Source organism: Papaver somniferum, chromosome 10, assembly GCF_003573695.1.
Source record: "Papaver somniferum cultivar HN1 chromosome 10, ASM357369v1, whole genome shotgun sequence".
Classification (NCBI taxonomy): Eukaryota; Viridiplantae; Streptophyta; class Magnoliopsida; order Ranunculales; family Papaveraceae; genus Papaver; species Papaver somniferum.
Window position 1 is genome coordinate 46,976,480 of NC_039367.1, and position 72,089 is coordinate 47,048,568.

A 72,089-nucleotide genomic window follows, 5' to 3' on the forward strand; every position below is an offset into this window, starting at 1 on the left:
GAGATTAAATATCAATTCTAGTTATTAAGACAAGAACATGTTTGTGAATGAAAACGAATCCTTAACCAATATCTTTATATCCTTGATTTGCGTGTTTTATTCCTTTGTTTGGTTTTAGTTTTGTTTAGTTACAAAAATAAGAAAATATCCCTTGTTACTTATAGGAAACCGAACAATTTGACAACCCAAGACCTCTCTGTGGGAACGATCCTTTCTTGCCCTTGCTTCATTATATATTTTGAGTAGTAAGAAAGTGTAATTATTTTTGACGCCTACGACAGCGATCAAATTTTGGCGCCGTTGCCGGGGAGGCAGCGGGTTATTATTTGTTTTTGGTTTCTTATTTTTGTTTTTAGTTTTGTTTTTATTTTCTGATTTTTTAACCTTAGTTTGAGAATCTTATTTCAGGTACTTATTTCTCATGGAAGGAGCATACTACATGAATGGATACGGTTTTCAACAACCTCAACAATATGACAACTACCAATTCCAGGGGTATAATCAAAACCAACTCATTGGTTATGACCAATATTCCATGGAACCTTATGGTTTTCCTCAACAACCTTATGGCTGGTATGTGTATGATCAACCAAAAGGATTGGAAGATTCTTATGCTCGTGAACAACAAGTCTCTAACTTATTGGACAAGTTTTCCAACTTTGTACAACAAGAGTTTCAAAAAGCTAAAGAGACTACAAACGAGCAACTCCAAGAACTTCGTGAAGGTATTGCTAACTTACAAAGAGATATTGATCAATACAAAGAAGAAATGTATGAAGAAGAACTTTTTTTTTTCAAAACAATAACTATTCTAATGTGCCTGTGGTTTGTGATGAATATTTGATTGATGATAATGTTGAAAAAGGCCAACCTTTGGGGTCTTTCATTAATAATTGTGTAGTTAACTCAACTCTTGATCTTAATAATGATCATCCACCTATTCAAAAGGATGAGTTTGAGACTAGCAACACTAAATTCAGTGAGAACCAATCTTATGTTAACTATGAAAGTGATGATGATAATGAAGATACATCGCTTGAACCAACTCATGGTGACATTTCCCAAAGGTGTACCGCGGAATCTTTTTGGGATCAAGATGAAGACGAAGAAAACTATGATGACACTTCTGTAGATAACTTAAGCATTGATCTTAATAATGATCAAGAGCCTATTCAAAGGGTGGAACTTGAGGATGATGCATTTTTGAGTCTTCTAAAAAAGTTCCTTATAGCGAAATTTGGAGCCGCAAAAGAGTATGTGTCTTACAACGAAGAGGAGTGTGTTGAGAATGAAACCGATATGACCAAATTAATGATGTTGATGTCAAGACTTTGGTTAAGGCAGAAAACGACGAAGAATGGTTGCAAGATTTGATAGAGGACTATGATATTCAAGAGGTGAATAATTTACTTGAGTTTTTCAAGAATGAAGAGGATTCCGTGATACAAGAGATTGTAAAAGGTTTGTCTAACCCTTTGCTTATTGTTTCTTCTCCTTTATCTCTTATTGGTTTGAATGTATGTGCTTCGAGAATATTGTTGAATGACTTTGTTTCTCGATTTCCGCCATTAGAGATGCTTGATTCTCAAACTATGCAGGTTTTGGAATAAGAAACCGTGGTAGTCCCTGACTTCTATATTCTTTATACACTTCCAAGTATGGATAAGAATAAGTGTGGAGGAAACTTTTATCGGTTAATAACTTCATTTCTGTTTTATATTACTAATATTTGTGTGAAGCTAGTGTTTGCAAAACAGGTTACATGGAAGGATCCCCAACTTTTCAGATTATTGGTGTATGGGGAATTCATCTTGCAAGCCGGGCTGACGACTTTAAACCAAGCGCTAAATGGGAGGCAACCCATAGGATGAGTATTTATTGTCTTATTTTTATATTATTGTTTTGTTTTTAGCTTTTTCTTGTCTTTCATTTACTTTTTCTGATTTCTTGTCACATTATCATATAGGATTTCCCACCTTGACTTACTTTGGATGACTCAATTTACATTGAGGACAATGTAAAGTTTAAGTGTGGGGGAGTGGTTAAGCATTTGCATTGTAAATGTTTTTCATAAATTTTCAACTTTTGTGTTAAATAGTGAATAAAACACTCCAACTTGTAGTTAGTTTAGAGTCACATAGTATACATGTCGCTAAGATTACATCGAGATTCTCATAAGAGTAACTGAACTTAGAGATGACAGAGAACGTGATCGTGTTTCTTACTTGTATGAGAGTTGAAATTGGATTTAACCATGCCAGTGGAAAATGAGGTGTAAACTGAATTCGATATTAGAGTAGTGGTCCCTTATAGTGGAGACTACCCATGTTACATCATGAGAGGCACCGACCTTCACTTCTTTGTACCTGTTTAAATTTGTGTTTTTTATAGTGTGTGTAACCGTACGTAAACTCCGGGTAGAATGATGAGCTACCCAACCTCCCACCAATAGAAGCACTACTTTGATCTCTTGAGTGTTATTTTGTCAATCATGATGGTGACATCGAATTGCTAACTTACATACCACTTGTAATCTTGTTCGCAGTTAGCACCATCCACTTTATCTCTCTCTACACCAATAGGTCCATAGAAACACCATCATCATCAACAAGAGGAGCATCACAAATTCGAAAGAAAGTTGAAGACGTTCAAGGTTTACAGGCAACGGTACAGAAATGAGTAGGTTTCAGATTCAAGTAAAGCAACAAGACAAGGAGCAGAATTTTTACAAGTTGAAGACTATTGTACAAGAACGAAGATTATTAAGATGAGAGTTCAAGGAGTTTATGATATCGAGACATACAAGTTGTGAAGAATCAAGCGGTAAAGTACTTACACCATGGCCTTTGTACTTGCAATTTTTATTTTATCTTATTTGTATATTATTTTCTCTTGTTCTAAAAAAAAAAAAACTTGGGACATGGTCATTGTTATGCTAAGTCCCTTGTCAAAGAAAAAAAAAAGAAAAAAAAAGACAAGAAATTTTTTTGTTAGGTTTATTATTAGTTTTATTACTTTGTTTTGTTTTGTTTTTATTTTGTATTTGTTTTATTTTTCTTGTCTCAATAATAATAATAAAAAAAGACAAGAAAAATCCTTTGTATCATATTTTGGGTTTGTATAGTTCGTTTTAATTTTGTATTCTTTCAATAAAGCCAATGGAAAGAAGGAATATCCACAATGAAGTTTCAAGCAACAAGGAATTAAAGGAAAGAATCACATTGTCAAGATTCTACGAAGTTCAAGATTTCATCATCAAGAGTTGAAAACCGAAGACGAAGATGAAGACAAGGATTGAAGACCGAAGACGTTTCTATGGATGCTGTGAGAGTGGTGCTAGCTGCACGTTGAACGGATAACGAGGTAAGTAAGCATATTCCCACCTTCGTTAAGTGGTTGATTTCCTTTCTTAAAGATCATCAGAAAAAAGGGTTTTCAAAATGATAAAAGATGTGGGTTTTCAAAACAATTCGGAGGGTTTTGCCTTCCTACTATTCAAGGTGTCGCAGGGTTCTCTCTTCATTCCTACCTGGACACATGTGTGACCCGTAAAAAGCTATTTATTTTGAGAGCAACTTCATAAAACCCTTTCTTGTGAGGCAGAGTCGAGACTTTCGATCACTCCGAACCCGAATTTCTTTCGATAAGGGATGGTTATTTCTCTCTCAACTTTTAAGGATGAGATTGTGTTCATTTATGTGTCTAATTTCTTATTACTAGTGTGCAGAATTTCTATGTCTTCTTAGCGCGTTGGATGCTATCATTTCGGAGAACTAGTAAGTTGGAAAGTAGATTTTGTGGGTATATCTCTAGTAAACCTTCATGAGACTAAAACTCGTCCAATAGGGACACCTAGGGGTTTAAAGGCTTGTTATACATGCTAAGTGTGACTGTAGCCTCGACGACACAGAGTTGTATGTATGTTTTAGAATTATTTTGTTTGATTTGCTCGAGGACTAGCAAAGTCTAAGTGTGGGGGGAATTTGATAGGTGTTGTACACACCTTAATTATTATCTATTGTTTATGCTTTCTTTGCTATTTTTCTTGTAGATTTTGTATATTAAGTTCACTTTTGAGTTATTAGGTGCAACAGAATCATTATGAACAAAAGAAGGAGAAAACGTCAATTTGGAGCGTAAAAGGCAAAAAGGTCAGTGCGCAGGAGAGTAATACTTGGAGCCAGTTGAGGTTATGGTGGAGCAAAAGAGATGAAGAATGAACTGTCAGTTCCGCAGAATGGCAGTCAGTTCCCTGAAACCGACTGGGCAAATATCATTTTGGTGTCCCTTGTCCTTTTAGTGGGTTCCTATATCCATATTCATTCCTACACTTACCCCAAATCGTACCTACTCTCGATCATTATTTTCCCTGAACCAGAAATTGAGAAAGAGAACAGAAAAATGGTTGTGGCTGCTGAAGTTGAGAGAATCAGTGGAATGAGTTGATGACAAAGATCGATTGAGAGAAGAAATGAGATGAATCCATTGCTACTGGTAAATTAGGTTAAGGTAATGGAGGAAGTAACGAAGAGGAAAGGGTTAATTCTGATGCAAGACAGAGAGGTTAAGAATGGGTTTGATTATGCTGCTGATGGAGGAATTTATGTTGTTCTGCGTATGAAAGTGAGGCAGATAAGAATGGGTTAATTTCATATTTCAGTTTGAGTTCGAATTAATGAAGAGATTCAAGGGAAATTGGAGTTGTTTCTGTGAAGAAATTAGAAGTTAGGGTTAGCAGAACTGAAATCGGGATCTAGTGAAATTATATTTGTTGTTGAAGAAATTGGATGAATGGGTTTGTGTTGGAATCATGTCTGGATCGATTAACAGGGAATACTGTAAGATGGAATTGCAGTTTAAGGGTGTTTACCGAGAAGATGATATTGTGCTTAAAGGGTTTTGACAGGATTATGTTGTATTGAGATCAAGAGAGGAGCAGAAGGGTTTGAACTGAGAATTACATCGCAGCTGCTGGCTAGAATGGCTTGAAGCAAAGCTGGAGAGAATCTGTTGCTGCTTCAAGGAGATTTGGGTGATGTTGTTTTGAGCTGAGGAGTTCGCTGAGAAGAGTTAAATATAGAAGATGGTGACTGATTTTTAGCTCGAGTATGAGATGTAAACAGGGATGAAGAAGTTGCCTCCTTGAGGAGGTTAAGCAAGAAGAAGATGGATTGCAGTGGTGGATGAAGCGCAGGTACTGGAGACAGTAGAGCTACAGTTAGAGAAATGGATGAGAGCTGGGTACTGAGACTGAAATGGAGTGAATGAGACTGATTGTTCATGTTGTTAACTAGAATGAGTTGCAGTTGGATCTATTGTTGTTGCTAACAAGGGTTGGAGTCTGTAATGGTTTCGAATGGTGTTTGATGCTGCAGTTGGTCGTATGCCAGAGAAGTGGTGGTTGTTGCAGGTTATGCTAGGAGTGTACAAGTTGCATTCGTTGATGGAATTGAATCAGATTGAACTGAAACTTCAATGGATTGATGGTCCCAGGGAACTGGTGCTTGTGGTGTATGGAGCATCTGGAGCTGATGATGAATAGGTTGGAGGTATGCTGTACCTCGTGGATTCTGCAATGAAGTTTACATGAGACTGGTGGATCTGATGACGCAGAATTAATGGGATTTTTGAGCTGGCGAAAGAAGAAGATGGTGGTTATGTTGGTCTCAGGCAGGAGAGGGATATGGCGCAGCTGGAAGGGCTCGATTGAGTATCATGTTGAACTGAGCTGGGAAGAGTATCGTGAGTGGTTGCAGGAAGCTGTGATAAAGGTTGTGCAAGCATGAAATTGATATATAGCTGGTGCCGAGATGCAGTACAAGGAAATGATGGAGATTGTTGTTGCTGAATTGAATGGAGCAGAGAAGCAACATGGAATGATTGAATGGATTATGTTAATAAATAGATGTATGTTAGGATCTGCAGGGATGAATTATTGAAAGGCCTGAATGCAGCCTGGATTGATCAGAAAACAGTCAAAACTCGGCCAGAATCAGTTATGGCCGAGTTGACTCAGTGAGTTTGCCCGAACCTGATTTATAGAAAAAAATTTGGACCTGTTTTTAGTGGGCTTCACTCATGGGCTGGCTCAACGACAGAGTTGGAACGTGAAGGCACATAAAGTATATAAAACAAGGGTTCCATTTCCATATCATTATCTTTTCTTCTATTTTTGTTCTAGGGTTAGAAACATGAAAACCTTTCTTTTCTTCTTGTTGTGAACCCCATTAATATGAGTAGTTAATTTTATTATTGGTTAGGGATTAGTTGGATTTCACATAACATGGTTCCTTGATTCAATATATTAGTTTTGTCTCATATTTATCGTTCATGATTCTCTGAAAATATAGGTGTATGATTGACGTATTAAAACATGATTTGAGTATTTGCTTTGTCAAGTTGCAAATTGGTAGAACTCATATTCATATCTATAGCTAGTTTAGGGTTCATCATCGAGCGATAATCCTTGAACACAAGTAGCATAAATATGGTTATAGCTTGTAGTGATACATCCTTGTAATCATATGTGAACCATGACCCTTGTTCGAATTGTTTGCGCAATGTATTTCAACTGCATTGATTAGCCTAATTTCATGAATCTTAGTGCTCCATGGGAATTGAACTTGATTAGCGCAAGGCGTTAGGTTATTCTTTTGGTAGAATTCATACCTGCATCGTTTTACATGTATGTGTGATGAAATCAGGAAATTGCGGGATATTCTTTCGACTAGGTATCTTAGGGCTTTTGATAATGAGAGATTAAATATCAATTCTAGTTATTAAGACAAGAACATGTTTGTGAATGAAAACGAATCCTTAACAAATATCTTTATATCCTTGATTTGCGTGTTTTATTCCTTTGTTTGCTTTTAGTTTTGTTTAGTTACAAAAATCAGAAAATCCCCCTTGTTACTTATAGGAAACCGAACAATTTGCTGATCTCACCCACAACTAAGAGTTGCTACGACTCAAAGTCGAAGACTTTAATAAACAAATTTGTATCACACAGAAAAATCTACGGTAATAGATAAATCTGTCTCCCACATAAATACCTACGAGTTTTTGTTCCGTCTTTTGATAAATCAAGGTGAACATGAACCAATTGATAACCCGAACTTATATTTCCGAAGAACATCCTAGAATTATCAATCACCTCACAATAATCTTAATCAACTAGCGAAAGAAGATACTGCGGAATCACAAACGATGAGACGAAGGTGTTTGTGACTTCTTTTATTTGCCTATCGGAGAAATCAATCTCAAGTCAATCTTACGATTGTACTCAAATACGATAAAAACAGCAAGATCATATCATGCAACTACAAAGAAAATTGTTGGGTCTGGCTTCACAATCCCAATGAAGTCTTCAAGTCGTTAACCTATACGGTCTCGAGAAGAAACCTAAGGTTAAAGGATAATCGACTCTAGCTAATACAACTAGTATCACACAGGAGGTGTGGGGATTAGGTTTCCCATTTGGTAGAGTTCTCCTTTATATAGACTTTCAAATCAGGGTTTGCAATCAATGTTAGCTTAGTAACAAAGCATTCAATATTCACCGTTAGATGAAAACCTGATTAGATTCAAGCTAATATCTTTCAACCGTTAGATCGAACTTAGCTTGTTACACACAAATGAAATCACTTTTATTTAGGTTTGTGTAACCGTACCCAAACATGTACACTTAGTTGGTTCAACAGTAGTTAACCAAATGGTTAGCCATATGAGCACTTTCATATCAACCATATTCTTCTTTACCACAACTAGTTCAAATGACTCGAATGAACTAGTTAGAGAGTTGTTCAATTGCTTAGATCTTATAGAAGTATACAAGACACAATCGAAGCAAAAACGATTTGATTCACTCGAATAAATTCATGAATTTTATAGCCACGGTTTGAAAGTATGCATTCCTTAGTTTATATAAGTTTAAGTTCACGAATAACTGATTTTAGAAAATAACCAACTTAAGTACGCATACTGGTGCGCGGACTTAAGTACCCAGAATAAGTTTGTTTTTAGTTCACAAACTCCCGCAGAAGTTCACGGGACCTGAACTTCCGACAGTGCGCGTACTGGTACGCGGACTTCAGTTCCGGTTTTCCTAAGCATCAAAGTACGCATACTTTGGTTCAAGGAATAAGGACTTACACACGTATGTGTTACCACACAATGTTTATATCCTTCCAAGGTTATATATTCTAAACTCTCATTTCAATCATTGCAACATTCTTAGAGGACGTCATATAGTTGTTGTTCACAAGCTATTTTTCGTCAAAGCGATTTTTAAATAATTGAAACTAATATGACTTTCGTCACTAGTAAAGATGAACTTGGCCAAAGAGAAAGCTTACCAACACATATTTCGATAAATAGATAATCGAGATAAACTCGGATCGAAATAGCAAATGTGTATAATCAAAGTCTATATAGCAATACGACTTTTGTCTCAAGATAGGAGATAGAGTAGATGGACTTTCAAGTGATAGATATGTTCAAGTCTCCACATACCTTTTAGTCGATGAAGTTCCACCAGTTCCTTGAGTAGTTCATCGTTTTTGTATGATGATCTCCATAGAGTCTTGAGCTCAACTACACTTTCTATCCTAGTCAGAGACTTAGCTATAAGTAGACTAGAAATCAAGACTTATAGTTTTTGATCACTAACATTGACAAACATGCTTGAGATAGCAACGCATGCGAGTTCGACCGAGCAGTGCTCTAAAAATCTCCCCCTTTGTCAATTTTAGTGACAAAACTATCAATATATATAGAATACAAAATAGATAAATAAACTTTTGTAGCTTCTCTTGCACATGCCAGATCTCCTTGGTTCTTCAACATTACTCGAAATCTTCGTCACTTCCAAGTACTCCAATGATCCCAAAGGTTGTAAGTTTAGTATCATCGTTGTTAAAAATCCGTAGCTATAACAATGAGAAAACAAGAATTCTCAATCATTGTTACACAGTGTCATAATATTATTACACAACATCAAAGTTCAATTGTATCACAACTTCGACGACAATACTATGGTGATATGTATTACTCCCCCTTATTCAATACCCCATCTCACATGGAGACTACTCCCCCTTACATAATGATTCGAAAACCATATGTATTTGTAGTGTGAACTACACATTAATTCTCCCCCTTTTTGTCACTAAAATTGGCAAAGGTACGAAAACTAGTGGGATCTTAATGAAATTTCCATAGAGACATTTCATGATCAAAAGAAATCATATATCAACTTTTTAGATGCAATCATATAGCCGAAGCTAGATGCTTTCATCAAGGAGTTTATAAAGATACAAGATAACCCCTATAATATTCCACACCCGCACTCCCCACAAAGATTTGGCAATTGATCACAAGTTCAATTAAGAACTCTCCCCCATAAAATGTCATTCCCGAAAGAACAACAAGAGCGACCTTATTTTCACAAGAAAAGAGGGATGTCTTTGGACATAACAAATTACATACGAATATGAACTTGAATCCAAAAATACTCAATTAAATTAATCACAAGAAAACCCATGATTAATTTAATCGGAAATGCTCAACATAAGAGAACTTACGGAGAAACACAGTATACACATAAAAAATATGGATCAGGGAAGATCAATACTGCGGAATAGACAAGGATTCATCCTATTTTCCATCACTATTTGCACAATGACATACAATAGACATAATCCTCGTAAACAAAAGTTTCATCCTTTCTTCCATCAATATTTGTATAATGACATACAATAGGCTTAACTTATGTAATATCAAAAGTTCATTCTATCTTCTATCAATACATTCATACCGACATAATAAAGATAACTTTTGACAAGGTATTAAAACTTCTCATTTTTTAGCATGAAGAAAAAACATTCAAAGCTAAATATTTTTTTTTTCTTTTCTGAATCACATAACTTTTATTAATTTTGTAAAAATGATACATTTTACAATGTAATTAAGATAGAAAAATTAAGGTACAAAATAAAAGACTTGTAAAGCCCAGTTCTAATCAACATAAAATAGATTTTTGGTTACAGATTTTTTAGCAAAATCTATAGTATTCAGTGTCAGGCATTTCAACTCTTGCTAGCAAAGCTGGTCTTCCCATTGAATCTGTCTTTCACCTGCTTGTAATTTAGCTCATTTCTTAGCCACTGCATCAACTGAAAAACTTACCTCCCTAAAGCAATGATTAAACTGAACTAACATGATACTTTTTATTGCTTTATTCCATCTCATCCTTATGAACCATGTAACTTTATTTCTTGTAAATTCAGATATCACAGTCTTTGAACCAGAATTCAGAATAATATGCTGCATTTTCCACGGAACTGCCAATTCCACAGCACAGACTACTGCATACACTTCTGCAATGTAGTTGGTTGCAATTCCTAGACCTCCAGTTAGAGTGCATACAACCTGACAATTATGATCTCTGACAACTACCCCAAAACCTGCTACTCCTGGATTACCAACTGAAGCACCATCACAACAAAAATAAAAATGTACCAGGACAAGGTGGAGACCAATAACAGATTTTGATGTTTTGAAACTTGATATTTCTTGGGCCAAGATTAAAGAAGAAGATTACCTACATATCATAATTCTGGTCCCATTTGTTTCCTCTTATTCTGATACCTCCTTCAAACACCATCTTTTTGATTTTACATTTAAATTGCTGATCATTTGGCATTACTTCATCAAACAATCTTCTGTTTTTGGCAAACCAAAGTTCTTTCAATACTGAACAACATGCAGTAATCCACACTTCTTTTATCAGTGGGCTTTTGTTTTTTGCTCCATTCCATATGTCATCAAAAGATTTTGGTGAAGCAAAACCAAAGACAGAACATAACCATTGCCAGATATCAGAACTGAATTTACATTCCCACAGTAAATGGTGCATGCTATCTTAATATTTTTCACATATGCGGCATCTTGAAACCATATCATAACCTTTTTTAACCATTGTTCATCATCAATATATATCCTCTGAATAATTTTCCATACATTACTGGTTGTACTTGGGTGGAGGAAGTAATTCCAGATGTATCTTGTCCATTTTAACATAGGCTTCTTACTTCTTAATTTGTTGATTGCTGATGCAGTAGTAAATTCTCCTTTTAATTCACAACTCCAAATTAGTTCATCTCTTCCTCCTCCAATGTCAGGAAAATCTGTTAAAAAAGGTTGAAGTTCTGCAAGTATGCTCCATTTACCATCAACAAGAATGTCAGCAACTTTCATTTGTAAATTTTTCTTGACATAAGAAGTAAAACCAATTTTCTCAATCAGAGAAGAATTTCCTGTCCAAGTATCAAACCAAAGGGAGATATCTTTGCCATTGCCCACACACCATCTAATGTCTTCATGTAAAGCTTCCCAAGCCAATTTTAAGCCTGACCAAATTGAGGACATTTTCCAATTATCACTCCACTGCTCGTTTTTATCTTTATACTTTGTTTTGATGAATAATGCCCATTCTTCATTTGAATTTATAATTTTCCACATTAACTTCATCAAATGTGCTTGATTAATCACTTGAAGTCTTTGAATCCCCAATTCACCTTCACAAAGTGGAGTACAAACTTGCTTCCAAGATAGAGTAGTATATTTTCTAGTTTCTCCATCACCTGACCACAGAAAATTTCTGATGATTTTTCACAAATTTTGATTACAGAAGCAGGCCATCTGTAAACTGCCATATTGTAAATAGGTATACTACATAGAACTGATTTAATGAGAGTTAACCTGTCTTGAAAAGAAAGCAATCTCTCCTTCCATGCTGCAAGTTTCTTTTGGATCATTTCAACCATAGGCCATACAGTAGATACTTTAACTCTACCAGAATGTAGAATTATTCCAAGATATTTATCAGGAAAAGTACTTAGATCCATTTGTAATATAGTTTTTATGAGCTGTTTCCTAGAATCAGAAGTACCATCCACAAATAGCTTGCTTTTAACTTTGTTAATGATTTGTCTTGTGCCTTTTTGATAGTCTTCCAATAACTTTAGCAGATTTTCTAAACTCTTTTTTCCGCCATTGCATAATAAGAAGACATCATCAGCAAAGAATAAATGAGTTGGATGTATACCTTTTCTAATGACCAATGGAAGTATTGAGCCATTCTGCACCAGCTGACTTATTCTTCTACTTAGAACATCTTCCATCAACACAAACAAGATTGGAGATAATGGATCTCCCTGCCTTAGTCCTCTGCCTACTGAGAAGAATCCATTTGGTCCACCATTTAGCATTACAGATATTCTAGCAGATTTAAAGTGAGTATGAAGCCACTCACACCAAGAATTTGAGAATCCATATTTGCTTAACACTTGAAACAAGAACTCCCATCTAACAGAATCATAAGCTTGTGAAATGTCTAGTTTTAATCCTACATTTCCACCTCTTCTTTTCCTTTTAATTTCATTAAAAAGTTCAGAAGCAAGGACAATTTGTTCTTGAATGCATCTACCTTTGATATAAGCAACTTGCTGTGAAGATACCAATTTTGACATGAGTGAACTCATTCTAGTTGTAATGATTTTTGTAAAGATTTTGAAGCTCACATTGCTAAGGCCTATAGGTCTGAAGTGGTTGGGATTTTTTGCTCATTCAGATTTACGAAGTAAAACAAGAAAATTAGAATTCAAACCTTCTGGGATAAACCTTCTTTTCCAGCAGAATTGAACTGCTTGAACAACATCCTTATGAATTATTTTCCAGCAAGCTTTATAGAAGCACCCTGAAAAACCATCAGGTCCTGGGGAGCTATTAGGATCCATGTTAAAAAATGTTGTCTTAATTTCTTCTTCACTGGGAATCGTATCTAGAATTTCTTGATCTTCTTTAGTAATTACAGAAGGAATGGAATCTAGTAAAGAATCTACATGCTCAACTTCCTTAAATTCAAATTTCTTCTTAAAATGCTGAAATAAGATGTCTGCAAATTTGCTTTTGGTCTGAGATGATATTGCCATTTGTATCTTCAATTTCACTTATATGATTTCTTACTTGCCTTATTTTGAGTGAAGTATGAAAGAAATTGGTGTTTGTAGCTCCTTCTTTGACCCATTTCACTCTAGCTTTATGCTTCAATAGTGTATTTAGTTGTACTTCTTTATAATTATACTCATTTTGAGCCTCCACCAATTTATTTAGAATTGTATCATCAAAAGGATTATTGTCTGATTCTGTCATTGCTTCCTGTAGTTTCTTTTCAACATTCTTTATTTGAACATGAATATTGCCAAACACATTCCAGTTCCAGTCTTGTAATACTTGTTTCAATTTCTTGAGATTTTTTTGAAATACAAAAGAAGGATCTCCTACGACATACTATGACCAACATTTAGCAACTACTTCCATGAACTGAGGATGAGATAACTACATTTGTTGAAATCTGAATGGAGCATTAGCAGGTTTAGGAATATTTGCACTACCACCCAATAAAGGAGAATGATCAGATACTACTCTCAATCCAATTTTATATCCCCAATCTGAGTATCTTTGAAACCACATTTGATTATACATGGCTCTATCTAAGTTGCACAAAATTCTTTTATTACCATGCCGACAATTTGACCAAGAATAATCTAAACCGGTTTTTGGAGCTTGAAGAAGTTCACATTTGTTCACACACTCATTAAAATCCATCATTGATCTTCTATTTGGTGCTCTTCCTCCACATTTTTCTTCAGAAGAAAGTATAACATTAAAATCTCCAAGAATCAACCAAGGAAGTTTCATTTCACTAATTAATTGCATCTCAGACCATAAGAATCTTCTTTTAAAAATTCCAACATGGGCATGAACACCAGAAACAAGAGTACCACCAACATTAACAGTTACCATCTGACTAGACATAGAAACTACTGAAGGAGTTGGCAAAGATTTATTCCAGAAAAGCCATATGTTGTCGTCTTTATTAGAAACAGAATTGTGAATCACCATGCATTGCACACCAGGTAAATTCAGCTTATTGCAAAAAGAAGCATTACAAGTTACTTTTGGTTCTGCTACCCAAACTAATGAAGGAGAAAATTGATTAACTAATGACCAAAGTTTATTTTGAGTCCTAACTCTTTTAAGGCCCCGTAAATTCCAGAAAAGGACTTTCATTGTTTGGATTGGAGGTGTTTGGTACCTCCTTTCCCAGGATTTTTTCTAAAATTGTATTTAATTGGAGCTTGAGTAGTTGTTACCTGAGGAGTGGATCCTTCCATTGGTATTATAGTACTGGTAGAAGCATTATTCTTAGCAGCTGAAGGTTTTTGAAAGTCCACTAAATAACTTTTATTTATTTCAAAGCTAAATAAAAGTTATTACAACCTTCAGCGTATCAATTAACAAAATAAGTTTACCAACAGAAAAAGAAGGAACTAAACTTGATTGAGATTATATTTCTCAGCAATCTTACAAACCTGTTCAGTTAATTCAGGATGAATTCCCAACACATAGCTCAGTTGTTCCTGTAGGCACTCAATTCTTTCATTAAGAAGATTGTCTTCAGAAGTGACTGGCTTTTTCATCTTGTTGATGTCTGTCTGGGATAGAGGAGAAGCATAACCAGTGCAGGTGCCAATAGGTTTAACCTTAAATTGACTGCAAATTCTACTGATAAGACATGGGAACCCAAGATTCTTCTTTTGCGAAACCATATGAATCATCTGACGAATAATCAGACCCAGAAATCAATCTCTTCACCAGAGATAAGATAGCAAACCATCTCAGCAAGGGTTCTGCTCCGTAGATTCTTATCAAGTGTACTGGAATCAGATTTGAAACAACCAATTTACTGAAGACTTTCAAATGAAAGCTAATGCTGTCAACAGACAACTTTCCCCAGACCACGATTCACTTCTATTTAGAAGCAATTCAGATAGCTGACCCTGAGTTGGTCTGTGATCCTCAGGTTGAGGAATTGCAAATGAGCGATCAAGTGATAAGTTCAACAAATATGCAATCACTTCATGATTTACCTCAAATGTTATCCCTCCAACCATTGTCTTGAAGCAACAACTGATTTTGTTGGAAGCATGCAAGTTAACATAAAACTGGCAAGTCATCTCAGGATAAGAGGACCCAAGACCATCATGAATATAACCCCATTCATGTTGGTTCATAAACTGGTGAAAATCATATTCGCTAACAATACGATCATAAACCCTTTCTATGACAAACTTCCCTTTAAGAAACTTGGCATATTTATTCCTACCAAGAAGACTAGTAAATCTAATTTGAAGAGCAGGGTCATAAAAAGGCTGTAAAACGTCTAAACCAATTTCATCATCTTCAAACTCATTATCACTATCTAAGTTTCGATTGGGTTGAGAAATTGAAATTTCACCACGGCTTAACCTTTTCCTAGAAGCCATTTTTGAACAAAAACACAACAGAGAGGGTGAACAACTTACTTGGTTTGTGAACTGTTGGCTTTTCCTCTCCTGTTCACGAACTGATGCTAATGGTGGAAAATTTGTTCAGCAACGAAGTGAGCAACGGACGCAAATCCGTGGAGTAAATTTTTGTTGTGAAGACAATGAATCCAAGAACACTCAAAAAGATTAAAAAAACGAGATTTAAAAGGATTGAACGTTCACGAACAGTTTGGGTTTCTTTCTTCTCATTCTCAAACAGTTGATGAAGAACAAGAGGCGAGGAGAACGAAGTTGGTTTTCCTCTTTTAATTCATCGAGCGGTGGTACTCGAACCAGTTAACCGTGTTCTGGAACAAGGTTCAAAACAAGAACGAGGTTTAAGTCCAGAGTGTGTGAATTGTACATGTGCTGACAAGGGCATGTTTGTTTTAACAAATTGGCCATCATATTTGGAGCAAGGCTTATCAAATACAATTGCAGGTTGCCCATGACTAATCAGACATGTAGCGAAAAGGTCTCGAACACCATGACACCAAGAGAGAGTCTCCTTCCAGCAGCTCTTACATCTTACAGTATTGGAGAAAACCCAAGGAATTGTTTCTATAGGTTTTTCGAAGAACCTCCAGAGAGCACAATAAGAATCGTGTTTCTGATTTCTTATTTTCAACCTTATGAGAAACAATTTTTGCAGATAATTTTTAGCATTGCAAAGGGAAACTCTATTGGTAAAAAGAGACGTCCTTACTTCTTTAATGAAAACAATACTATTATCTTAATAGGAAGTGTCAGGAATTGAGTACTGAATCAATTCATGTTTTAAGGTGATAAACTCAGATGACTGAGATTTACATTCCTTTTGTAAATCGTTTAGTTTGTTACAACTGATTGGATTACACAGAGGAGGAGCATTGCTCTTACTGATTAACAAATCAATATCGACCTCAACATGACTATTGTTCATCATAACTTGATTTAGCCTGTCAAGAGATTCTTGTTCATTCTGGAGATATGGATCAACATCAGAAGATAGGCTTTCAAGTCTCTTTTTAATTCCTAAAAAAACTTCAAAGGATTTAAACCTGGTGGAAGTTTAGACAGAATTTTGCCTAAAGATTTAATTAAATAAGACATGGAAGAGAATTCTGAAATCCCTAGATCTGGTGGTACACTTATTGAGATAACACTACTGTCCATAGAGTCAGATCGCTACAAACACAGACTTGTAAGGTCTTTAAACGTGTTTGTTTGCTCTGATACCAATTGAAAAAGCGGGGGTCTAACAACCACACCCAATATTTAGTTTAGCAATCTGTATGGACTAACTCTAATATACTTTTAAAAGAATCAACTAGACAATCAGGCTCAATATTGATAAAAGTATGTCAAAGAGTTATATCTCACTTTCTCGATTCAATACTTACTCAAGCAAATATAAATTTGCGAGTCTAATTGAATATAAAAGAAACTACTTGCACGGTACCAAATACCAATGTTCAAGGATCAATCAATTTCAATCAACAACCAAAGGTTGGATTTCCCAATTGATGGATTCAACGCACAACCTGTGATATTTCAATTATATAACAAAATATACTGCGGAAAAGAAATAACACAGACACCAGAAGTTTTGTTAACGAGGAAACTGCAAATGGAGAAAAACCCCGGGACTACTCCAGATTGAACACACACTGTATTAAGCCGCTAGAGACACTAGCCTACTACAAACTAACTTCGGTCTGGACTGTAGTTGAACCCCAATCAATCTCACACTTATCCAAGGTACAGTTGCGCTCCTTACGTCTCTGATCCCAGCAGGATACTACGCACCTGATTCCCTTAGCTGATCTCACCCACAACTAAGAGTTTCTACGACCCAAAATCGAAGACTTTAATAAACAAATCTGTATCACACAAGAAAGTCTACGGTAATAAATAAATATGTCTCCCACAGAAATACCTACGAGTTTTTGTTCCGTCTTTTGATAAATCAAGGTGAACATGAACCAATTGATAACCCAGACTTATATTCCCGAAGAATAACCTAGAATTATCAATCACCTCACAATAATCTTAATACACTAGCGAAAGAAGATATTACGGAATCACAAACGATGAGACGAAGGGTTTGTGACTTCTTTTATATCTTTCCTATCGGAGAAATCAATCTCAAGCCAATCTTACGATTGTACTCAAATACGATAGAAACAACAAGATCAGATCACGCAACTACAAAGAGAATAATTGGGTCTGGCTTCACAATCCCAATGAAGTCTTCAAGTCGTTAACCTACAGGGTCTCGAGAAGAAACCTAAGGTTAAAGGAGAATTGACTCTAGATAATACAACTAGTATCACACAGGAGGTGTGGGGATTAGGTTTCCCAGTTGCTAGAGTTCTCCTTTATATATACTTTCAAATCAGGGTTTGCAATCAATGTAAGCTTAGTAACAAAGCATTCGATATTCACCGTCAGATGAAAACCTGATTAGGTTCAAGCTAATATCTTTCAACCGTTAGATCGAACTTAGACTGTTACACACAAATGAAATGCACTTTTATTTAGGTTTGTGTAACCGTACCCAAACATGTACACTTAGTTGGTTCAACAGTAGTTAACCAAATGGTTAGCCATATGAGTACTTTCATATCAACCATATTCTTCTTTACCACAACTAGTTCAAATGACTCGAATGAACTAGTTAGAGAGTTGTTCAATTGCTTAGATCTTATAGAAGTATAAAAGACACAATAGAAGCAAAAACGATTTGATTCACTCGAATCAATTCATGAATTCTATAGCCACGGTTTGCAAGTATGCATTCCTTAGTTTATATAAGTTTAAGTTCACGAATAACCGTTTTTAGAAAATAACCAACTTAAGTACGCATACTGGTACGCGGACTTAAGTACCCAGAATAAGTTTGTTTTTAGTTCACAAACTCCAGCAGAAGTTCACGGGACCTGAACTTCCGACAGTGCGCGTACTGGTACGCGGACTTTAGTTCCGGTTTTCCTGAGCATCAAAGTACGCATACTTTGGTTCAAGGAATAAGGACTTACACACGTATGTGTTGCCACACAATGTTTATATCCTTCCAAGGTTATATATTCTAAACTCTCATTTCAATCATTGCAACATTCTTAGAGGACGTCATATAGTTGTTGTTCACAAGCTATTTTTCGTCAAAGCGATTTTTAAATAATTGAAACTAATATGACTTTGGTCACTAGTAAAGATGAACTTGGCCAAAGCGAAAGCTTACCAACAAATATTTCGATAAATAGATAAGCGAGATAAACTCGGATCGAAATAGCAAATCTGTATAATCAAATTCTATATAGCAATACGACTTTTGTCTCAAGTTAGGAGATAGAGTAGATGGACTTTTGAGTGATAGATAAGTTCAAGTCTCCACATACCTTTCAGTCGATAAAGTTCCACCAGTTCCTTGAGTAGTTCTTCGTCTTTGTTTGATGATCGCCATGGAGTCTTGAGCTCAACTACACTTTCTATCCTAGTCCGAGACTTAGCTATAAGTATACTAGAAATCAGGACTTATATTTTTTGATCACTAACATTGACAAACATGCTTGGGATAGCAACGCATGCGAGTTCGACCGAGCAGTGCTCTAACATAAGAAACATGCCATCATGGAAGGAAATAATCTTGCAACACTTCCAGAAATACCTTAGTTGGAAAGTTAAAGATTTTTTTATCATGAACTGCAATCCAAAGCAGGAAAGGATATCGCGTTCAAGGCACTGAAAAACACTGGAACTCTTAAAAGTGAAAGTGTTAGAAAACGTGTGGGTACCAAACTACACCACCAACTTTTTCGTAGGCAATCTGTATGGACAAACTTAAACACAATTCCTAGAGTTCAACTTAATGAATCTCAATCGAGGAATAGCATTCAGAGTTATATTTCTTTCTCTCACAATCAGAAAGTTTACAAAAAATAATCTGTGAACCTGATTTGCGTGTGAGAGTATTTAGGTGATTCCAAAGATCAATTTCCTAAGTAACTAATCAATTCGTATCCAACAAACAAGGTCGGATGTATCTACTATAATTGATTAATGCACAATCCGTGATATTTCAATTATAAAGATAAATAATATAACGCAGAAAAGAGATAACACAGACACCGGAAATTTTGTTAACTAGGAAACCACAAATGCAGAAAAACCACGGGACCTAGTCCAGATTGAACACCAAACTGTATTAAGCCGCTAGAGGCACTAGCCTACTGCCAATTAACTTCAGACTGAAACGTAGTTGCGACCGAATTAAACCCTCCTAGCAATTCAGTTACAATCGCGTTCCTTATGCCTCTTGAATCCAGCAGGACTCTGCTAAATTGACCCTTAGCTGACATCACACCAACTAAGAGTTGCTTCAACTCAATTGAACACTTTAAATCAATATACCTCCCACAAATAAGCCTAAATATATGTGATTTCCTTTTAATCAAAAATCAAGGTGATGGAAATCGATAGCAATAGACAAAGTCTAGCTAACCTCAACATCCGGACTTATGCAACCCGAAGTGCAGCCTAAATTATTATTCACCTCATAAGTATAAAACTTGTGGAATCAACAAAGTTTGAGACGGGTATAACTTTGATGATTTATATCTATCTTGTTCAAGTGAGCAGCTCAACAATCGAACAAAATTAGGATACTCGAGATATCAAGATATAAAATAGTTGGACTTGGCTTAATGAATCCCTATGAAGTCTTTGTAGTCGCTAAACCCTAAAAGGGTTTCCTGAGAGGACGACTCTAGTAACAACTAAGACACACCAAAAAGTAGTGTCTGGATTTAAAGATACCAGTTATTTGAGATTCCCCTTATATAGACATTCAAAGCATAGGTTACTTTAGGTTTAACTGTTTAAGTTAAGATACCTTTGGAACCAAGCAAACAATATCCACCGTTAGATGAATCTTTGAATTTGATTTACATAATCAAGATATACACTCTGGTTAGGACCGTAACCGGACCATGTACAAGACCAGGCTCATGAATGGTTAACCGAATCTAGCCAACTGAATTATAAGCTCGAGCATTTTTCATAAACACTTAAGACTTAACTAGTCACATTAATGTGATCAAATAATGTCTATGGTGTTTTAATAAAAAGATAAAGAGATTATTCAAATGCTAATTATCTCGGAGAAATAATTATGTGTGCATATGAATTTAATCGACATGGTAAGTAAATGTACAAAGTACCTATAGTAAACCTATTTGTGAACACTTAAGTCAAAGTACGTACCGATATGTATAATTTATAACATGATTGAGTTCCGGAGTTCACATAACTTTTTCAGTACGTGTACCAGTATGGATACCCTAAGACAACAATAATAAGTTTCGGAATTCATAGAACTTTTCGGGTACGTGTACCAATATGGATACCAAACCGGTTTCGGGACCAACAGTTCTTTTCTAGTACGCGTTTACGTACCGATCAGGGTTCATGAGTTCACAGACTTTTATAGGTGTGCATACGAGTATGCATACCAAAAATCTATTAGTTGATATATAGCTACCTTATTACGTGTACGAGTACATGTATTACGACTGTAGAATTATAACAGTTTTCCCAGTTTGTAAGACTGATATTACATTGTCTTATATCTGAACTTAGAGTAGTTCTATATTTATCTTTAAATCGATTCGTCCCGAATAACATCACACATATCACTGTTCCATGCTATTTTCAAATGATAATCTTGAATCACTATTTAGATTGCGAACAATAAATTGTTCTTAACCGAAATTCATAAAGTATGAAATGCACATTAAGCTTAGTCATATTTCGAGGACTAATTATAAAATGAATCTTGACTCATAATTCTTGACATGCTTATGTTAATGGGTGAAAACGATTTTCTAGTTTTTTAGGAAAGCGGAGACTCGAGCAAACGGGCGGAGACTCCTCGAACGAGCAAATTTCTTAAACCTTTTTCAAACAGATGCACTTCACGAGAGTTCTTTGAGTTCGAGAGTCAATTCGGTCACAAAGAGGAATGAGGGTCGATCTGTAGGAGGGAAGCTGAGAAGTGTGTGATATCAATGATGATCGAGGATTGTGGATGTGTTGGATATTTCTGCAAGTGAGTTTTTGTTCGAGTAATTTCTGATTGATTGACTAAATTCTGCAATGTCGAGAGTTATTTGTTTAGATGAGAATTCTTGGTTAGACGATGATTCTTGTCAATCCAATCGTGGATTCAGAAACTTATTTATATTGTAAGAATAACAGACATAATGATCCCAGTAAGTGTGACGGTTACTGGAGTGAAAGAGTGGGAAAGTGGGAAATCGTGGTTAAACCAGTTTCACGTCGTGCGAGGACTTGGTTGATTGTCCATCTACTACTTTGCTAACTCCCTCAACTACTTGCACGACTTACTCACATTTCTCATCGTGGATGTACACACGTGCCATAGGTCGCCACACCAAAATCCTAGTGAATATCCCAACATGTGACATGACTGATGTTTCACGAATGTGGCGTCTGCAAGGCGGACGTGTATTTAATTAGTCAGTTGTTGACTTGACTAAACGATGATTCTTAGCTTTAATGAGTCGAGCATAATGAACGAATGTGGTATGATCTGAGACTCATGGATTGAGCATAAGGTGTTTGTTGAGACAGAATAATGGAAAAACGTTGAATCTTGATGAATTATGATATATCATTTTACCAGTCGAGGTAATAATGATATTTTGATAATTTGGATTGAGCGTCCGATGAGATTGCTCGATCAAGGACTTATTTTGATATATCGAGTATTCGACATGAAGTCAAAGATATTGTTGAATTATGTAGAATACTCATTTCTGATCGAATGAAGAATCAGAAATGTTGGATGGTCGTCCGTTCGAACCATGTTGCTCGGTCGAGCAAAAATGTTGGTAGCAGGACCAAGCATTAAATATGAACTAGAATAATGATTGCTGGATCAATATAATTCTCGAATGTTGATAATTGAATCAACATGAGGAATATTGCTCGGTCGAGCAATTGATAGTTGAATTAATGAGTTTTGAACCCAGTTAATCGTGTATTCTGCTAACCTAAGCAATTTAGTGTTATAGATGAGCAAAACAAATATTACTAGTTTAAGCAAATACTGCTCGTTTGAGCAATATTGCTCGGTTCATGAATTATTGGTAGCGGGACCAAATAAAATATTAATTGAAAATACTGGTAGCTGGACCGAATATTGTTTAATTAATTAAGATGTTGATTGCTGGATCAACATAAAATTATTAGTGTTTGAACTTGCTCAGAATTATGGTTTGCAAAGCATTTGGTTTGAAACCCTAATTTTGATTGATTGTTGATCAATTGATTATTTACTGAAAATCAACTAATGAGTGAGAGGAACCGGCTACACAGGATGATGGGCCGACCATGTAGCGCCCAGGTGCTCGAATGAGTATGCACCAAAGTCCTTTTTAGAACGGTGAAAGGATGATTAAATGTTCGTTTAATCATTATTAAAATAGTGCTCGTCTGAGCATTAGGTGGTAAAACCTAATTATGAAGAGAGAGGGGACCGACCAAGGGGTATGAAACCGACCCTTGGTAGTCGTGGGACCAACTGATGACCGATTGATTAAATTCCAAGTTGTTTGGAAAGAGTTTGAACCCAATATGCACTAGAGAAGATTAATTAGGTCAAACCATAGAAGGATGTGGGACCGGCTTTTGCAAGCCAAAGAGCCGACCTTGGTCGGTCAAGGTAGCATGCCTGTGTCACCATATTTCCCGTGACTCACTTATGAGAATTTTGATATTTTCTGGTGCGCGTTTGAGCAGTATTTTGGATTTTCGGAAGAGTTTGATCTAGACCGAAACTCTCGATTTTGCTTGAATGAGCAAGTAGAACTTTGCTCGTGCGACCAATATTTTGAGAATATTAAAATAATGATATTTTAATATTTGGCATGAGAAGCCCAGATGGTCGTGTGACCTGGTTTAGACCAGAGTCCTACAGATTAGTCTCTCGAACTCAAAGTACTCCCGTACAGTACATTTGTTTAAAGGTTCATACGATTTGCTTCATCGAGCACTTGCCTCCTCCACCACTTTTTACCAGAAAACCAGCGAGTCAATATTGCCCGCAAACAACTTCAAAATAGTCATATTTTGTTTTAATCAATATCCCCCGATTAATTCACATATCCCCCACTTATGGGGTTCTTTATTAACGAGATGATTATGATTTCGAGCAATGCTATCCCGCACGACCTTGCGGGAAGCTATCCCACTAAAGCGGCTTCTTTACCGTTAGATCATGCTAAAACCCAGATCTAAGTATCTTGAACTCTTTAGGAGAAATGGTGGGTCATATCCTGAAAATGATGGGTCCTTTTCTGAATGTGGATCTAACCATTGATTTAATCATCCAACGATAAAAACGCGGTTTTTGCGGGATAGCATTTGTCTTATGATTTCCGCTCTCCCTCTAACAGAAAATCTAATAAAGCGGCAGGTACTTAGACCGAGTCACTGGAATTGACCTACCAAATCATCAGACTCGATTCAGGTTCAACAGCCGAGTTATGGAGCAAAAATAAAATAAAAATACAAAATAATTTGGCATGAATATCCTCTCTCTTTCTCTCACTCACTCAATCCCCACTCTCTCTCCGCTCTGGTCTTTCCTTTCACGATAACAACTCCTCCTTCAATCGAACAAAAATTTACAAAAAAAAAAAAAAAAAAAAAAAAAGTCCGTGAAGAGAAAGTCGTTGATACTAAGATTTCAAAACCTTTATCCTCAGTTTTTTCACAAAACAAATTAAAGTAAAGATTTCTGGCATAAAAAATCTGACCTGATCGTGACAGTACGCACCGGTAGTCATATTATCCGGTATTATTATTCTCTTTATACTAAATAAACCGGAATGTCAGATTCCGTCGACATTTCACTGGTTACAACTTCTAAGATCATTTCAGACAATAAGGTCTAATAAGACACCTTTCGTATATCCTCCTCTTAAAGGATTAAAAAAAGCTGTCTTTCTTTTCTTTTGGTTGTTTGTTCTTTCTTTATCATCAGTTACAACTTTTACCTATTTCATCTTGATCTCGATTTTCGAAACTCATTCGTATTATTAACTTTTACTGAGAATTAGATTCTCTTATTCTGTGCAGCTTTTTGTTTTTCTGGCTGGCTGGAATCTAGTTGGTTAAATTTTCTGATTGATTGTTCATTTGAAAGTATAAATTCAACTTTTTTTTTCTTATTTGTACTTTCAAACTCATAGATTTTTCTTTTTTTATTTTTTCTGTGGCTTTAATTTAGTTCTTATCTTTCTACTGTCATCTTGTATCACTGTAGCTTGTATAATTTTCAAAAATTCCTCTTGCATTTTTTATAAATGTAGGTTCATTGATTTAGGGTTTTTAGTCGATTTTGTATCTGCTTTTATGTGCAATTTCTGATTTTGAGGTCAATGTTCGGATCCAATATATCTGAAATCTAGGGTTTTGTAAGTCTCTATTCTGTCTCGAATTTGTTTATGTTTTGCTTTTTGTTTTTATAGAAGCTATAACCGATTAGTTTTGTGGTTTTATGTTTACCTTATCAGTTAGGAACTTAGGATGAATAGTACTCAGAAAATAAGAGGAGCAGATCTTGAAACGCCTTTCCCTGGATGCATGGGTAGGATGATTAATCTCTTTGATTTTGGGCCTGGCATGACGGGGAACAAGCTTCTCATTGATAAAGAACATCAAAATGGTGAGATTTTTCTTTGCATCCCAAATTCACTTCACAATTTTCATCTCTAGTACATTTTTTGAGGTTTCTTATTTTCTAGTAAAGACTTCTGTTAAATTTGAAACCTTCAGCTGTGCAACCATGAAATCAGTTCATCTCTGATTTTATTTCTTTTAGTGTAAATTTGAGAAACGTGAAGCATGTGCTAAGGAGATGATAGTTTAACGACACTATACTTGTGATTATACCAATTTCGAAATGGTTGATTTTTTGGCTCTCTAGCTCCTAGGGGTCGACCGGAAGTGATAAAGAAGACGTTGGATCCTATAGGAGATCAGATAGAGGAGAAGCAAGTAAGCAAAGTTAACTCTTGTTCGTGAATCTCAATAATCTCAGTTCATATTTTTTCTTCAGCAAAGCAACCAACTTCATAGAACAATGTTTGATGTTCAGAAGCTTCAGTTGGTATGATTTTCACTGCTGACTAAGAACTCAAATAATGTTTGCAGATAGGATGTGAGTTGAAAAGGTCTCCTTCAAATACAAAATATAATGGAACACCCATGAAGACGCTTATAGCACAAGAAATGTCTAGAGAAAATGGGTGTAAGCAGAATCCACCCAGTGTCGTTGCCAAGTTGATGGGGCTTGATACGCTCCCAGAGCGGCAGCCAAACTCAGCAGCACAAAGAAGTCAATCAAATGGTTATTGCCGAAATGCTTTTTCGCAACCAGGAACACCAAATAGATATATGCAGCAAGATAATGATTTCTTGGATAGGCGAAGGCCAAGTGAGATTCCCCCATACCAGGATCATTTAGAATACAAAGATGTATACGAAGTCTGGCAAAATTCTCCAAAATCTTGTTATGGTGAAGATAAATCGCCCCAGAGGGGAAGACATAAAGAAAGGCAAGATGAGAAAAAGATGGCCCTAGTTCGTGAGAAGTTCATTGAAGCAAAGCGCATGTCTATGAACGAAAAACATCGACAGTCTAACGAGTTCCAAGAGGCATTGGAGTTCTTGAGTTCAAACAAAGATTTGTTCCTCAAGTTATTGCAAGAACCAAATTCTGTGTTCTCGAATCATCTAAATGAACTACAATCTATTCCCCCACCTTCTCAGACGAAACGCATCACGGTACTTAAACCATCTAGAACAATGGAAAATAGCGGTTATGTAGGATTTGAAAGGAAGAGCGAGAAACCTGCAAAGAAACAAAATCAGGTAGATGAAGCAAATGGATGGAGTAAAAAAAATCCTGGGTGGAGTTCTCCTTTCACCAATCATAACACTGACCATTCTGCTCCACCAACCCGGATTGTGGTTTTAAAACCTAGCCCCGGTAAGGCTCATGATATCAAGGCTGTGGTTTCTTCACTTCCCTTATCACCAAGACAGCATCAGAGTAACGATTTTGATGAAGAACTTGAGAATGATGAGATGCGGTCTTCAAGGAAAGTGGCTATGGAAATCACACTACAGATGCGCGGAAGTGTAGATAGCCAGCAGAAGGAAGAGACTGTAAATTCTTCTGTATTTTCCAATGGATATGTTGGAGATGAAAGCTCCTTCAATAGGTCAGAGAATGAATTCATAGAGGAGGGAAACCTCTCTGAAACAGAAGTTGTGACACCAACTTCAAGGTATTCATGGGATTATGGCAATAGATTTGGTAGTCCATACTCTTCGTCCTCCTTCAGTAGAGCATCCTTGTCTCCAGAATCTTCAGTTTGCAGGGAAGCAAAGAAGCGACTTTCAGAAAGGTGGGCTGTGGTTGCATCAAACAGAATAGGTCAAGAACAAAGGCAAGTTAGGAGAAGCTCCAGTACACTAGGTGAGATGCTTGCTCTGTCTGATGTGAATAAATCAGTAAGATCTGGTGAAGTTGGGTCTGATGGAAGACAGTGTGTCCCAACTAGCAAGTCCTGTGGTGGTGAACAGGACCTGAGTTACCCATTGTCATCTTTGGCGATCTTTACGGGCAACATTCATGGTGGGGAAGATTCTCGTAAGAATCTAGTAAGGTCGAGATCTCTCCCTGTAAGTTCTACGGTCTATGGTACCACGTTGGTGAATGAAGTTTCTAATCCTCCAGTTAGTAAAGCTAGTATTTCTAATGAAGTGTCACAGTCAAAGAATGGGAAATCATCGTTCAAGGGGAAAGTGTCGAGTTTGTTTTTCTTGAGAAACAAAAAAACAATTAAGGAGAAATTGAATGTATCATTTGGCAGTGGTTCTGACAAAGAACCTCAATCTGCCATTGCTGAACTACCAGTTGTTGCAAAGAAGTCCATCCCTGATATTGCAAGTGACATTATTCCTCCATCTGTAACAAACATTGGTGCTGAAGGATTCTCAGTGCAAAGTCCTAGAGGATCCTTTTGCAACAACACCTCACCAGCTTCTGTTATAGAACCAAATCAAGGCATCTTCTCCAATGAGGTAATTCAAAGTTCTCGCTATCTCGTATTACTTATATTCTTTGTTTGGGAAGAAATTGAACTTTCACCTTTTTCATTTTGGGAGTTGCTCAGTTGTTAAATCCTTTAAAAGCAGCTCTTTGAATATGGTTATTATAAATAGCACTTAAGTGCACAATTATTCTGAGTTGAATTCTTGCTTAGTTGGCTAACCCTGCGACTAGTTAAAGGTTATCCAACCGTCACCTTGGAAAATGTATTGCTTTAGTTATTTCAATAATTTATATATACCTAATGGAGAAAAACGTTAACATTTGTTATAGGCTGTATCGTGTGCGTTTAAACCTTGGTTTTCTGGAAGTCGAAGTGAGAACCAGGACCAACCAAGTCCTATTTCAGTTTTGGAAAGACCATTTGAACATGATGTTAGCTCGACGATGTCTTATGATAATATCAAATCAGACATCCAAGGTAAGTTGCTCACTTCTCGCGAACACATTATATTTGTGCATTATACTAAAAAAAATTGTTTATCAAGTGAAATTGGAACTTCTGCCTTTTCCCGCCTTGTATATCACTCTAATCTTAAGCTGCAACCATTTCTCCAGCAGGTGAATCTGCACTTCCTCGCTCTTTTAAGTCTAATCTGATCTCTAAATCTCCACCAATTGGATCACTAGCTAGGTCATTGTCGTGGGATGATTCTTGTTCAGATGTAGCAACGACTGATCCCCTTAATTCCTGTCCACCCCTCTCTGAGGCAGAGGAAGAACAAGAAAGATTTTTATTTGTTCAGTCTTTACTGTCATCCACATCCCTAGATTGGAACGGTCACTCTGATAATGTCTTCACCAGATGGCATTCACCAGAGTGCCCATTGGACCCGTCCGTGTTGGACAAATTTTTCAATCAGGTAGAGGTCAAAGAGCAAACGTATGGGGCTAAATGCAGGAACAGGAAACTAAGATCAAATCACAAACTATTATTCGACTGTGTAAACACAGCGCTAATGGATATCATTGGTTATGGAACAGAAACAAGTTTATGGACTAGAATGTCTAGTAATTCCAGTAAAAGCCTATCTATAGGTGAATCAGTGATTATGGAAGAAGTTTGGAGCCGAGTGAAGGAATGGTTATCAAACGAATCAAAATGTTTTTCAAGGGGAAATGGAGACAATAATGGGTTGGTGGTTGAAACGGTAGTGCGAAAAGAAGTCGTAGGAAGAGGGTGGGTTGAACTTATGAGGTTGGAAGTAGATGGTATTGGCAATGATATTGAAGGAGAAGTGCTGGAAGAGCTAGTTGATGAGGCTTTGTTTGACTTGACAGGTCGACTATGTTAGAAGATCAGGGTTATTTTTTGCCCTTCAATTATTTGGGTTTAATTTACTTACTCTGATTGTTGTATCATTATCATCATCGTCTATCTCATAATTATCTCTGAAGTCCCACTTTTTATTTGTTTAATGCTTCAAAATCTGTGTATGTAGTTATGTACTGTTTGGTTTTGATTTCTTTTTTTAAATCAACCTTGTATCATTGTATGTATTATGTCTCCGTTTTCCTTATAACCTAATCTGCCATTATTTATCTTTTTAAGCTTCTCTTCTGTAAATGCTTTATTTAAAACTGCAGAACAATTTTATCTTCTATCGATTGGTCAAGGCTCATCGCTGAAGAATACCTAATTTGGGGTAAACATTAATGTTGAGCATAGAAATTAATGAGGATTTTTGTTAGAGTGAAAGGTCAAGGAAATGCACTATTTCCTTAAAAGGGGCGGGTAGAGTTAGGAACGTGAAAAAGGGGCAAATTTGTGCGTTTCGGACTCGGTGTGACTCACCGAGTTAATAAAACTCGATTTTGCCTAACCTACCTTCCGTGGTCGAGTTAGGTTAACTATCCTGGTTAAGTTAGTTCATCTGGTTAGGTTAGTTTATGCGGGTTTGGTCTGGTTATAAAGAAAATCTCTATTATTCAATTTCAGTTTCAGTATCCATCCTCTTCTTTTTCATTTTCTGTTTCACCATTTTCATATGCAAGTTTGCAGAGTCAGAGACCGATGGACATGGATTCATCAAATCCAGTTGGTATAGGTATGTAGTTGCATTTAATTTTTCATTTCCATCAGATAGAAAAGTTATTGTAATAGCCATTTTTCCTCTTTTAAATCCCAACCCTCTTGTTACTGTTTAAATCCCTAATCTGTTATGGTTCAGTACCTTAACAAATATCAAAAGAATTAAACTAACAGGTGAATGCAGGATTTGAGTTGAGAATAGAGAGAATTAGGAGAGAATTGAGAAGAGTTTTGAGAGATAGGGAGTTGCAGAGAAGACTTGAAAGAATAATTGTATTTGCTTAAGTTTCAAAACTAACAGACTCAAGTATATATAGCTAACATTACTTGGCTTGCAAGCCTGCACAACAATTCTAGTTGAACTTAATAACTACCTTAACAAAACAAACTAATTAAGGAAAGTATAAATAAGGAAAACACTGTAAAAGTGGTGTTGGTATCACAACATCCCACCTTGCTTGAAAAAAGACTTGTCCTCAAGTCTGAAACTCTGGAAATCGCAGCAATATTTCATCAACAACCTCCCATGTTGCTTCCTCAGTAGCACGACCTCGCCATTTGATGAGCCATTTGGTTCCAGCAACATTGCGCTTCTTATACATCTTACGATCTAAGATTGATTCAGGTTCCCACTTTCATAATCCACTGTAACAGGCAATTCAGTCTGTACAATGTCAGAAACACCAAGCTTGAGTTTCAAGAGTGAAACATGAAATACAGGATGAATTATACTAGAAGGAGGTAACTCCAATCGATAAGGCACAGTTCCAATCTTTTCGAAGACCTTAAATGGTCCATAAAATTTAGGTGAAAGCTTTGAAAAAGATGAAGTTGCTGCAGTTGTCTGACGATATGGTTGGAGTCTGAGAAAAACCAAATCCTCAACTGAAAAACTTCTTTCAGTTCTATGTGCATCAGCATAAACTTTCATTCTTGACTGAGCATCTTGTAAATTAGACTTCAGAATCATCAAAACTTGGTCACGAGCTTGTAAGACTATATCCACAACATGAACAGTAGTAGAGTCAGAAATATATATTGAAACTGTTGGAGGAAGTCTGCTATACACAACTTGATAAAGACTCATTTTGATTGTTGTATGAAAGCTAGTATTGTACCACCATTCAGCCCAAGGTAGCCACTTCAGCCAATCACTAGGTTTAATCCCAGCAAAACAACGTAAGTAACACTCTAAAGTTCTATTGGTAACTTCAGTTAAGCCATCAGATTGAGGATGATACGCAGAACTTCTACAAAGTTGAGTGTGCTGAAGTGAAAAGAAAGCTTCCCAAAAATGACTCATAAAAATTGAATCCCTGTCACTTGTGATACTCTTAGGCATTCCATGTAGCGAACTATTTCACGAACAAAAACTTCAGCCACAGTATCAGCTGAATAAGGATGTATAGGAGCCACAAAATGTGCATACCTGGACAAACGATCCACCACAACTAGAATAGATGTTCTTCGATTAGATGGTGGAAGACCATCTATGAAATCCATAGATATATCTAACCAAATATCAGTAGGTATGGATAAAGGATGCAGTAATCCTGGAGGAGAAATGGATTCAGCTTTGTTGCGTTGACAAATATCACATGAAGCTATATAATCCTTAACTGTCTTCTTCATGCCTGACCAATAAATTTTTTGTTGAAGGCGCTTATAAGTACGCATATATCCAGCATGTCCACCAGTTGGAGTTGACTGAAATTCATCCAGATGTTTAGAGCACCATGAAGATGTGGAGGCTACCACAATTCTGTTCTTATAGCGAAGAACTCCATCTATATAAGTGTAATGTGGTGGACAATCTTGTTGCTCACGTAACTTTTCAATGAGAAGACTCAAATTAGTATCATTATGACATTCTTGGACAATGTCAATAATTCCAGAAAATATAGGTGTAATAATTGCCATTAATTGACAATCATTAACACGAGATAAAGCATCAGCCGCCATATTTAAAGCTCCAGAGCGCTAAATGATTTCATAATCATAACCAAGTAATTTGGACAGCCACTTTTGCTGTTCCATTGAAGAGATACGCTGTTCCAAGAAGTATTTAAGGCTCCTATGATCAATGTATATTTTAAAATGTCGACCAAGTAGATAAGATTGACATTTATTGACTGCAGTGACTATAACCAACATTTCCTTGGCATAAACTGAAAGATTAAGATTCTTACCTGAAAGTGATTTGCTATAGTAAGCAATAGGCCTTTTATCTTGTATTAACACTGCTCCAAGACCATTACCAGATGCATCACATTCCAAACTGAATTCTTTTGTGAAATCTGGTAGTGCTAAAACGGGTGTACTAGTTAAAGCCTTTTTGAGCTTGTTAAAAGCTGTAGTCGCTTCAGGAGTCCATACAAAGGCATCCAACTTGAGTAATTGGGTAAGTGGAGCACTAATATTACCATAATCCTTAACAAACTTACGATAATATCCATCCAATCCCAAAAATCCTCTCAAAGCTTTCACTGTAGTTGGAAGAGGCCAATTTGTTATGCAATATATCTTATCAGAGTCAACTGATACACCTTCAGAAGAAACCATATGACCCAAATAACTTATTGTCTCCTTAGCAAATTCACACTTTTGCTGTTTCAGAAATATCTGGTGTGCACGCAAAGCTTCACACACCAATTTCACATGTTGAATATGTTCGGATTCAGATTTGCTGTAAATAAGTATATCATCAAAAAATACCAATACAAACTTTCGAAGATAAGGACGAAGAATTTCATTCATCAAACTTTGAAAAGTTGCAGTAGCATTGGATAATCCAAATGCCATTACCAAAAATTCGTAATGGCCATCATGTGTTCGAAAAGCTGTCTTATGAATATCATCTGGATGCACACGAATCTGATGATAACCAGATCGCATATCAATTTTAGAAAATATTATCGCACCATGTAATTCATCAAGAAGTTCATCGACAATTGGAATTGGAAATCTATATTTGACAGTAGCCTTATTAAGTGCTCTATAATCCACACACATACGCCAAGAGCCATCTTTCTTGCGAACTAAGAGTACAGGGATGAAAAAGGACTAGAACTAGTTCTAATTAATCCTGCGTCTTTGAGTTCCGAAACAATTTTTTCAATCTCCTCTTTCTGAAAATAAGGATATCTATATGGTCGAACATTCACTAGTGCTGAGTTAGGCAGTAAGGGAATACGATGATCATGCTCTCTTTGAGGTGGTAAATCAGTTGGTGAAGCAAACAAATCAGAAAAACGTAAGAGTAAATCTGAAACTGCAGTGTTTACCTGAGAGTTATCCTCCGAAGCAGGTGAGTGCGTGACTAATTGAAACAGAAATCAACATTGAGTGTTTTGAAAGACCTTCTGCATTGGAATACTATCAAGTAGCAAAATCAAAGCTGACTTGTTACCCACCAAGGTATATTCTTGGTCATTGGAAGTAAACTTCATGTATAATTTCTCAAAATCCCAAGAGATATTACCCAGAGTTCTTAACCATTGCACTCCAAGTACTGCCTCACAACCACTTAATTCTAATAAGAAAAACTCAGTAGTGAACTGATAATCTTGTAATTTCATAGAAATATAAGAACAAAGTCATTGAGTTTGTAGAATTCCTCCATTACCAACCAGAACATTCATTTAATTGACTTAGTTGAAATGCCACATCTCTTAGCTATTGTAGGGTGTAAGAAATTGTGAGTTGAACCGGAGTCAAGTAAAATTGTAAGTGGTTGACCTGCAATGTAACCTGTGACACGCATAGTGTTAGGGAATGAAGAGCCAGTAAGAGCATGAAGCGAAATTGTGGGTTCATAATGCATCTGATTTGCAGCTGCAGGAGTAATCATCTCTTCTGTGTCAGATGTTTTTGTTTCTTCGTCACCTTCAGAGTTTTTTTCAGGAGCCATCTCTAGAATTAATAATATAGAAGTTAATGGTTTTGCACAAATATGATCAGCCTTATACTGTTCTTCACAATTGAAACAAAGACCTTGTTCACATCTGTGTCGTTGTTCTTCTAAAGAAAGACGTTTAACTCCAGAGGGAATTGTAGTCTTCTTAAAAGGCGCATTAGCTGTATTATCAGATGAAGTGCCAGATGAATGAGATGATTGTCTGTATGGATTTGATCTCGCAACAGATTTGTAAAAAGAAGAGTGTGAAAGTAACACATCTTCTTGTTTTATGGATTTCATAAAAGCTGCAGCTAACGTTGGTGGTTCAAATACCTCAACAACATATCGAATTTCCTTTTTAATAGATCTTATAAAGATATCAATGATATAATCGTCTGGCACGTCAGTAACAAAATTAATAAGTTGTTCAAATTCTCGAATATGATCACGTACTGAACCTTGCTGAGAAATTGTTGACAGCGCCAAACGTGGATTAGAAAATTTCTTATCAGCAAAACGCTCACGAACAAGTGAACAAAAGTGTAGCCATGTAGGATTAGTTAGCTTGTTATGAACCCACCTATACCAAGCATTAGCGTCTCACTTGAAATAAGAAGTAACAATATCAATCTTTAAGCTTTCAGCCGTATGGTGAAGACGGAAATATTGATCGGCTTGGAATATCCAACCAGCTGGGTCTGTCCCTTCAAAAGTAGGAAACTTCAAATTATTAGGTATAGGAGAACCTAATATACCATTGTTGCCACCAGAACCACTACTTCCAGGCATACCATTGGTGCCACCAGAACCACTACTTCCAGGCGTACCAATGTTACCATTGTTTCCATTCAAACCTGTATTGAGAGGAAAACGTGCAAGGAGAAGTGATGCCATATTACGGGTAACAGTATCAGCAATAGTATTGATATTCTGTGTGTTCTGCTGCATTATAGTAGCCATCTATTATTTATGATTATCCAAGATAGTCTTCAAACTTGTATTATGTAGAGTTTGCGTTCTTTTCATCAGTGCATCTATAATAGCAGCTTTCGTTTGATCGTCATTGTCAGAAGTATCAATAACAGTTTGCATAAAGTCCATAACTATTGTGTTCAAGGTGTTAATCTTAGCTGTAAGCTGATTAACCTCATCAGTAAGTATCATGATCGCAAGCGAAAGCTAAAAAAAAACAATTTAGGGTTTTTTTTCTTGAGAAGGATCTAACCTGCTCTGATACCAGATGTTATGGTTCAGTACCTTAACAAATATCAAAAGAATTAAACTAACGGGTGAATGCAGGATTTGAGTTGAGAATATAGAGAATTAGGAGATAATTGAGAAGAGTTTTGAGACATAGGGAGTTGTAGAGAACACTTGAAAGAATAATTGTATTTGCTTAAGTTTCAAAACTAACAGACTCAAGTATTTATAGCTAACATTACTTGGCTTGCAAGCCTGCGCAACAATTCTAGAGAACTTAATAACTACCTTAACAAAACAAACAAATTAAGGAAAGTCTAAATAAGGAAAACACTGTAAAAGTGGTGTTGGTATCATAACATAATCCCCGTTCTTCTCTTTTAGATTTCGTTAGGTTCATATCCTCATAATAGTTGAAGGTTAGGGAATTGAATGGAACATATTGGATTTATATTTAGTTGGTTATGTGATTCGGGTTCAAACTAAGGGGTATTACCACTGATTTAGAAATGAGTCTTCATTTCAAGGATTACACATCTCATCTGAAAAATTATTTTTATTGATGAACCGTATGTTGAAGTTAGGTTTTGATCAGTTCCATGAAATTGATTTTGATTTTTTTTAATTCGTGCAATCGGAGGTCTGTTGATTTTTTCTTTTGCTATCTTATTAAGCTGATAATAATTGAAACTAAAGATTTGACTTTCTACGTATTCTTACAGGTTTATGCTCATGCTGGTAAAGTAAATGATTCAGCATTCTGTCACCCAAACAAACAGCTATGCATGGTAACGTGTGGAGATGATAAGCTGATCAAGGTGAGAACAATACTACGAGAAAATTTTTTCCTCAATTCATTGAATTTTTCATAAACTCATCTTTAAATGGAAAACTGCATAACAGGTATGGGATATGATTGGGCGGAAGCTATATAACTCTGAAGGCCATGAAACACCCATTTATTCTGTATGTCCCCATCATAAGGAGAATACTCAGGTAAAACGCATGCAAGTAAATAATACACGTTATCTTGACAATATAATACCTATTATCTTGAAACACCAAGTGGGTTTTACAGTTCATATTTTCAACGGCTACGGATGGGAAGATTAAGGCATGGTTGTATGACAACATGGGTTCCAGAGTTGACTATGAAGCTCCTAGACGTTGGTGTACTACAATGCTTTGTAGTGCTGATGGGAGTAGGTATGATCAACGCCTAAATATATTTGTTGATCACTTTTTTATGAACCTTCAACAGCATTTGTGAATCACTTACTATATTCGATTGTGTGAGTTTTGACATTATCAGGTAAAAATTAAATTGAGAGGTCATCAAAAGCGTATAACTGGTTTAGCATTTTCGTCCAACCTCAACATCATGTTATCTTCAGGTGCCGATGGTCAGGCAAGTTACATTATTCATTTATTCGTCAGTCATAGTTTCTCACTTCTTAGTTGTCGCTGGTCGATCTCTTCCTCCAACTTAATCATGTTAAATTGTTATCTTTCCTCAAATTGGAAAATTCGGTCTTCGTTATGTTAATGGCACTAAAATTTCTCATCCTGCAGCTTTTCATATGGAACACTGACCCATGGGAGAAGAAAAAATCGGTTACAGTTCAACATCCAGCTGGAAAGATGCCTGTTGTTGATACTAGAGTTCAGTTTCACAGCGACCAAGTGCGCTTGTTAGTATGCCATGAAACACAATTAGCCTTATATGATGCTTCCAAGATGGAATGCATTTGACAGGTGTCAATTCATCCTCCTAATAATAGTGACACTCAAATACTCATTGATACCACTGTGGGTAACATACTTCCTCTATGTTGGTTCTTGTAGTGGGTCCCGCAGGATGTATTGCCCGCAGCCATAACCTATGCAGCAACATCTTACTGATTTATGCTTCTTTCTCTGATGGTAACATCGTTATTTTCGATGCCGATAACCTCAAATTAAGATTCGTGTTTCCCCATCTGCTTACATGCCTAAGGCACAGAAGTAAGTTTTTTCGGTGTTTTATTATGGTTCTTCTTTTTCATAAATATAGGTGTGAACACAATTATGTCGAGGCCATCGAAGTGTTCACAAACAATATTGGCATACGTCCTAATTCTAGAATTGTACATCGTATACGTAACGGGATGATTATATCGATTCATCGATTCAAAGCCTTCGGGCTTGTCATTGTCTAGTCGAATATTATCATGAATAATGTTCGTGTAAGGAAATAAATCAAGAAACAAGTATAAATATAAAGCATATGAAGTTTAACGCGGAATGTAAGATGCAGAAATGCAAATGAGACAGATTTACGTGGTTCGGCACTAAGGCCTACGTCCACGGGGTTTGGTGTTTCACTATGTACTGAATGGTTACAAAGATAGTCGATTGACTTTAGAATATACATGGGTCTGCGGAAGTAGGTGGATTACTTACTCTTCATATTTCTCTCTCCTATATTCTCCTCTAATTGCTCTCCAAAATGGTCTGCCCCTTCTCTCTTATTGGAGAGGGGTATTTATAGGGAGAGAGCGTGGGTCCCATCTCTGAAGTGTCGTTGTAATCTTATCTTCTTGTGCTTTGTGCCTATTACGCAGCGGTCTTCGGTATATGCTGCGGCCTGAGCTTGAACACGAAGGGTTATCCTCGCTTCTTCCACGAGCTGATCGACACATGTATATCTCTTTGGTATTTAATGCGGGCAGATGGATGTCTGCTCGTGTCAGACAAGTGTCTCTTTGTCTGGTCACATCTGTGTCGGCCAAACTTCCTCTCGGCCGTTGATCTGGGATCTTCCTCGGGATTGGGTGCGTTAATACCCAAGGGGTATTATCTGGTGCTCCTCTGAGCCATCATACCTCTGTGGTCCTCTGTCCCTGACCGTCAGATCTGCTGACCGATGGCATCTTCTGATGAAATGCTTGCTATCATGTTTTGATGTCTCGCTTCACATGCCTTCCACGTGTCTCTTTCTATACACGTGGAGGATGATGAGAGGTGTACGTACAATTTTCCCCTCTTCTTCTAACTTGGGCGTATTTTGCAATTTTGAAGAAGAATGGTAGTCCTACACGTTTCCCACTTTGCATTAACTTCTCCCGTAACTGCTCCTTGGTACGAGGAGCAGTTATTGTCTTCTCTAGCTTCATAAATAGGAAAGAGAATGTGAATTTTTTTATCCTCTTCTTGTTAGTGTTCATTCTCTTCTTGTTCTCTTGTTCTTGTTCTTTAGTCATTTACTATCACCGTCCTTATGAGGAATATAACATTCAATTTTCTGTTTCTTTCTTCTGCTTCTTTCGTTCTTGATTGTTGCTGCCCCTGTATCTGTCGATATCTCCGATCCTCCTTTCTTCTACTGCAGTTAGTGCTTGTCGTCCTCTTTTATACAGGTATGGGATTTTCTTATCAGTTGTTCACCATTGTTTTATCTGTATATTTATCCGTTTATCTCCTGCTGCTGTGTTCTTGGTTTTGTGATGAAGATCATACATGTCGAAGCATATATGCTTGCCCCTGTTCTTTGTTACAACGTCTGTGAGTCTGTGTATGACTATTATCCCTGGAGTCGGATGGAGTATTTTTTAGTTTCTTAGGGTTTTTCATGTTTATCCGGATGAACCTTCAATTATGGGTTTTTTGATCTTTAGTGATCTCCTCGTATTCTTCTCTAAACCTTTTTTGTGTTTCCTTGTAGATATGTCTGATCGTCCGCGGGCTCCTTACCAAACTCCGCCGTCTAGTCCGCCAAGATCCCCTCCGCGTAGAGATCCTGATAGATCTACACTTGGGGAAGGTCCTCACAAGTCTTCGCAATCTGATCCTCGGGGTCATAGGGTTTCGTCTTCCTCCGGTGTGAAGATTATGCCTTCTAAAAAAGGGGATATACCGAAGGGCCCTTCCGGGTCTAGGTATGCTGTTAACCGCGCCCCTTCTCGTCCTCGTGAAAATTCTAGGAGTACGCAGGCTCCTCCTCGTGATGACTCTAGGAGGGGCGGGCTCCTCATCCTCGTAATGAAGTGGTGGAAGCTCCTCCCCTTCGTTAAGTGGCTCCTCCTTCAGTGCCTCCGCAGAAATCTCTGCCGCCTCCTCCCGCGGTTTCTTTCAAAGGGAAGTACTCCAAGGGTACTATATCGAGAGATGATCCGTCTATAAATCTTCCTTCTAAAAGAAAAGCTTCGGAATTGGGTCCTACTTCTGATTCCACAGACGAAGAAGAAACTGTCCCCGTGATACGCAGCATTTCAGTTGGTAAGAAGAAGGTCACTTTCAAGCATATTGATCTTGAGACGTTCAAGGAAAAACATGAACTCCAAGCTTTTGAGATTCGCTTCTATGATCCTGACGATGATATCACCTACGAGCTCCTTGCTAATTATCAGTTTGACGAGTTTCATCTGTTGACTACGGTTGGAGCCTTCGAGGCGAGTCTTATGTTGCCCTTATATAAGTCGGGTGACTCCTTTTATTATGACGTGTTGGCTAGTCGCTAAGGCTCTTATACGAACACTCATAATCGTTCCGTGTCACAACTATCTGGGAATTATCTTCGTTCACTGAAGGAATGTTATCTGCGGAGAAAGGGAGAGACTATGATGACCTGCTATGTTCCAAGTCCTGCTGAGAGAGAGTGGTACACTCCTCAGAACTTTAACAGTTCTTTTGGGTATTATGTCAACAGCAGAAACCGTAAGCCGTGGAGTGTTAGTCTTCGTAATATTGCTGCTCCCCGTGGTGAAATTCGTCTCTTGAGTGAGGTGAGTGATGCCAAGCTGAAGTATGTTCCTGGTACTGAGGGATCTGCTAAACGGAAACTCTTTCCTGCTCGTGAAAGGATTAAGCGTGACCATGATTATGAATGGCATGCTACTGTTATTGAGGTAGTTGGTCCTTGGGCTTACGGATGGATTCCGGGTCCACGTGGTTGGCGTCCTTCTGAAAATAGCAAGCCTCGTGAAACTCCTCCTGCTCGTTATGGAGATTTCTGTCCTTGGCGTCCTAATTTCGCGGGCATGAATTTTCCTTATGCTCTTGATGTCGTTGATGGAGATGAGGAGGAGGGTTCTGGTGCTATCCATCCATCAAAGAGTACTGCTGCTGCCAAGGTATAGTTTCTTCTTATATTCTCTATCTTTTTGCCCCTTTTTCCTTGCTTGAAATAATTTTCATTTTTGAAGTGAGGGAAAAAATGAGTTTTGTGGGATGTATACTGGTTTGTAGGTGTCGAAGAAAAGAAACTTGGACCCAAGCAATCTTCTACTGCGGTTATCAGTGAGGCTGAGGGTTATGAGGAGGTTACGAGTCCCGTAAACCAAGGGTATGGTGAGGATGAAGAAATGTCCAACGGAGAAGAGCGTACCGACACTTCTTATCCTGATGACGAAGGTGGTAATGAAGAAGAGGTTGCCGCGGGTGGTGATTGAGCTGAAGTTGCCGCGGGTGGTGATTGAGAAGAAGTTGCCGGGGTGGTGATGGTGAGGCTGAGGGTAATGTTACCGTCGGTGGTACTGGTGGGAGTGGATCTGCCCTGTTGGTGATGACATTGTTGGTGTGGGTACTTTGCCCGTAATTTCCCCAGAATTCTCTTTCGGTAGGATATATTCCGCGGGGGAATCCTTCGATGTGACTGCTGCCATGGGTCTTGCCGAGGACTTCTCATTGCTTTCCCCACATGATGATTGGGATGTGCTTGGGGACCTTGGAAAAGAATGTACCACTGATCAGCAAGCTGAGAACGCAGGTGGTCATGCTGAGGGTGGTAATGTCGAGACTTGCGCGGGTGAGGAGATAACCGCCAAGGGGAAGTCTGCGGTTGAGTCTCCTTCCGAGGATTTTCCTTTCTCGCTAATGCCTGAAGGTGAAGATGCCATTTTGGCTTGGCTAAAGAAGAAGAACCTGATGTTCGTCCCTAACCCTGCCCCCGTGGTCACTGGTGAGAAGAATTCCGACGCTTATACTCGTCGAATGATGCAACTGTCTTCTGAAGCCCGCGTTGCTGAGATGTGGGAGAAGGATCTTAGAGCTTCGGAAGCTAATTTAGTGGTTGACCCTCCCTCATCTGTTGCTGATATGATGGCCATAGCTGATGGGTACCAGTACGGTTTTCCCCAGCAGCGTGTTTTAGAGGTAAATCCTTGTACTCTTTTTATGATATCCGCGCATTGTGTTCTTCGTGATATGATTCCTTTGGTATAATAATGTTTGTTGTTTGTGACGTAGATGATGAGGAGCGAACATTGTAACCATGTTCTATACCAGTTCTTTAAAGCAAAGTCTTAAAGTTGGAGGCCAAGCTTCGTCATAGGGAAGAGGAACTGTCTGCGGCTGAAGCGGAAATAAATGAACTGAGGGGCGTCTGAAAGAAAAAGAACAGCTGGGTAATGCTGAGGAGAGTCTTCGTTCAGACTTGCTATAGTCCGCAATGAATTGGAGCAGACTCGTAGAAGTGTCTCGTCCTTCACAGGTTTGTATTTTACGGATTTTTCACTCCTTGTGATTCCCTATCTGTATTTTGGTGTTCTGTCTGAGTCTCCCCACCCTATCTTCAGTGGGTGGAGTCCCCGAGTTGATATGGCTTCGGAAAGAAAGGGAACGACAGAAATCCCGTATTGCAGAGTTGGTGGGTAAGTTGAAGAGTGAAGCCGCAAAGTGGAATGCTCGTGCTGATGAGCACAACGCCTTAACAGCTGAGTGGCGTGAAAAGCGAACACTGATGGTTGATATGCAAAATAAGTACAATCATGACCGTTGTTTGTTTAATGGTACGCTGCTATGGACGCGTGACAACCTGCGTGATGCTCGAGAACATGCTTCAGACTTAGAGGCTAGAGTGCGCTTTTTAGAAGGAGAGTTACAACAGGCTCGTTCTTTCTTAGGCCCTGGGGTTAGGGATAGTATGCTGCGTCTTTCCGAGGAAAGAGATAATGCTAGGGCCGAGGTTGGTGCACTTAGTAAAGCCCTAGCAGCGTCTCGAGCGGATGTTGCTCGCCAAGTGGAGTCTGAAAGAGATCTTGAGATGAATGTGTATCGACTTCATAAAAGGATGGGGGAGGTGAATGATGAAGTCAACCATCTTCGTCACTTGGATTCGATGAAGCAGGTAGATTTAGACGCCAGTCAATTTGCTCTTACGAACCTTCAAACGGATTATAAGAAACTATCCACCGAATATGACTTTCTTGATGAGGCTCGGGACGCAGTTGTCAATGAGTATGAGGAGGCTTCGGCTAATGTCGAAGGTATAACCTCGTTTTATCGAGTGTGATTCTGTTATTTCTTTTTAACCCCTTGGTATTTTTTGTTTTCAGCACTCGAGGGACAGCTTCACGCAAATGATGAGCTTAAAAAGACTCAATCTGCCTTAGTGCAGCAGGAAGGACAAACCAATATTTCAAAGGGTTGGCCGCGTCTCGTGAGGAAGCAGCGGAGATTGCCTCCAAAGAGGCGGAACGCCTATCTGTATTGCTGTCTCAAGCCCATCAGCGGACCGCTGTTATCACTTATAAGGCTCGATGTCAGTTGGCTGAAGAGACAACAAAGTCCTGGATAAGATTGAACTTGGCCTTAAAGTCGAACATGGTCTTGTCAAGAACTATCCGCGCGTCCCCTTCCCGCGCCTTTGCCTGGTTCTTCTGGGCCCTCTTCAGGTGGTAGCGTACCTCATCTCGCAGAGACAACCCCGTTGATGGAGCTGTATCGTCCAAGTAGATTTCTTTTATTAGTCATAGAAGTTGATCCTCGTTGATTATATAATTTCGGATCATTTTTTGATGTGTTTCCGTTTTATCTTATTTGCCGAGTCTTGTAATCAACTCTTTATGAAATGGATCATCCTTTTGGCGTACCTGCGTTATCAATTCATCTTTTTATTTTAAAGTATTGTGAAGTGTTAAACTAGAAATAACTGGTTTTGTAAAAAGTTGAGAGTGTTTGAGTGCGACACCGAAGGTAAATACCTTCGTGATCGTCTTGAGACCTGTCACCCCGCTGGCGAATCCTGGGCCAGAGGATTCCCAAACGGTGGGGGCCGAGGCAGCGTTCTAGGATATGGAATGCTTAATTGAAAATATTTACGTGCACCCATTCCGTCGACCCACTGCCTTAAAATTGGTTGGGTATCTCTTTCTGCTGGGTGCCTTCCCCCTGGTCTTACACTCATAGACACTGATAGGGGAGCCCTGAGAGATTGTAGATTAACTACTTTCCCCAATGTTGTTAATAAATTTTGTTTACTTGAAGATTTTCCCAAAAAGCTTGTTTGATTGATAGGTTGAGGCCTGCTACTCCTCGTCCAGAGATAGAAACATGTAAAGCGGTTACGCTGCCTTCTTCTTCTGGTATTCTCCACGCAGATGCAAAGCTGCGCTGCTCCTATGGGTAGTACGGTTTGAGCCATTTAGCATTCCAAGGGTGCCGGAGGACCTCGCCTTTCAGATTGCGAAGATAGTAGGAACCGTTTCCCGCAATGTTGTATTATAAAAGGTCCTCCCCACGTAGGTGCTAACTTTCCCCATTTCTTCTCTCGTTGATACTGCGGGATTGTTCTTAGCACATACTGCCCCTCTACAAAATTTCGAAGCTTTACCTTTTTGTTGTACTTCCCTCACTAGTCTCCGTTGATAGTTTTCCATCTTCTGCAATGCTGCTTCCCTCCTTCCTTCCAGGTCGTCCAGTCTCTCTAACATCACATCTGTTGTGAGATTTTTCTCCCATGCTTCAGTCTTTGTGGTTGGCATGAGGATCTCTGTTGGGATGACTGCTTCAGCTCCATAAGTGAGGAGAAACGGGGATTCTCCAGTGGCAGATCTTCGTGTTGTCCTGTATGCCCATAATACATTGTGTAGTTGTTCACACCATCGCCCCTTGTGTTCGTCTAATTGCTTTTTGAGTATAAGGGCGAGGGTCTTGTTGGTAGCTTCCGCTTGTCCGTTGCTTTGAGGCTATATGTGGGTGGACTTGTTTTTCCTTATTTTGAAAGTGTCGAAGAGCATGTCTATGTTTTTCCCCTGTAATTGTTTACCATTATCAGACACGATTTCCGCTGGTATGCCGAACCTGCAAATAATGTTTTGGAATATGAAAGTAAACACGTCCACGTCTCTGATCCTGGCTAAGGCTTTGACTTCCACCCATTTACTGAAGTAGTCCGTGGCTACTACCAAAAATCGTCTTTTCCCTAATCCTTCGATGAAAGGCCCCACGATATTTATGCCCCATTTTGCGAATGGCCAAGGACTATCCACAGAATTCAACGTTGTTGCTGGTGCATGTATCTTTTTGGCAAAACGCTGACATTCTTCACATCGTCGGGACATTCTTGCGGCATCTTGTACCATTGTGGGCCAGTTATATCCTTGCATTTTTGCTTTGTCGACTAGTGATCTCATGCCGCTATGATTTCCTGCGTCACCATAATGGATGTCGTTTAGAATTTGATGCCCCTCTTTCCTGGATAAGCAACGTAGTAACGGTCCGAGGAAAGATTTCTTGTACAGGATTCCATCCCGAAGGTCATATCTTCCCACTTTGGAGAGTATTTTCCTATTTAGTTTGTGATCTGCGGGTAAGGTTCCATCCTTGAGAAATGCATGGATCATCATTCTCCAATCATCTTCGTTGCTGAAATCTTCGTCTTGATTTGCTCTTGAAAGGATATCTTCTTCGTCAAAATTGTCACGGATGTCTTCTCCCACCTGATCTTCGATATTTTCTTCCACTGTATCTTGATTTGTAGCAAAGGAAAATTGTGTTGCAATCGAGGGTTCGTATACCCTTGTGATTTTGATAGCTTCAATACTCTTGTCCTTCAGCATGGATGATATATATGCTAGGGAATCCGCGTGCCTGAGATCCCTTCTGCATAAATGTCGGAACTTGATGTTCGGAATTTGTGATGCCAATGTTTGGACCAAGGCCATGTAAGCTGAGAGGGTGTCGCCGTACACATTGTATTCGAGCCCTATTTTCCGTATGACAAGCTGCGAATCACTTGTCAGTCTTACATCGGTTACACCCATCTATATTATTAAGCGGAGGGCATGTACGACTGCCTCGTATTCGACGATGTTGTTAGTATGCTCTTTGAATTCTAACCTGAGTGCCTGTACGATCCTTTCTCCAGTTGGGGTGGTGATGACAATGTCTATTCCTGCCCCTTCCTTATTTTTGGAACCATCGACGAAGACTTCCCACTGTCTTTGGCTCGCGGGTTCGGGGACATCAATTGGATCCTTGCTTTCTTCGTCGGCTTCTGGTATTCCCTTAATCTCTTCGTCGTTGTCCAGGGGGAGGTCTGCTAAGAAATCCGCCAAAACTTGGGATTTTTGGGAATGTTGAATTTCATGAATGATGTTGAATTGGTCCAGGTGGATGTTCCACTTGGCTATTCTGCCTACTTTTCCCGCGCTTTTGAGGACTGCTTCCAGTGGTGCTTTGCATGGGACGCGGATGAAGTGAGTTAGGAAATAGGTTCTCAGCTTTTGAGTAGCCCACACCAATGCCAGGATAAGTTGTTCGATCTTCGTGTAGTTCCTTTCCGCAGAATTGAGGGTCTTACTGACATAATAGATAGGTTGTTCTATCTTCGTATTGGTTTTGACCAACACTGCGCTAACTGCGTATTCTGTCGCTGCTATGTACAATGCAAAACCTCATCAGGATCAGGCTTCTGCAGGATTGGAATTGAAGATAGGTGTTCCTTGATTCTTTGGAAGGCTTCTTCGCATTCTGCGGTCCATTCAAACTTACTCCCTTTTTTGAGAATATTGAAAAAATGTTTGCATTTGTCCGAGGATCGGGCAATAAATCTGCCCAAGGCTGCTATTGACCCATTGAGCTTCTGCACTTTTTTTAAATTCTTCGGAGATGGAATTTCTACTATGGCATGAATCTTCGCTGGGTCTACCTCAATGCCCCTTTTGTTACCAGATATCCGAGGAATTTCCCTGAGGTGACAGCGAAAGTGCATTTTTCTGGATTTACTTTCATGTGATGTTTCCTCATTGCTTCGAAGATATCTCTCAGATCCTGGTGGTGATCTTTGCGCAGCTTACTTTTGACGAGCATGTCATCAACGTAGACTTCTAAGGTACTACCAATCCATGGCCTGAAGATAGCATCGACCATTCTTTGGTACGTTGCCCCTGCGTTTCGAAGTCCAAAGGGCATTCTAGTGTAGCAATAAAGGCCATGTGGGGTGTAGAACGTTGTGTGTAGTTGATCTTCTTCTGCCAGGGCTACTTGGTTATAACCAGAATATCCATCCATGAATGACAACTCTTCGTATCCTTCCACTGCTTCAACCAGCTGATCTATGCTTGGCAGGGGATAGTTGTCCTTTGGACATGCCTTGTTGAGGTTAGTAAAGTCGATACATATCCTAACCCCTCCATTTTTCTTAGGAACGACGACCATGTTGGAGATCCATGTAGGGTATTTGACTTCCTTGATGAACCCTACTTCTAGTAGTTTCCTAAGTTCTTTTTCCACTGCCTTATGATACTCCGGTGCAACTTTTCTTATTTTCTTCCTGAAAGGTGGCGTGACTGGTTTGATGCGCAGCTCGTGTTGGATTATTTTCGGATCAATCCACGGCATATCTCCTAGCTTCCAGGCGAATACATCCGCGTATTCTTTAAGTAATTTGGTTAAGGAATCTTCTCTTCTTTCGTCCATTATGGTCCCTACTTTGATCATCTTCGGGTTTTCTTCCGTTCCTATGTTGATTTCTTTTACGGGCTCTACTGGTGTGAACACCAGCTTCGGGTCCCCGAGGACTGGGACGTTCTTTGATTGCTATTTGGTATGTTTCTGTCCTTCGTTGGCTGCTGAAGTACTTGTCTCTGTGTTTAGGACATTATCATCTTTTGTCAAACCCCTCCCTGTGGTTTCCTTGAGGAACAGGTCTATGGCCTTTTCTTTCGCATCTTCTTTATTTTTAATCCTTCGGGTTTTTCACTGCTCTTCTTGCTCGCTGTTGATACGATCCTGAGTGGTCTGGCACTCTTTTGCAGAGACCCGATCTCCCTTGATTTCCATCACTCCCTCAGGTGTAGGGAATCTGAGATATTGGTAGTAAGTTGCAGCCACTCCTTTGAGTTTATGTAACCACTTCCGTCCAATAATGACGTTATAGGGGGATGGGGCGTCAACCACGCTGAATCGTGTTTCTACTTTCATGGGTCCGGCATTAACCTGCAACACGATGTCTCCCAATGGCTTTGTGGGCGCTCCATTGAATCCTTAGATGGTTTAATAAGAGGTCATTAGCTGTTCATCATGGAGCTTCATCCGTTTGAATGCTTCGTAGAATAGAACGTTCACCGAGCTTCCCCCGTCTATGAGGATCTTTTTGAGGTTACATCCAGCCACTGGTAGTGTGAGGACCAAGGGATCGTTATGATCTTCCATATCTTCTTCGATATCTTCAGCATCGAAGATAATAGGTGCGTCCATCCACTCTTCGTGTTCGTCCACCTCTACGCCATCAATCTTATATAATTCGCAGTGGTCTTCGAACTTCTTTCGTAGCCTCTTTCCTATCTCCGTTGTAAGGGAGGGCCCCGCGGCTTCGGAACACGAGATGGTGTTGATTGTGCTTTCCCTCTGGAAGTTGGACTTGCTTGGTCCGTTTGGATCTATCCTCGGCGACCTCCTTTCGTATGTAATGTTTGAGTTCGCCAGCATCAATCATTTTTGGATCATTATTTTGAGGTTTTTGCATTTCTCGGTCTGGTGTCCATTGAAGCAGTGATACTCACAGTAATCTTTAGACTTCTCGGTTCTTGGGGGCTGTTTTCCCTTAGACCACGGCCACTCCAAATTTTCCCTTCCTTTGATCTCTCGCAAGATCCGAGCATAGCTAGCATTGAGCTTCGTGTAAACTTGATCTTCGAATTTTCGATCTTTTCGTCGTTCATCTCTTCGTTCCTTCCTATCTTCGTGAGGCCGTTCCACTGAGCTATTTCTTTTGGCCCCGTTGGTTTGTTCTGCGGAATTGGTACGGTGAGACCTCTGCGTGTGTGCCCTCGGGTTCTCACGCTGGATTTCTTCAAGACGAGCGTACTTTTCAATAATTATTCGAAGATCTCCTTCTGTCTTAGGCACGCTTCCATGAATCTCAACAAATAGTGGACTCATTCGGTCTAATCCCCACTTGTAGCAGTTGATACTTACTACTGGGTCCACACTCCCTATGGCTTGGCAGATCTTGTGCCATCTGTTAGTGTATTCCCTCGTGTTTTCCTTGTAGCCAATTGCCAGAGAAAAAAGCTTATCCATTCCAGTGTTGACAGCTTTGTTGTACATGTATGTCCTCAGAAATTTCTCTGCGAGTTGATCGTAGGAGTTGATGGAATCAGGTGGTAGGTTGTCAAACCAAGAAAAAGCCGATCCCTTCAGACTTGATGGGAAATATCTACAGAGGACGGCGTCGTTCTGACTCCATCGGGCTAAGATACGGTTATAATACCGGATATATGCCGCGGGATCACTGGATCCGTCGTAGCATTCAAAAGTTGGGACAGGGCACTTTAACGGAATGGGGGTATTTGCCAGGCGATGAGTCAGGGGCGTGGAATTAGCTTCTTTCATCACCTCTTCAAGCCTTCCTCCGCCTTGTCTGGCTTTTAACTGTTTGATCTCAGCCATCATGTCATCACGCAGCTCCTCCATTGCGCGGTAATATCCCACGTTCTCATGCTCAGTTGAGCGTTTCTTTCTTCGATCTTCACTGTCATAATAGTCTAACTCTTCGGTGGCATATTCCGGATCGGATGCGCTGCTTCCCCTGGCGTCATTTGCTAGGATGACTCTTCGGTCTCGATTGGGCTCTGGCGCTTTAGAATTTGCTTCATCCAGTTGTTGTCTAGTCTTCGTGCTTTGGGCAATCTTATCTTTCAAGTCTTGGATCTCCCTGGCCAGAAGAGCTACGGCATCTGCGTAGACCTGCTGGCTCTTTTTCAATTCTTCGAGCTCTACCATCAGTCGGTGGGATTGGTTTGATCCCTGATTGGAAGTTCCGGCTGGTACCCCTACGGCCACAGTTCCCCCTTCGTCTACAGTGTGTATTAAGGGTGGCCGAGGATCAGCTTCAATCGTTGATATCTCCAAGTTTGGTCCCCTCGGTTGAGCTTCCGCCCGTGGTCCTAAAAGCACTGGTATGGTTTGATTCTGACCGTTGGTTGACGGCATTCCGAAGATTGGTGGATGTGCGGGCTGATGCGTCATAGATTCTGCTACCCCTTCTTTTTGTTGATGGATTTGGCTTGGGACCCAAGTTTTGTTAGCTTCTGTAGCCTGGAGGGACGCAACAGTCTTCGTGGCTGCTGCTTTGAGAGCCGCGGCTGCAATGGAGTTAGTGTTCATAGGTGAAGTGATTTCCGCAGCATCCTGCCTCGGAGCAGTTGTTTTAGCTTTATCTCCTTTCTGCTTGCTTCGGGTCATGACCGAGGTAACCCTCGGTGTCTCCTTTGATGAGGCTTTGGTTTTTCCTGCCTCTAGTATCTTCTCCATGTTTAATCCTTTCCTGCATAGGGAAATAAATAAGGAGAACCAAAGATATCCACGAGGATCGGGTTAGCGCCACTCGTACCCGCAAGACTATTGGAATAGAAGGAAATGAGTTGCCCAATGGCCCTAATAGAAGAGAAATGTAAAGACTTCATGGGTCTAGTTTTTGGAAATACAAATCCTTTAGTAAACGATCATGAATCTTGTTTTCAGACTACTTTTGAAAAAGAACTCTTGAAAAGGCAGATCCGTCACGAGGACTCACGAATCTGGATCATTAAGTCTTAGTTGAAGAAAACACCTCATGTGCAAATCGGTGATAGATAGCCGCGGGTTTGTATGCTTTGAAATGGTGTTTGTGAAAATGAAGAACATGAACCCAAAAATAAAAAAGGTTTTGAAAGCACGCTGAACCCAGAAAAGGGCACAACCATAATGCACGTTTTAAGGTGAAATCACAGGATAATATAAATCTTTTACCGGGACAGAGTCCCTGTTTCTAGCGCCAAATTGTGAATACAATTATGTCGATGCCATCCAAGTGTTCACAAACAATATTGGCATACGTCATAATTCTAGAATTGTACATCGTATACGTAACGGGATGATTATATCGATTCATCGACTCAAAGCCTTCGGGCTTGTCATTGTCTAGTCGAATATTATCATGAATAATGTTCGTGTAAGGAAATAAATCAAGAAACAAGTATAAATATAAAGCATATGAAGTTTAACGCGGAATGTAAGATGCATAAATGTAAATGAGACAGATTTACGTGGTTCGGCACTAAGGCCTACGTCCACGGGGTTTGGTGTTTCACTATGTACTGAATGGTTACAAAGATAGTCGAATGACTTTAGAATATACATGGGTCTGCGGAAGTAGGTGGATTACTTACTCTTCCTATTTATCTCTCCTATATTCTCCTCTAATTGCTCTCCAAAATGGTCTGCCCCTTCTCTCTTATTGGAGAGGGGTATTTATAGGGAGAGAACGTGGGTCCCATCTCTGAAGTGCCGTTGTAATCTTATCTTCTTGTGCTTTGTGCCTATTACGCAGCGGTCTTCGGTATATGCCGCGGCCTGAGCTTGAACACGAAGGGTTATCCTCGCTTCTTCCACGAGCTGATCGACACGTGTATATCTCTTTGGTATTTAATGCGGGCAGATGGATGTCTGCTCGTGTCAGACAAGTGTCTCTTTGTCTGGTCACATCTGTGTCAGCCAAACTTTCTCTCGGCCGTTGATTTGGGATCTTCCTCGGGATTGGGTGCGTTAATACCCAAGGGGTATTAACTGGTGCTCCTCTGAGCCATCATACCTCTGTGGTCCTCTGTCCCTGACCGTCAGATCTGCTAACCGATGGCATCTTCTGATGAAATGCTTGCTATCATGTTTTGATGTCTCGCTTCACATGCCTTCCACGTGTCTCTTTCTATACACGTGGAGGATAATGAGAGGTGTACATACAATAGGCAACCATCAACTTTCTGTTCCTCATCCAGTCTGTTCTTTGATTTTCAATTATTTGTCAGTCAACAAGCATACGCACTTGTGGTTGTGGCTCATCCGCATGAGCCAAATCAGTTCCCGGTTGGATTAAGGATCTATTCAAGTTGTAGAACCGTCAGATTTAGATAGTAAGTGGGGTGTGTCAGCACCATATGATAATGGAACCACATCGACGCCAAACGGTAGTAGGGCAGTAGCAGCTGTATCTGGCACTAGTGAGCACCACAACAAAAGATGAGACCTATTTATTTTTTTTTATTTTTTTTAATATCTCAATTTGAAATCTACATGCGATGTAAGATAATAGGTTTAGGCTTTCATTTTGGGTCTTTGAATAACTAATTGTAGTCTTATTACAGAAGAAAACTGGTAAAAAGAAAAAAGAAAAATGTTTGTATACATGTTGGTACTCGGTAGTTTTCCTTTCATTACCAATAATTGAGAACTTTACTTCCACTTCTTCAGAAATGAAACCTTGAAAAAGAAAACCTGGAATAACAAATTGAAATATGAGAGTCTGTAGTTAGTTTTTATGCTTTTGGGATCCTCTCTTTTTAGATTTGAAAAGGCAGTTCAACTTCAGTACTTGGTCGCAAAACCCTTGGCTAATAATGGTTGGTAGAATCAGTCAATCAACCAATCAAAGTAGTGCCCATAGGTAGAGGACCTACCACATGGAACTGCAGGTTGTAGGTCATTAAGATTTGGTATCTATTTGGAATTTACGCCTGAATGTCTGTTTATTTCTTAGAATCAGGTATCAATTGTAACTTCTACTATCATCATCACGACATAACCAATTATTTAATGCGACCGTCTTAGTGTTGTACCAAATTTATTTTTTACGACATTCTGAATTCCGTATCCAATTTGTTTTATACGACATTCTTAGTTTCGTACCCAATATATTTTATACGATTGTCTTTGTTATTCACCCAATTTATTTTATGAGACCGACAGAAGACAATCTGAGCAATCCTTCAGTAAAAATCACATAAGTAGCTAGGCAATTTTACCATCAAACGAGCGTATACTTTCAGGAAAGCAGTGCATATTGTATTTCAGACGGTCCTATAAAATAAATTGGGTAACTCCACAACACGGACGTATAAATTTCTTATATGTGAAGGTACCATAAATAATGAAAGGTAAACCACTTTGAGGGTAGTGTAAATTTAACCAGGTGTAGATGGTGGATTTTCGACAAAGGCTAAAATCGTAAAACCATAATTGTACATACTCCTGATCCAACAATCAGATGAGTATTGAGGCTCATGTCTCTCATCGAAGCATGAAAGCTCGTGCCGCAAGAACCTCTGACTGAGAATACTGTCTCTCAGAGCATATGTAGATGTGTAGTCTCTCAACTGAGGCAACGACATATCTCATGAATACTGAGCAATTTCAGTAATTACTTCTATATATAATCAAACGATTGGACGACTCCTAGACAGCTTGCCTGCTAGTATAGAGCAATAACGTCTTCAGGATGTAACAATGTTTTCCCTGACTATATATAGGAAATATGACGCTTCAACAAGCTCATATCACTCAATTCTCAAATAATTAATGCTCCTAGACAGCATGTCTGCTAGTATAGAGCCATCAATTAATTATTTCTAATCCTTAAATTCATTAATTGAATATTCGTAAATATTCTACGTTCTTCATAATATTTCATTACTTCAATTTCATGGTTCTTCCCAGCAGAATTCCATGGGTTAGTGATAAATATTCAACGTACGGGCATCTGAGCCGCTATCGAGTAAGCCTCGACCAAAATGGTGCAAGTGTATTAAGCAATAATGCACTAACAAGCACCTGAATGCACGAACGAGCATCCCAAAATACGAAGGAACGATGAACCTATGAAAAATAGGAAGAAAAATAATGATAATAAAATATTAACTAAGGCGCTAGGGGACTGGGCCCACCGGCAGGCCAGTTATGTCGTGGCCAGTCCCACACCTAATTCTTTATTTTATCATATTTTATTATTTTTCCTTGATCTCATGAAAATCCCTTCATTTGAACAAAACTCCTTCGTTTGAGGAAACTCCTCAGTTTCATGGTATTTCCTTCACATGAAGGAAATAATATAAAATTAGGAAAGGTGTCATGGGACCAGGTCTACTAGCCGGCCGGCTATGCCCTAGTTGTGGCCGGTCCCGCACCTCATGATTCCTTATTATTATTATTATTATTATTATTATTATTATTATTTCCTTCATCCCATGGAATTCCTTAATTTCATGATATTTCCTTCAAATCATGAAAATAATATAAAATTAGGAAAAATTCACGGGACCAGGTCACTAGCCGGCCAACCATGCCCTAGCCATGGCCGGTCCCACACGCCCCTTATTTTATTATTATTATTATTGTTTCCTTCATCTCATGGAAACTCCTTCACTTCAAGGAAACTCCTTAGTTTCAACAAACTCCTTGATTTCATGATATTTTCTTAAAATCATGAAAATAATATAAAATTAAGAAAAGTGCCATGGGACCAGGCTTATCGGCCGTCCGGCCATGCCTTAGCCATATCCGGTCCCACACTTCATGATTCCTTGTTTTATTATTATTATTTCCTTCATCTTATGAAGTTTCTTCAATTTGAGCAAAAAACCTTGATTTCTTCGTATTTTCTCAAAATGTTGCTCAAACGCGCATCAGAAAATATCAAAATTCTCAGGACTGAGACACGAGCACTTTGGTGACATGAGCATATTACCTTGACCGACCAAGGTTGTCTCTTTGGCTTGCAAGAGGCCGGTCCCACATATTTTTATAATTTGACCTAATTTGTTCACATTAGGTTCAAACTCTTCCAAATAATTTGTAATTTCATAAAACGATCGTCAGTCGGTCCCATGACCAACCAGGGATGGTTTCATGACCCCTTGGTTTATCCCTCATCTCTTCATAATTAGGTTTTATCACTTAAGGCTCAGACGAGCATTATTTTAATAAATGATTAAACCAACTTTTAATCATCCTTTCACCAACTGGTCTTCAAGAGACTTTGGTATTTGCTCACTCGAGCATCTGGGCGTTACATGGTCGACTTATCATACCATGTAGCCGGTCCCTCCTTCAATCCGTGGTTGATTTTCAATAAATCATCAATTAATCAGCAATTGATCAAAATTAGGGTTTCGAATCCAAAGCTCTACAAAACATAATTCCGAGCAGATTCAAACACTAATAATTTTACGTTGATCCCGTGATCAACATTTTAATTATCATACTCGGTTCAGTTGCCAGTATTTTAAATTAATATTTTATTTAGTTCTTTTACCAATAATTCATTAAACGAGCAACATTTTCTCAGATGAGCAATATTTGCTCAGACTAAGGAATACTGGTTCAACTATCAATATTCAACAATTCATCAAATGGGCAATATTTGTTCACCTTAACTATCAACATTTATTCGACAATTATACCTCCGTCTCAACAAACACGTTCAATTCATGAGTCCCAGAATATTTGTTCAACTCAGCAATACAAAGACTCATCGTCTCATCAAGTCACCAACTGACTAACTAAAATCACGAGACATCAATCGTGTCACATGGGGGATATAAACTAGGGTTTTGGTCTGGCGGTCTACAACACGTGTTCATACACGATGAGAATGTGAGCAAGTCGTGCAAGCAGTTAGAGGAGTTAGCAAAGTAGTGGGTAGAAAATCAACCAAGTCTCCGCACGATGAGAAACTAGTTTTAACACGATTTCCACTTCCCCACTCTTTGACTCCAGCAACTGTCACACTTCATGGGATCAAGGTGTCTACAATTCTTGCAATATAAATAAGTCTCTGAATCATGATTGAAACAACAAATAATCTTACGTCAAACAGACAACAAGAGAATAAAAACTCAACGTCTGAACAATTACTCTCAACAGAGCAAATTCAATCAATCAGAACTTATCTTATTTCTTCATACATAATACACAACACACCTATAATCTTCGATCACCATTGATCTCACACATTTCTCAGCTTCCCTCCTACAGATCGACCAATCCTATCTTGTGACCGAATTGACTCTGGAATGGCCATTGTCTTGGTTTAGGCCGGAGTCCTACAGATTGATCTCTCGAATTCAAAGCACTCCCTTTTTGCAGTGCATCTGTGTGAGGTTAGACAGTTCGCTCGGTTCAAGGAGTTTCCTCCGCACGGTCGCCTCCTCAATTCCTTAAAAATCAACAACTCGTTTTTCCCTATCTATAGATTGGCGACCACAGTGGGAGATCATTATCTCGGTTGCAATCCAATTCTCAAAAAGATGGCCGGTCTTAAGTCTACTTCAGAACTCCAAATCAGAGTCTTCAAAATGGTGACACTCCTTAGGCTCGTCCGAATGACTTTGGTAATATTCATCATCCTTATTTTACTACCCCTTTCCCATCTATCAATGCATTTGATGGGGAAATTACGTCATTAGCTGAACTAGCACGAAGGCAGAAAATTTTGGAGAGAAACATAAATCGATTGAAGGGAGCAATCGATAATTTGTTCAACTGCATGGTGGATATGACAAGAATCTTAGGGGATCAAGTCGTTGAATGCTCGTGTCTTGACACCACTGATGATAGCCCTCAAGCCAACAACTTCACTACTTATGAAAAGTCGGTGGACCATGAAGTTACACATTTGATCAAAAAATTATGTGAACTCCTACACTTCTCCAGAGATCAGCGTACGAACACATTTGTTGCATTCAACCAATATCATCCAACGTGCAACTAACTCCACCATCTCTAGCAGTTGAAGAAGTATCCATGGTGTCTGAACATTCGATCAATAATATCACCTTCGGAGAAGAATATCGCATGGCAAACAAAGGATATAATCGAGCTTTGTACGTGACCGGTTTTATCAAGGACTTTGATTTCAAGAGAGCTCTCGTTGATACATACGCTTCTACAAAATTTATTCCTATGAAAACCCTCAAAGAGGCCAAGATCCCACAGAGTAAAATCGTCCGCCATCCCATCTTAATGACAGGTTTGAAGGAAGCCAGAGCCATACATACGGATATGCATATGTAGACCTGAAAGTAGGACCTATTCAATCAAAGGTCAAATTTCACGTAATTGAGAAAGAATCCGATTACCACATGATACTCGTACGACCATGGCTCCATGATAACAAGGTGGTTCCCTCGACGTACCATCAATGCATGAAGGCTCTACTCAACAACAAAATTGTTCGTATTGCGACCTCATCATCTCCTTATGCTCCGGTATATGATGCTGAATTCCTTGAATCTCAAAAAAGCATCCCCGAACCTCCAAGCAGGATCTACAATACTCCACTCCCAGGATGGAAGTCCATTGAAGAAGCTGCTGACAAACCATCATCGTCTTCAGGTGCTAAAACGATCAAGTCACCTGCTACACCGATCAAACGCTGCAAGGATCAGGCCTCAACTCTGAGATCTAATTTCATAGCCAGTCATGATGCGGAGGGGAGGATCATTTACCGCCAGCGCAAAGATTAGCAATTAACAGGGGAGAACGATGAAAAGTCTCCCCGCCCCGAAGAATCATGTCAGAGTGAACAATCACCTGATGAAGAGATTCAAGATGCTCCACAATAATTGCAAGATGACACTGATTCCACTATTGATGATCTCGAAACAATCAACATCAGGACGGAGGATGATCCAAGGCCAATCTTAATTAGTTCCGCACTGTCACCAGAAGAGCGGACGAAAATGATGAGTATGTTGAAAGATTATCAGGATATCTTTGCTTGGACATACGAAAAAATGCCTGGTCTAGACGAAAAATCAGTCACTCATCATCTGCACATCACTCCTGGCTCCAAAGCTGTCAAACAACCTCCTAGGCAGTTCAGACACGAAGTCGAGGAACAAATCAAAGTCGAGATTCAGAAACTACTGGCAGAAGGGTTTATCAAACTCATTCAACATCCAACATGGCTGGAAAATGTTGTTCATGTCAAGAAGAAAAATGGTCAAATCAGATGTTGTATTGATTTCAGGAATCTGAATAAATGTGTCCGAAGGATAATTTTCCCCTACCCAACATTGATATGCTCGTTGATGCAACCAGTGGTCACTGTATGTTCTCATTCATGGATGATTACAGCGGATACAACCAGATCAAGATATACGAGCATGATGCCAACAAGACCGCATTCCGTACTCCCATTGGAAACTTTCACTACACTGTGATGCCCTTTGGATTAAAGAATGCAGGTGCTACCTATCAACGAGCTATGACTGCAATATTCCGCGATATGATGCATAAACAAGTAGAAGACTATGTTGACGATGTGGTAGTGAAACCGAAGACTCGAGCATCCCACTTAGAAGTACTGAAACAAGTTTTCGAAAGATGCAGAGAATACAAATTAAAGATGAATACTCAGAAATGCGCTTTTGGTGTCTCTTCTGGAAAATTCTTAGGTTTCCAAGTTACGGCGGGAGGAATCAAAGTCGACCCAGAGAAGATGAAAGTTATTACCACCATGCCTCCTCCACGCACTGTGAAAGAGCTTCAGAGTTTTATGGGCAAGGTAAATTACATCCAACGCTTCATTCCTGGGTTAGTTCAACTCATTACTTCATTCACCCCTCTACTGAAGAAAGGAGCGAGTTTCACATGGACAAATGTTCAACATGATGCCTTCGAAAATATACAACAAATATTATTATCACCTCCTGTCATGAAATCTCCAGTGCAAGGACGACCATTAATACTTTACACAACCTCCAGCGATGTTGCTGTTTGAGCTCTTCTTGCTCAAGAAGATGAAGAAGGCGTAGAACATCCGATCTACTACTTCATTCGTACAATGAGAGATGCTGAGCTACGATACCCAAAAAATGAAAGAACATGCCTAGCATTGGCTCACACAATCCAGAAGTTCAGACACTATTTACTAGCCAACAGAGTTGTACTTGTTTCCAAGGCCAACCTTATAAATTTCTTACTATCGTAGCCAACCTTGATAGGGAGACCAACGAAGTGGCTACTGTAGATGTCAGAGTTTGTCATAGCCCATGTACCTCCCAAGGCGATCAAAGGTCAAGCAGTTGCAGATTTACTCACTGCCTTTCTAGGAGAAGATGTCACAAAGTTACATGAAGACGTGCCCGGAGAATTCCAGAGATCTTGATTGTCAAAGAAGAAACATTCCTCTTATACTTTCATGGATCCGCCACCCCTAGAAACGACACTGGAGGAGCGGGAGTGGTGCTGGTATCTCCATCTGGCGAAGTATTCTCACACTCGTTCAAGTTGGATTTCCACTGTACCAACAAATCAGCAGAATACGAAACTTTACTACTAGGATTGTCTTTGGCCAAACAAGCAGGAACAACGCATCTCGAGATCAGGGGGATTCGAAGCTATTGGTCAACCAAATGAATGGAGTTTACTTTCTCAAAGAAATAACGCTTGCTCCATTCAGAGCCGAAGCACAACGGCTACTGGCTCATTTTCTGATGCAAAAATCGTCCATACCGGTCGAACTAATAACAAACATGCCGACTGCCTAGCAACTCTTGCCTCTAAGCTACAATTTGAAGGAGCGGAGAAATTTATCACGGTGCTAAGGCGTGCTATATCATCTACCTGACTTTCTTTGAAGATGTTCAGACAAACGACTGGCGAGCACCTATTATTCATGAATTGAGCAGTTCTCTTTCAGAAGGAAAAATTAACCTCAAGGAACTAAAAAATTACTTCTTGCTTCATGGGGCGTTATATTATCGAAATCCCGATGGGTCTTTATCACTATGTCTTGGAAACGAAGAGGCCAACGAGCAACTCAAACGTATACATGAAGAAATCTGCGGACATACGTTGGTAGTAACGCTTTACAGAAGACTTCAAAGGATGGGATACTATTGGCCTTCCATGGAGGCTCAGTCAAGAACTCTGCAAAGATCTTGTCCCAATTGTCAGACGCCTCCTAATCATTTAGAAGCTTTGACAGTCCATCACACTGGGGACTGGAGGGAACTTTACATCAAGTACCTTCGAGACAATGACTTGCCGTTGGAAAAGAAAGAAGCAATCAAACTCATTCAAAGAGCTAAAAGATTTGTCTCTCTTGATGGATTCTTATACCGCAAAAGCTTTGGTAGGAACTTGCTGAGATGCTTAACTGAGCATGAAATCCCAACAATTTTAAAAAAAAACGCATGATGGAGAGCGTCAAGGAAAGAGGAAATTATTTCTCCAAATTCATGAGAAATATTATTGGCCGACCATGGAAGACGATGCAGCTGCACACGTTCAGAGGTGTCATCAATATCAAGTCCATGGTAATCTCATACACACTCCTTGTCTCCCATTGAATTCTGTGAATAGTCCATGGCCTTTCTATAGATGGGGACTGGATATCATCGGGAAAATCAATCCAACATCTTCGAAGCAGCACGAATACATCATCACCCAACTGAGTATTTTACCAAATGGGTTGAAGCTATTCCTCTTCGAACCACCACTGGAGTCACGATTGCAACCTTCATCAAAGAATACATAATATCACTAGTACACAAATGGCCTTTAGCCACGCCAGATATAAATTTCCCTGTCACGCCTTTTTTATTTTGGCGCTTCTGTAGGGTATAGTTCTACCTCTATAGACACGCCATGTTCTATGGGCGTGTTAATATAAGTGCTTTCAGCCACGCCAGGGCTAGTAGTGTGTCCAAATATCAACCGTTTAGTCACGTTAACTTTTAATTTTTGATTGGGCGTGTTTATAGACCATACTATGGCCACGTTAACCAGTTGTGGCGTGCCCATAAAAATAGTCACGCCACTTGAGGCGTGTTTAAAATGTTAGTTTTATTAGACACGCCAGTATGCGTGTCCTTAGTATACGATTTGCAGACACGTCGGTTAATTTGCGTGGCTATAAAGTTGGTTTTATTAGACACGCTAGTATGCGTGTCCATAGTGGGCATTTTATAGCCACGCCAGTTGTATTGCGTGGCTAAAAAGTTCGGTTTATTGGACACGATAGCATGCGTGTCCATAGTGTGCATTTTATAGACACGCTGGTTTATATGCGTTTTATAGACACGCTGGTTTATATGCGTGGTTAAAAAGTTGGTTTTATTAGACACACTAGTATGCGTGTCCATAGTGTGCCTTTATAGACACGCCAGTTCTATTTATTACTGGGTATGGGTATACATGAAATGGGTTGTAACTGCGACAACACTGACCCAGCTCTGTTGAGGGCCTTTTTCTTCTCCAGCCCAACAGTCATTAACTGACTTTCAAAAAATAAATAAAAAATCTTCTACCCAAATTCGAACGCATGGTCTCGACTGGAAGGAGGTAGGTAACAAGACGAATCAATCCACCAAGCTTCCCATCTATAGTGGTTTAAGATTAGTTACAATGACCTGTTTCTTCTATTCTAGAGGGACCAAAGGATAGTTACAATCTATAGATGAATCATTTGATGCTCCGCAACTCACAAAGAAGGAATTCTTCCTCTTCCTCCTCATGCTCTGCAATTCATTCATCCCTTTTACCCCAAACCTATATTTCCATTTCTTCCTCCTTTACTACTCTTTCACCCCTTTAATCCCAAACACTAGTACTAATGCTTGGACTTGGTTTTGTTGTTGTTTTTTGTTTGCTGCTGAATCCATTAAAATATTTTGGTGTTTAAGTGTTTTAATGGACTCAACAGCAAACAAGAAGACAACAACAAAAACAAGTCCAAGATGTTCTGCCAAGTTAACCTGCAGCTGAATGGCTATAAATAAATCATCTGATATACTTTCCTTTTATGAATGCATAAAACCAAACGGTTGACCTAAAAATGCACATCTTAATTGGAGTAAAAGCTAATGAATTAAACGACTAGATTTAGGCTTTGGAAATAGGGTTTAACAGAGTAAAGACGGATTTGAAGAGGGTGTGCATGGCATTGAAAAGGTGTTAATAGACAAGCGACAGACACTTGACCAAGCTCCATAAAAGACCATTTATGGCTAAGCTACTACCATTATTTAAACAAGGCAGGGGGATAAACAGATTAGTATACCAAAAGAAGAAATCATAGAAATAGAGATTAAGAAAACAGATAATGGCAGAGAATGCTAGTAGTTCAGCAAATGGAAATCACAACGAGCCACAACCCGACTCAGATGCAATGGTAGTTGACAATTGGGACTTTATCAAGCTATGAGATTGAAAGGTTGATTCCTTTTCAAAATCAGGAGAAGATAAGGAAGAAAGAGCAAGAGGAGCGAGAAGAATTTGAAAGATTAAGGGTTGAAAATGATGAGGAATTTCAGTTGTGGATGAGAAAGTTGGATGCCAAAGAGGCACGTCGACACCGGCAGAAGCTTCAACGACGAGGAGAGTGGAAGTGTTCATGGGGGAAAACTCGCAGTGCGACTGAAAGTGATAGTGAAGATGAAGAAAAGAACTGTAAAGTAGTAGAAGATGAGGAGAGCAGTGATGATTCGATGAAGAGAGATGAGAGAGCAAAAGAAGCAGAGAGGAAGAATAAGAAAAGGCAAGAGTTTGAAGATGTGATGTACAAGCGCTATCTCGCCGAAAATAAGAACAACCCTCGTAAGTTTGCTCGAACCATGTCAGAACCCCTGAACGTGGATTCTGACGGAGAGGAGAGGAGAGGTTAGACCTTGATGGGGAGCCTGTTTTTTTTTCCGGCGGTGAGATGGTGGTCTGCAGTGAAGCAGAAGATGGGGAAGAAGAAACCGAAGATGATGATCTCCAGGGTCCCTACACATCTTCAGACAATGATGATGGTACTGGTGCCTACTATGAAGATGATGAGTTAAACTACAACAACAAAAATGATGGCGATTCTTGGTGATTGCCTTATAGGTAATGTCAAATCCCTTGGAACTATAGTAATGTGATATTTTGATTACTATTTCTCTTGTGCATCTTCGTGAAAACTTGTGGGGATATTGATGGTACTTTATGTTGCTGAAGAAGTGTATGGAGAATCGGGTTCAATTTCAGACATTTGGTGGTTATTTTTTGTTTGATAGATGCATGGTGTTGATGAAGATATTAGAAGATGTAAGGTGATTTTGGGGTTTAGTTTGCAGCAGGTGCATTGTTTGGATAACAGCTGGGAGAGTTGCAGTGGTTATGATGGGTAAACCTTTTATGTAAGGTAGATTAGTAATGTTGAAGCTTTGAATTTTGGTTGTAAAAAGAAAGTTGTAATGGCACTAGTAGCCTGTCGGGTGTTTAGAATTGGTATTCTGTTTGCTTATTTAGATGTAATTAAACTAGTTGTGTTCTTCTAGTTGTTTAAATTTTAGTAGTATTAAACTTGTGATGGATGTAGGTATGAAGGATTTGAATAAATTTGTCAGTTTTTCTTTGTAGCGCCCCCAAAGCTAGCAACTGACTAATCCAAGAGATTAACGAATAAAGAGGCACTAAGGAATCTAAAACATTTACTTAAACATTCAATTAAGAAATCTGCTACCAAACTTAATCCAGAAACTAGCCCCGCTCTGGAATATATATATATATATATATATATAAGAACTCCTCTCAAATGATACATATATAATAATCATTTGGTTTACAAATAGAATGTATAACATAACAAACATAGTAGCAGAAGTTAATCAACTAACAAAATCAACCTTTGAAGCTTTCGTTGCGCAACTCTGATCTGTCTCTGAAACTGAAAGTGGGAATGGATGAGCACATCATCCCTAGAAGGGGTGCCCAATAGGAATATAACATTTAACTTTCAAGAAATCAAGGCAAGACATGGAAAACAATACATTTTTCCCAAACATTAAAAAGTGACCAAGTCACTGCAATAAACAAAACATGTACATGGACAAAATCCTTCTTCAAACAATGTATAATATGGTTGTGCAATTCCAAACTCGCAAATCCACACCTAACCGTATATATGGATGTCGACAATTCCGAACTCGCAAACTGCTGACCAATATATCATAAAAGCTCTATGTATAAATGTGAAGGAGCGTATCCTATATACCACAGGTGGATCTTATTCCCCATAAAAATTCATATTGACAATAAAAAATAACAAGTCCTTTCCAAACCATGGAAAGATTACAAAGAATCCACAGAGCACGCATAATACGAATTGAACAATGCATGGAATGGACAAATATACGATGTATGAGTTTATAAACATAAATCTTTGTAAAAGAAACAACAATGGTTTCAAAAGAGTTAAATGTAAATTTTCACCTCTTTTGATGACAAGCCACGCCTACCTCGAGATCCACGATCCACTGGTTCATCCTTTGAATCGGTCGTTGTTAATAACTAATTGTTAATCACACAAGAACTCTAAGAATCTAGCCACAATGGCTCACACAAGAATCATACAAGTCTATCTAATGGTTCTAATCCCATTTATGGTTTTACCCATTTTCATTATTTATCTTTAGCACATATAAAGGTCCACTAATTAAATTAGATTGGTTCTAAAATTCATTAGCTGAGTCTTATGAACATCTACAAACTTGTAGAAGGAACCAAAAGCTAATTCGGACCATAAAGGGTCCAAACAATAAAGGTATGAAACAATGGCTAGGCCTAAGTCCATTAATCCGGCCCATTAACCTAAGGCCTGGTCCACTGGGTCAACTGACAGTCAACGTCTGGTCAAAGATCATCTAACAATCAACGTCCGTCCAAGGTCAAGTCCAAGGTCAACTAGTCAGATCGGTCAAGGTCCACTGAGTCAAATCTGGTCAGGTCTGGTTACTGAGTTCACTCAGTCAGATACACTAAGTCAGATAAGAATCTAAGTCAGACTGAATCTGTTCAGTCAGACAGGCATAAGGTTCAGGCCTGAGCTACAAGCACAAGCCAATTAAAGATTCTATCACACCTGCAACTCTAACCCTAGTTCAAATTCACCAACCTAATTTTGTCATTTGATCAATACATAAACTACTCATTCTAACAGAATTCTATAATACAATACAATTGTAATTTAAGCCTACCTGCAATTGCAGTTCCAAGCTTTTACAGCATACACTAACATCAACTAACACCAACAACCTTGACTAACTCTATTTGCAACTCCATCATCTGAAGTTCACATACACACAATCTAGACTACCACTCTGTATTACATAACCACCAAGTTCAGTTCATCACGACCACCATATCCCTAACTTACAGCTTGACTGCAATTTCAGAAGTCAAACATTCTCTCTTCTTTGCCATACACCTCATAAGTTACAGCACCTCCTAGCACCACCAGCCACTACTTCAGCTAATTCATAACCCGACTCCTTCACAACAATCAAATCCAAACTCCATGGTAATAACAACTCACCATTCAACTTCGTATGCAAACCATAAACATCTTCACCAGCTAACCATTTCATTACCACCACCTGCAATAATTTATCAATGATAACAACCCTCAAGAATTCTTCATAACTTCAATTCCAACACCAACAAAACTCAATTCCATTTTTCTCTCTAATCAATACTACACAGTATCACCACAAGCTGTAACTAATACTCTTCAACTTCATTCCATAATCCAATACTAACACAACCCGACTCAGCCCTAGTTCTACTCTAGCCACAACAATATTACATCTTCACCTGCAATTTCAATAACACTAACAACACCACCAATAACCCATCTCCAGTTCCGTTTCCATTTTACCTTCACAATTCTACCTAACTCATACATCTAATCCTTGTAAAATAACTTCAATACCCAAACCATAACAACTCCAATTTTAGCATACTGAACTTCAGTTCAACATACATACATCCCAATCTTAATTCAATTATCAAACATAAATATTCATACATTAAAATTGAACTGAGCTAAATCATCACAGGGAATAATTACCTCAAAAGATTCCACTGATTCCATGGAAACCAATTCTTCTTTACTTTGATTCAACTCAGCAACACAACATCAAACTATCAGTTTCTATCTCCTTTATATAATCATCAAACCCATGAACCCTAAATCTCTGTTCTATCAAGAACCCTAATTCCTTTCAACATAAACCTATCTTCTCAATTTGTCACTACTACAACTTCAGAAGCTTCAATTAAACAAACCCATCTTACGATTCTACCTAAATCTTCTCAATCTTTGACCAATTCGAATTCCAACAACATGCAGAAACCCTAATAATCAAATTAATCTTCTTCTCTGAAACCTAATTTTCAAATTGATATAACAATCTTCTTCTTCTACTCAAGCTATCGAAACCCATCTTCAATTGTTATCCCAAATCAAACCCAAACCAATCAACAGAAACCCTAACTCACTGATCTACTTTCTCCTTCGATTTTAAATCAGCAAAAGACAACAACACATCTCTGACAGCTACTCATGATCTTTTCCACCTTCTACTGAACACAAAACCTCCATTTGATTTCTCTCAAACTCACAGAAGAAGAAGAACATGAGAGGAAGGAAAGAGGAGAAGAAATAAGAAAGAAGAAGAAGTGAAATACGAGTTTATCTACTCGGTTCATTGGAGATAAGGCCGACCAGATTTACTGAGGCACCCAAGAGCTTCCAAGGTCCATCAATGAAATAACTATTTTACCCCCCCCCGTAACATATTGATAAATCTTCTTCATCCGGTATCCGGTTGACACGTATGAGTAATTCATTTTGCATAATTTCTCGAGATCTATGTAGCGGTACTAATTTCGTATCTAGTCCGTTTCTAGATTAATTCATATTAATTAACGTTCATGTTAAACTAATCGAGTTATTATCGGCTAATTCGTCACTTGACTATCGCTAGACCAGCAAAATAGCTTTTACGAGCTTGAGGGTCCTTACATTCTCCCCACCTTATTCATTTTCTTCCTCGAAAATTGAACCATCCTTCTAGTCTTCAAAACTCCCCACCTTATTCAGAAGTACTAACTTCCGTCTAAGTATAAGTACTGCACATACTTACAACTGCGCGAAAACTTAACTCATTTTAAATGAGTTAGAAACAACAAGGAATGAAACACAAACCTATATGGTTTTCTACAACTAAAATTTGCGGCTCTAGGTTCAAAATATTATTTTCTATTTCCATAATTTATTGGTTCTAAGTACACTAGAAGATACTCTATAATAACGTTTCTATATGATATTCAAGATGTATCAAAAATACCAATCTCGTTATTTTACTAATATTGAATTGTCGACGCCATCATAATTTTTAGATTAATTACTCTTTAATCTTTATCAATTATTAGATTATAATATAATTGGCTTATCCCATAATTTATATTCCAGTAAATAAGTATGTCTAGGTTCTTTGTGCTACTCCCTCCGTTACTTTTTAATAGTCTGGTTTGGTTTTTAGAGAAAATTAAGGAAATTAAGAGAACCAATCATTGAAAGTGATCCTCATGACACTTGTCAATAAAAGAAGTGAAGTGAAATGGTCCCCATGACACTTGTCAGCAAAAGAAGTAAAATGAAATGGTTCACATGACACTTGTCATAAAAAGAAGTTAAGAGAAAAGTGGTCCCACAAACCCAAAGTAACATTTGACTTTCCCAATTAGAAAACCAGCCTATATTTTTAAAACATTTATTTATAGAAACCAGCCTATTAAAAAGTAACGGAGGGAGTAATATTTATAGTCTAATTAATATTTAGTAATAAGAAATAGTTTCATGTTTGTTATATTTTTATCCATATAACTAATTCAAATTTGATTTCACTTCGATCTATAATATCTAATACCTTAACTTTACTGGTATACGATATATAAATTTTCTAAATATTATATACCTTAAATTTGTTATTTAAATAATTATTAAAATACTATTATCAGCGGTGTCACTATTCTCATTATCTTTATTATTCTCGTTATCGGTTTGTTGATAGTCCAGTTGGTACACTAAGTCTTATTTTCCCTAAATATGATTTTACATTCACACCAGGATTAATGTACTTGATTTTATTTAATCTTATTGAATCCGCATACTATATTTTGTTAAGTATTGACGTTGGTAATCTAATATGATTTTCAACCGAGTCTGCACAAAATTTTAATATGTCCTAATAGTCTTTAGATTTTGCTATTAATAGATAAATATATTTTCTTTGGAGTCTAAGTGTTCGAATACTATTATTATTATCTCCTCATATACACTTAGTTAATTTTAGTGATTTACCAAATCAGTCATTAAACTAAAGAAAGTTTGAGTATAAGACTACCAAGTAATTTATGTCCGCGTGTTCTCAGGTTTATTTAATAAGTCTTATATTCACTATCCGGTTTAAATGCAAAAGAATATATTTCCAATTTGTCACTAGTTTAATTTACAAAACTTAACCATAAATATGCATTAATAATGTTCCATAGATATTTAATCCTAGTCATTATTGTATCTCTATACATTTGCTAATGAGATTTTAATCTAAGTTAAGTTCAATATGATATTAATTTAAATTCTAGCAGTTTAAATTCATCATTTTAGTTTTCCATTCCAAAAGATGATTAAATCTATTTATGAAGAAGGATCCTACAAATCTTTCTGAATGAGATTACAAATTATCGATTTTCTAAAAGAACTATATCATACTTCTATGATCAGTCATCTTTGCATGCAGTTGCCCTGTCAAGGTTGGCCAAGCCCAACAATGCCTTCCTACGAACAGAGAAAACACAACCTTCACTATTACCCAGTGCTGGATTAACAAAGTGTTATCTTACTAAAATTAACTATTCTCTAAATTTCTATCGTAATTGGTTTAACCTACAATTTTTACGTCATACTATGCACACACATCAAAAGAAAAGAAAACGGCAGACAAATAATTCTTTTAGTTCTTGATAGATTTTAGTGATTAAAATTTATCTCACACCCCAACCCCAGTTCTAAACTAATCTAGTTTACTAATTGGCACTGGCTATTCCTATTATCGCCCATATAAGATTTAATAGTGAGCTCTGATACCAACATTGTAGCGCCCCCAAAGATAGCAGCTGACTAATCCAAGAGATTAACGAATAAAGAGGCACTAAGGAATCTAAAACATTTACTTAAACATTCAATTAAAATAAATCTGCTACCAAACTTAATCCAGAAACTAGCCCCGATCTGGATATATATATATACAATAACTCCTCTCAAATGATACATATACAATAATCATTTGGTTTACAAATAGAATGTATAACATAACAAACATAGTAGCAAAAGTTAATCAACTAATGAAATCAACCCTTGAAGCTTTCGCTGCACAACTCTGATCTGTCTCTGAAACTGAAAATGGGAATGGGTGAGCACATCATCCCTAGAAGGGGTTCCCAGTAGGAATATAACATTTAACTTTCAAGAAATCAAGGCAAGACATGGAAAACAGTACATGTTTTCCCAAACATTAAAAAGTGACCAAGTCACTGCAATAAACAAAACATGTACATGGACAAACTCCTTCTTCAAACAATGTATAATATGGTTGTGCAATTCCGAACTCGCAAATCCACACCTAATCGTATATATGGATGTCGACAATTCCAAACTCGCAAACTTCCGACCAATATATCATAAAAGCTCTAGGTATAAATGTGAAGGAGCGTATCCTATATACCACAGGTGGAAATTCTTATTTCCCATAAAAATTCATATTGACAATCAAACATTACAAGTCCTTTCTAAACCATGGAAAGATTACAAAGAATCAACAGAACACGCATAATACAAACTGAACAATGCATGGAATGGACAAATATACGATGTCTGAGTTTATAAATATAAATCTTTGTAAAAGAAACAACAATGGTTTCAAAAGAGTTAAATGTAATTTCCCACCTCTTTTGATGACAAGCCACGCCTACCTCGACATCCACGATCCACTGGTTCATCCTTTGAATCGGTTGTTGTTAATAGCTAACTGTTAATCACACAAGAATTATAAGAATCTAGCTACAATGGCTCACACAAGAATCATACAAGTCTATCTAATGGTTCTAATCCATTTATGGTTTTACCCCTTTTCAATATCTATCTTTAACACATATAAAGGTCCACTAATTCAATTAGATTGGTTCTATAATTCATTATTCGAGTCTTATGAACAACTACAACCTTGTAGAAGGAACCAAAAGCTAATTCGGACCTTAAACGGTCCAAACAATAAAGGTATGAAACTATGCCTAAGCCTAAGTCCATTAATCCGGCCCATTAACCTAAGGCCTGGTCCACTGGGTTAACAGACGGTCAATGTATGGTCAAAGGTCATCTAACAGTCAACGTCCATCCAAGGTCAAGTCCAAGGTCAACTAGTCAGATCGGTCAAGTTCCACTGAGTCAAATCTGGCCAGGTCTGGTTACTGAGTTCACTCAGTCAGATGCACTAAGTCAGATAAGAATCTAAGTCGGACTGAATCTGTTCAGTCAGACAGGCATAAGGTTCAGGCCTGAGCCACAAGCACAAGCCAATTAAAGATTCTACCACACTTGTAACTCTAACCCTAGTTCAATTTCACCAACCTAATTTTATCATTTGATCAATACATAAACTACCCATTCTAACAGAATTCTATAACACAATACAATTGTATTTTAAGCCTACCTAAAATTGCAGTTCCAAACTTTTACAGCAAACATTAACAACAACTAACACCAACAACCTTGACTAACACCATGTTTGTTTACTCCTGACTCATCTGAGTCGTCTGGATCTGAATCATCTGGATCTGAGTGAAATCACCTGACTCATCTGGATCTGAGTCGATATGTTTGTTTTGAGTCAGATCTGACTCATCTGACTCGGAAATAAGTGAGTCAGTGGTTTGGTCCCATGAGTCAGGGGTATTTTGTTACCTGACTCAAATGAGTCTGAGTCAGGGGTTATGTCTGAGTCAGAGGTCGAGTCAGACCTGACTCAAAATGGAAAACAAACGGTCTGACTGCTGACTCGGTCCGAGTCAGGGGTTAACTCAGATTCAGACGCCGAGTCAGCTGCAAACAAACAAGTTCTAACTCTATTTGCAACTCCATCATCTGAAATTCACATACACACAATCTAGACTACCACTCTGTATTACATAACCACCAAGTTCAGTTCAGCACGACTACCAGATCCCTAACTTACAACTTGACTGCAATTTCAGAAGTCAAACATTCTCTCTTCTTTGCCATACACCTCATAAGTTACAACACCTCCTAGAACCACCAACCACTACTTCAGCTAATTCATAACCCCACTCCTCCACAACAATCAAATCCGAACTCCACAATAATAATAACTCACCATTCAACTTCGTATGCAAACCATAAACATCTTCACCAGCTAACCATTTCATTACCACCACCTGCAATCATTTATCAATGATAACAACCCTCAAGAATTCTTCATAACTTCAATTCCAACACCAACAGAACTCAATTCCATTTTTCTCTCTAATCAATACTACACAGTATCACCACCAGCTGTAACTAATACTCTTCAACTTCATTCCATAATCCAATACTAACACAACCCAACTCAACCCTAGTTCTATTCTAGCCATAACAATATTACATCTCCACCTACAATTTCAAAAACACAGACAACACCACCAATAACCCATCTCCAGTTCCGTTTCCATTTTACCTTCAAAATTCATACCTAACTAATACATCTAATCCTTGTAAAATAACTTTAATACCCAAACCATAACAACTCCAATTTTAGCATACTGAACTTCAGTTCAACATACATACATCCCAATCTTAATTCAATTATCAAACATAAATATTCATACATTAAAATTGAACTGAGCTAAATCATCACAGGGAATAATTACCTCAAAAGATTCCACTGATTCCATGGAAACCAATTCTTCTTTACTTTGATTCAACTCAGCAACACAACATCAAACTATCAGTTTCTATCTCCTTTATATAATCATCAAACCCATGAACCCTAAATCTCTGTTCTATCAAGAACCCTAATTCCTTTCAACATAAACCTATCTTCTCAATTTGTCACTACTACAACTTCAGAAGCTTCAATTAAACAAACCCATCTTACGATTCTATCTAAATCTTCTCAATCTTTGACCAATTCGAATTCCAACAACATGCAGAAACCCTAATAATCAAATTAATCTTCTTCTCTGAAACCTCATCTTCAAATTGATATAACAATCTTCTTCTTCTACTAAATATATCGAAACCCATCTTCAATTGTTATCCCAAATCAAACCCAAACCAATCAACAGAAACCCTAACTCACTGATCTACTTTCTCCTTCAATTTTAAATCAACAACAGATAAAAACACATCTCTGACAGCTACTCATGATCTTTTCCACCTTCTACAGAACACAAAACCTCCATTTGATTTCTCTCAAACTCACAGAAGAAAAAGAAAAGGAGAGGAAGGAAAGAGGAGAAGAAATAAGAAGAAAGAAGTAGAAGAGAAATATGAGTTTATCTACTCGGTTCGTTGGAGATAAGGCCGACCAGATTTACTGAGACACCCAAGAGCTGCCAAGTTCCATCAATGAAATGACTATTTTACCCCCATAACATATTGATAAATCTTATTCATCCGGTATCCGGTTGACACGTATGAGTAATCCATTTCGCATAATTTCTCGAGATCTATCTAGCGCTACTAATTTCGTATCTAGTCCGTTGTTAGATTAATTCCTATTAATTAACGTTCGTGTTAAACTAATCGAGTTACTATCGGCTAATTCGTCACTTGACTATCGCTAGACCAGTAAAATAGCTTTGACGAACTTGAGGGTCCTTACATTCTTGCTCTTTTGATTTCATTAGTAATGGATTGAATACAATAAATGTACAAACAAGCAATGTTCTTGGTGAATGATTCTAAAATTCCAATGATTGTAAAGTAGAGATTGGTAGGAACGACTGAATTAGTGAATCAATAGGGTATATAAAATGCTGGTTAAGATGCTAGAAACTAGGGTACTACTCCAGTTTATAAAATGTTGTTGGATTAAGATTAATTCAAAGACTATTTTAGGCCCAATTCTAAAAAAAAAACTATGTGAAAGCCTAGTACTATTACTACTAATCCTAACATGACAAAATATTAATTCAACAATCAGTATAGCCAAATCCAAACTCATCCAACATTTCTAAAACCCATCTGCATACAAACCCCACCTTGATTTAAGGATCAATTTTTTTCAACAATCCATACATTCATTCTCTAGTTAACAGGAAAATCCAAACTACTAACTTAAATTTGAACCAAATTCAATACCATGATGATCATCATTACCAAAATAGTATAACCCAAAACCAAAAACAAAGGCTAAGAGTATACAATTCCTATCTTCATTCCTCCATTGA

General features: G+C 38.3%; 3 protein-coding genes across 7 annotated transcripts; 2 read left to right on the forward strand and 1 right to left on the reverse strand.

Moving 5' to 3' along the window:
• The first annotated feature begins 24,025 nt into the window (after positions 1 to 24,025).
• On the forward strand, positions 24,026 to 29,166 carry LOC113318964. Of its 5 annotated transcripts, none has more exons than XM_026567263.1 (6): positions 24,026 to 24,910; positions 25,010 to 25,161; positions 25,423 to 25,493; positions 25,650 to 27,587; positions 27,889 to 28,036; positions 28,174 to 29,166. In XM_026567263.1, exons 2-6 carry the CDS (start codon positions 25,023 to 25,025, stop codon positions 28,908 to 28,910), a joined length of 3,033 nt encoding a protein of 1,010 aa, XP_026423048.1. In that variant the 5' UTR covers positions 24,026 to 24,910; positions 25,010 to 25,022; the 3' UTR covers positions 28,911 to 29,166. The 5 variants fall into 5 exon arrangements, with proteins under 5 accessions (XP_026423048.1, XP_026423049.1, XP_026423050.1 ...); XM_026567264.1 differs by having other exon boundaries at positions 24,026 to 24,382; XM_026567265.1 differs by having other exon boundaries at positions 24,026 to 24,382; positions 25,022 to 25,161.
• A 2,461-nt stretch (positions 29,167 to 31,627) lies between these two features.
• Positions 31,628 to 34,505, reverse strand: LOC113315596. The gene is made up of 5 exons (XM_026563856.1): positions 34,267 to 34,505; positions 33,311 to 34,125; positions 33,129 to 33,212; positions 32,841 to 32,966; positions 31,628 to 32,685 (listed from the first exon to the last, which is right to left on the reverse strand). Exons 1-5 carry the CDS (start codon positions 34,503 to 34,505, stop codon positions 31,628 to 31,630), a joined length of 2,322 nt encoding a protein of 773 aa, XP_026419641.1.
• Positions 34,506 to 35,530: 1,025 nt separating this feature from the next.
• LOC113315597 (protein TPR1-like) lies at positions 35,531 to 36,647 on the forward strand. The gene is made up of 5 exons (XM_026563857.1): positions 35,531 to 35,563; positions 35,649 to 35,741; positions 36,058 to 36,153; positions 36,318 to 36,428; positions 36,591 to 36,647. The coding sequence occupies exons 1-5, from the start codon at positions 35,531 to 35,533 to the stop codon at positions 36,645 to 36,647; spliced, it is 390 nt and encodes a 129-aa protein (XP_026419642.1).
• The last annotated feature ends 35,442 nt before the right edge of the window (positions 36,648 to 72,089 follow it).

Excerpts from the sequence above, each read along its gene's own strand:
- LOC113318964 (XM_026567263.1), top strand. The coding sequence starts at position 25,023 with ATGAATAGTACTCAGAAAATAAGAGGAGCAGATCTTGAAACGCCTTTC. Across the intron at positions 27,588-27,888 it reads AAGGCATCTTCTCCAATGAG|GCTGTATCGTGTGCGTTTAA; the intron begins GTAATTCAAAGT and ends CATTTGTTATAG. Across the intron at positions 28,037-28,173 it reads TATCAAATCAGACATCCAAG|CAGGTGAATCTGCACTTCCT; the intron begins GTAAGTTGCTCA and ends CCATTTCTCCAG.
- LOC113315596 (XM_026563856.1), bottom strand. The coding sequence starts at position 34,505 with ATGGCTACTATAATGCAGCAGAACACACAGAATATCAATACTATTGCT. Across the intron at positions 33,213-33,310 it reads TACAATAGCTAAGAGATGTG|ATTATCAGTTCACTACTGAG; the intron begins GCATTTCAACTA and ends TGAAATTACAAG. Across the intron at positions 32,686-32,840 it reads TCAAAGAGAGCATGATCATC|TTCGCAAGAAAGATGGCTCT; the intron begins GTATTCCCTTAC and ends CTGTACTCTTAG.
- LOC113315597 (XM_026563857.1), top strand. The coding sequence starts at position 35,531 with ATGGTAACGTGTGGAGATGATAAGCTGATCAAG. Across the intron at positions 35,742-36,057 it reads ATCATAAGGAGAATACTCAG|GTAAAAATTAAATTGAGAGG; the intron begins GTAAAACGCATG and ends TGACATTATCAG. Across the intron at positions 36,429-36,590 it reads TTCAGTTTCACAGCGACCAA|TGGGTCCCGCAGGATGTATT; the intron begins GTGCGCTTGTTA and ends TGGTTCTTGTAG.